Genomic DNA, 71,174 nt, shown 5'->3' on the forward strand with positions numbered 1-71,174 from the left:
AATCATCTTCTTAGGTTTTTTCGGTAAAGTCACGTAGAAAGTAAAATAAAATAAAAAAACAAAAATCACGACGTTTCGGAGGCAACACAAGTCTCCGTCATCAGGTGGGACCGTCACAGCCAGATCACTTGATACAGCTAATCTGGCTGTGACGGTCCCACCTGATGACGGAGACTTGTGTTGCCTCCGAAACGTCGTGATTTTTGTTTTTTATTTTATTTTACTTTCTACGTGACTTTACCGAAAAAACCTAAGAAGATGATTCCTTGCAGTCATGAAAGCTTCAAATCTAGAATTAATTAAAAAAAATGTTTTTTTTTTATCGTTTCGTTGGTTCACGGCCCTCAGCGCCGTCTTGAGAAGAACCTTTCAAGGACACCGAGCCACCGCCGGTCCCGTTACCTCCAGCGGGTTCGACGTCTCAGCGACACCCAGCAAAGGATTCAATCGGCCACACAAGACCCAGGTGATAACTTGGCCAGGTAACGATGAATCAAGGCCGTAGCCATGGAGTCAACATTGGGGGGGACCAAATCTTCCAGGGCGTCTGGGGGTCCCAACCCAAAAAAATATCTAAATTTGAAAACTAATTTCCTGCCTAAAATATTTTAAAAATTCACTAACACATGAAATGGACTTTTTATTTATGTTTTACAATGTCTAATAGTATATTGTATTACATTGCTCTGTTTTTACTTTTTTACCATTTTATTGTATGTAATGACAGAAATTAGGGATTAATAAAGTACAACCACAATCATATAAACAGAAATATATGCTTTGATTTATATGAAGACTAGTCCAGATATTGTGGCCAAGGTTTAGAAAATTGTTTTTATTCATATATTTACTCCACAACACACCGATATGTTCGTAATGAATCGGCATTTTTGGTAACGCGACAAACCTTGCCAATTTGCTGTGACGGGTGGTGGCGGGTTTAACGACATTTATATTTAGGCGATCGAACCCAAAAAAACCTCATGGATTGGCCAGGCACTCTTCAGTTTCATGATAGAATAACTCCCAGGACAGGCGGGATTTGCTTAATTTGCATAATGTCTCCCCGAATGTTATCCCGATTGTGCAATCAGCGTCGCGTCACGAGACAAATAATCAATTTGTATCTCTCGCAGAGCAATGAGACCACCTTCGTGTTTCAGAAGGGCCCAATGAAGCAAATATTAGGAGATGCCTCTGATGTTCCTGACAGTTGGCTATGTACGGTGCAAAAGAAGTTCAACATACCTACATACACTGGTTCACACAGTAGAGGACGGCACTTTCCTTCCTGCTATATTTGATTCTCAGAGATGGAATTTAACCAAATTTAAGTGCGTAACCAAATTGAACGCGATGGGGTTTTTGTTCAGTCATTAATGACCACCAAATCTGAGACCAACTCGAGACCACCAACTCTGAGACCACCTACTGAGACCAAATCTAAGACCACCAATTCTCCACCAACTCGCTGCCACTAAGAAAACCAGTTTCATCGTGGACAGTCAAAACCTGGATTCTAATTAATGATCTCGGCGGTTCCGACGCGGCTCTCTCACCTCCGAGCTGCCCGGCCATCTCAAGGAAAAATATATTAATTAGGGAGCACAAAATGCTTGCAGTGTAGATTTCTGATCTTGGAAAGGAAGTATTCTGCATTGCTTCAAGCATGAATCCAAGTTTGTCTTGTTACCGCATCACACATCTAACGGGCTTCACTTCCACGTCACGAGATTCAGAATGACAAGATTTCCAAAGGTCGGAGTAATTGTTCATCAATTGCTTCGACTTAGAGAGGCGTCAAAGTTCAATGCCGTGTTCTGTCAGCACTATAAGATAACAAGTTCGATCATTCCCGTTGTAAAAAATTCCCACAAAGTACCCGCTTGTAATCTTTTAAACAGTTTTTTTATTGTCATTCCATTGCATTTATCGTCTTTCTCACCCATACAAAAAACGGTAAGAAATGGCAAACAATAACGAGATTGTGTGTGTGTGAATGTGTGTGTGAGTTGCGCACAGAACACAAAGCAAAACTGATCTGGGCTCCGATGGATCGCACTTCCCTGCAGCGGTTAGCGCGCTGCGCTACGAACCCGGCACCCCGAGTTCGATTTCCACTCACGGCCAACACCGGTGACGATCATCTGAACCGGTCCTGGGCCTCCCCTAGGTCGACTCAGCCTCAATTGAGTACCTGGTGTGGTGTGCAAATATCACCACTGGGGAGACAAAGGCGTCCGGGCGTGGTGTTGGCCACCCAACCCCTCGTGTGCCGTGCTGGCCTTCATAGCTGCTACTCGTTAACAGCACTTGCCCCAGCAGTCTGTTACAGGCTATACGGGGGATCTTTGTCTTTGTTTTGTGTGTTGCGTACAGAACACTTAACAAAAACTGATCTGGGCTCTGATGGATCGCACTTCCCTGCAGCATTGTCAGGAAACCCAAAATATACAGCACAAACGGTTGTCATCCCTTAAAAAGATCTTATTTAACATCACAAAAATAATAATAATCACCAATGTTAAGCAAATACAAATGTGACAGCGGTGGTTGTACCTTTGTAAATGGAATGTATCATTGGGCTTTACGTGCCCAATGAAATCAACCTGCAACTAAAAAACACAAAACCCTGCAAAAATATTTGGATATGAAATGCAATGCAGATGTTGTATGTTTAAACCCTTTTTTTTATTATGGGGGGGGGGCGGAGGGCCTGGGGGGGGGGTGGAAAGGCATAAAACCTCTCTTGTCAGACGTCGAGGCAGATTCGCGTTCGATGCGGTTAAGCAGAATTAAGTGGTGGAGTAGAAGTTTAAGCGATGTTAGTAAATTGATTATACAAAATTCGGGGGGGGGGGCATTTGACAGGCGGGCGTTGGGGGTGCAGCAGGAATGTCGGTGCGGCTCCCCCTTATCGCACGGCCACCCCCAGCTTTTCGAGCACCCGCGTGCCCTTCTCGTTGTACTCCTCCCTCGTCATCCAGAAGTTGTCCTTGTCCTTCATGATGTCGGCAAGCACCGCGCCGCCCAGGAACACCATGTGCTTCCGTCGCGGCGGGTCCTCGATGCGGATCTTGAATTTCTGCGGTGCCGCACACAAGAGGTGGAGCCGAGAACGTACTCTGTGTGAAGACATCTTTCAAGTAAATCTTTTATTTGTTTACAGTTTGCCGACGACTCGTTTTTAGGTTTCACCGTGTGTTTCGCACCACATGCGCTGGGGCAGCGTCTTCTTCTTCGGGAGAAGAAGCTGCCCCAGCACGGGGAGCAAAACGTCTCAACATCATGCCGAACGACTCGCGGTACAACTCGCAAAACACATTGGTGAGCTGTACAAGCAGCACTCTCTCACAATCGCAAACTAACGCAGTAGTACGTCTTCCGATGTTCCCCAATTTTATTTTGACTGGGCCATCGGTGACATTGTCCCAAGATGAAGGATCCCTCGCAGAGCAACACAACCCTCTGTGTTCATGAACGGCCCAAGGAAGCGGATGTCACAGAGCTACTTCTGAGATGGAGTAGAAGGGCAACACTTTCCTACTCACTCTGCCACTGAGAATATTTTATGCACGACTTATCCAATTTAAGTGCAGGACCAATACAATGCAATGGGTTCTTTTTCGTGCAGTCATTGGTGCTCGGGCTGAGACCACCAACTCACTCCACTTAAGAACCCGGTTTAATCTTAGTAGTGTCAGCTCAGCGTTCTGACTGACCTCTGAGTCACCCGGGCCCACCTGGATTTGAACTCGCTAAACCTTTGACTGCGTGTCATATCAATGTGACCCAACAATGATCCCTTCCTCGGGTTAAGGCCTACAATATACACAAGTGTAAAATCGTCACGCGTGGGTCAAAATTGACACTTAATTCTCAAGAGCTGGAATTTTGACAAATTTAACCAAATTTTCAAATGATGTTTTTTTTTGTGCATAGCCTCTTGTGACCTAGCTGAGACGATCAACCCCTCTGGACTTGCAAACCCTGTCCAGATTCTTACGCTGGCTAACCGTTGCCAGCTTAGCCACTCTGAACTCTGAGCCCCACTATCACCCAAATGTCATATAACTCCAGGCTACAAAGGATAAAAACCACACAGCCCCTTCCTTTGCGGTGGCCTTTATATTCTACGAGAATGTCGCAAATACCCAATGCACATGTATATTTATTTATTTGCTTCTAAACAAACAATGGGCAGTTTTTAAATGTACACATATCCAACATGCCTTGTTGTTTGAGGCTAGAATACAACCGCTGCGGTGGTGAGATGTTAACTCCCTCGCCTGGTATACAGGAGGTCGCGGGTTCAGTCCAGACCCCGACGCCTGCTGTATATTTGGAGTTTGCGGTGTCTCTCTCCCCGTGGTCACATGGATTTTTCTCCGGATCCTCCGTTTTTTTCCCTCCACATTTAGAATCAAAGTCGTGCGGTGTTTTAAGAGTATTTGGCCGCTATGAATTTCCACGCGGCGATGAGCCGCCACTTCGTCGAGCCATCATTTGTGATCGCCAGGTCACTTTTGAAAAAGAGCTACGCAGCTCAGTGGGGAGGCTTGCGCCCGGTAAAAATAAAATGTAGTCCTGCTTTTGTTTTACCCACAACCGTCGAAACGTAACGCTGCACTGCCAGAACATTCTGCCGTGAAACCCCGCGAGGCCATCGACTCGGGAGACGAGAGGAGCGAGCGAGCCGTTCGACGCCGTCGGAACTTACGGAGAGCTTGTCCACGTCGCCCTTGAGCACGCGCTCCAGGTACAGCTGCTTGATCTCGCGCTCCAGCCGCGACGGCAGCCCCGGGTACATGGTGGAGCCCCCGGACAGCACGATGTGCTTGTAGAACTCCGGTCTGCAGAGCAACAGGCGAGGGGACCAGGGTGGGGTTAGCCACCTCTCCCGGTATACACGGAGGTCGTGGGTTCGACCCGACCCCTGACGCTTGCTGTATATTTGCGTTTGCGTGTCTCTCTCTCTCCACGTAGATTTTTCTCCGGGTCCTCTGGTTTTTCCCTCCACATTTAGAAACACGCGTTTAAGAGTATTTGGCTGCTGTACATTTTCACGTGATGAGCCACTTTCGTTGCGCTATCATTTGTGGCCGGGTCGTTCAATGGGCCTTACCTGCTAAAATAAAAAGTAATGTTTTTGTACTTGTTGTTGTAATGTCCTTACCCACCTCTACTGGACATCTGTGAAAAAGAGCTTTATAGCTCATAGGATTCCTCCAGTATAAATAAATATCCTGATTCTGAGTCTGATTATAATTTTAGTTTAGTAACTGTAACAATACAACGTGACCGCATCTCAAGATGCCTTACAGAAACGGCGGGCGTTTACAGAAAGAGGCAGTCGGTCAGTCACAGGCAGGGCGGAAGGAACAAATAAAAGAAAAAGTCTCGAGCCTAAACTTGAACAGTGGCAAGGAGTTGACGGCACAGATGGGGCTGGGGGAAGAGAGTTCCAGACAATGGGGGTGGCAGAGGAGAGCGAGCGACTTCCCACCCAGCGAAGGTTGACTGGGAGCTGTGACGGAAAGCCTTGATTGCTGGAGCGGAGACAGCGTGGAGGGGAGCAGAGTGGCACGAGAGGGGAGATAGGTCAGTGCATGGATGGGAGTGGTGAGATGAGAGGTGGGTGAATGTGTGGAGGGGAGGAGAGTGAGACGAGAAGGGAAATAAAGGTAGGCAGAGGAGAGTCCACAGTGGATATTGAAGACAGTTTAATTGACCTGGGATTGCATTGGGAGCCAGTGGAGGGAAGTGCAGTATTGGGATGACGTGGCCTCTTTTAACAGGTGCGGGGGTGACGAGTCTGGCAGCGGGAAATTTTGATCATCTCATGCCTGGCACGTGGTGCAGAGTAATAAATGAATCGTACGAGCAGCACCAGCAAGGACAACAGCCCTGCTGCTCTTGCAATTCCAATGGGACAGGAGCGGGGCGGGACGGGACCCCACTATCAGTAGCTTTTGTTTACATTGCTCAGATCGCTCCGCCAATGCATTCTCAACCATCGAGGAGGGCAGTAAGGTTCCACCAAGCGCATCAACAGGAAGTTTAAAAGTTGCACCGTAGCGAGCACCCAGAACCAGCACAAGCCGCGGTTGGCCATGGGCGAGCCGGCGCTGGTGAGGGGGCGTCAGGGCCGCATTTCAGCCGGGTGGGTCAGTAACCCGGAAAAATATTTCAGCAACCAGCACACCACGTTCAACATTCCTCTCACGTACGTTGAACTTCTTTCGCGCAGTACCGTAGCCAACCATGCCTATTGGCTGTGGCTAACTACGAGTTAGTTACACGCCACCGAATTCCAGTCTACCAGCGACCCGGCAAATATTCAGTGACAAGTAAAGGGCCAGAGTGGAGTGTATTTTGCAGGAAAGTGTTCCACACCTTGGAGAATTTCAATGGCACTACGTCTCATCTTGGGTTGGCACAAACCCAAGTCCGCAGGTAAAAATGTGGCTTCTCCCCGACATCCCTCTGTATGAAAACTGCTGTCATCCGTTTCATAAAAAGCTAGCCTAAATAACCGAGAGCTTTTGAAATATATCTCTGGGACCATTGTATTTGTGCCGTTCGCCTTTCGGCATTCTCTGGTCTGACACTGATGAGACTACGCCATAAAGAAGGCTGTCTCTCGTGTAGGCCAATCATTTTAAAAGACAATGCAAACATTAATTATCAGAGCATGTTTTTTTGATTGTTTTACCACAAGTACGTGTGGTTAATGCAGAATTCAAAAGGTATCTATTTGGTGTTTGAACATTTTAACACCGATTTTTTTTTGGCCAGAAAGTGTTGAACCTATTCCCATTCGTCATACTTTTGAAATGGGTTTGTTTCACTGAACAACATTGCAGCCACCTCCGTGGAGAAAGTGCAATGAGGAAGCCCGAGAGAGCAGGCTCAGGGCTGGCAGAAGTTGACTTGCAACAATTCAAATAGAACAAAACACGTGGATTAAGCGCATTCGTAGAAGCGAAAGCAAGAAAAAGCGAGTTCTATGAGGAAGGGTGCGGTGAAAAAGAGCGAGAAAAATACAACATTTCTGCTCGACGACTTTAAAGGAAGCGGGGGTAACGCGCGCCGAAACGAAGAGGAAAACTCGAAGACGGGCAGCGCGGCGGGAGTTTAAGCCCGATGCCTGTCGTCAGGCCGAGGGCTGACGCGAAAACACCTCCCCGGTGCCTCACCGCGTGTCGATGTCGGCCGCCTGAATGGTGTTGAAGAGCAGCTCGGCCACGCCGACGCTCTCCACGTCGATGAGGTGGGGTTGGAAGAGGGCCTCAGGAGCCTCGAAGCGCTCCCCTCCCACCTTGATGATGCGTCCATCGGGCAGCTGTGGGAGAAACGATCGCATGTCATAATAATGACGCTGATAATAAATGAATGGATGATTGTGAAGAGTTAGGCTCGGCGTAAAGACGCTTTCCCATTCCATTGACGTACATCGGAACAGAACCGGAATAAAAAATTAAACAAAATAACGTTGTCAATACCGAGGCAACCGCAAGGCCATGCGGGAGGGCGTGGCACAGTTTGGTACCAGCTATCGCAGGGCGCGGTCGTGTCGCTACAGTTCTCTGTGGTGAGTACAATGTCTTAAAAATACAACGGCGCTACGCCTCTCTAAATAAATTGAACGCTGAACCGCTCGCGCGTTCCGGGATACAGTGGTGAATAGAACACCCCACCCTGCAACTTGCAACCATCTCGGAAGGGGAAAGAGTTAAAAACGCAGCACAGAGTGGTTTAACCGGAGTTATAAACTGATAACTATTATTACCATTACGAGGAACCTGTGATCTAACCGTGACACACGATCTCATCACATCGTGGAAGCTAAGCAGAGGAGTTCAGCCCGATGAGTGCTCGGGATGGCGCGACGCCCTCTTGCCGGAGGACACTTGGCGTTGCGGTGCGGGGGTGCGCGCGCGCAACAGACGTACGGTGTAGGACTCCACGAGCACCGTCGTCTCGAGCGCCAGCTTCTGCTCCTGCTCGATGTTGTAGCCCACGTAGCAGAGCTTCTCCTTCATCATGCGCACCGTCTCAAAGTCTGCCGAGTGGTTGAAGGCGTACCCGCGCAGCAGCAGGAGCTACGGCGGATGGGGCAAGCAGTGCGGACAACGGATGGGGGGGGGGGAATTATCAGCAAGGCCCAAGCGGTAGCGCGTTCGCCGCTCGTCGCAGAGGACCGCAGATTTTAATCCGGCAAGGCTGCCCTAGTTATTAATGCAGGGCGTGATAAATGTGCTATTGCAACAGTGAACAATGATGATTCCCTGGTGTCATTGGAAAGTCGGCCATCGTGTTCTGGCGTAATGGTCCAAAATCTCCAAATTGGAAAAGTTACACCGCAAATCACTCGGTTAACGTTTTGAATCCGTTCCAAGAAAACTACTGTTCATTGAATATAGAATTTACATTTCTGCCAAAACAGAAAACGCAATGTGAACAAAGCCAGTCGAGGTCGAAACGCTCATAAATGGGCGTCTCTGATTGGCTGAGGGCATGGCTCAGCCCCACTTACGAGCACTCGGATTGGCTGAAATTGACGCTTGCATGCGTAACGTAAACACATGCGTTCATCAAAATGTTAACGTAAGGTGAAACCATGGGGTCCTATGGGAGGCGAAATGTTAACCGAAAAACCATTAACCAATGTCACTGTTAACCGAGGGACTACTGTACACACGGCAATAATGGCCAATCCTGTTAAAGCATTGCAGACGATGTCTGTAAAACTTCGTGATAGCGTTGCGCTATAATAAATGGTACGAATACCAAATGTGCTAAATGATTATTGTAATTCATCATAAGCAGGCCCAGTTAGTTAAGGGTTCAGCAATTATACACATGTAATAAACACACTGATAATGCATTTAAGTGACATGCAGTCAAAAGTAAAAGCAGAGTTGTGAGACAGTGATAGAGCCATGTGCAGGCTTGAGAAGACGTGGACGGATAATGTTGAGTGCAATGGGAACTTCGACGAGAGTCAAATGACAGAAACATCTTGATGGCCGGGTGTGGTAATTCAGCACTCAAGAAACTTTTTATACAGCAGAAACAAATTATGATCATTTCACGTTGCTAAAAATAAAGGTCACACGAGTGAAAATAAAATATTGAAGATTTTGTCAGGATAAACATGCAATTCATATTTGTGCGACGCAGTAGCAGAGTGGTGATCAAATTTGCGATTCTAATCGTGCAACCCGAGTTCGATTCCCGGCCATGGATAACATCGGTGGCGAGTCATATCTGGACCGGTCACAGGCACCGCAATGGACCGACACGCATTCACCAGCATGATGAAGTATGGTCAAACAAATCCACTATGAATGACACGGCTTGTAGAGGCCTTTGTCCAGCAGGTGGCTTGACAATGGGATGTACATTGTTCATTAGACATTATAATTAAAGATGTATTTGGTTAGGTCATTACAAAATGTATCTTACAACCCTTTCTCAATCCACTTCTGGATGAAGTTCTTCGCGGGCCACCTCAGTGATGAGTGTATATTTGACCATACTTCACCATGCTGGTCAGTGCTGGTTGGTGAAGGATGGGAGCTGTTTGCCACTGATGTATATAGCCCTGGCTGGGAATCAAACTTAGGTTGCCGTGTCCATAAGCGCAGTGCGCTACCTCTCCGTTACTGTCGGGCAGCCGCTACTCCCCCCCCCCCCTACCTTGATGAGGTAGCGGGTGATGTCACGTCCGGCGATGTCCAGGCGGCGGGTGAGATGGGGCAGAGAGAAGCCCTCGTACACAGGGCAGATGTGTGTGACGCCATCGCCAGAGTCCACCACCACTCCCGTCAGCAGGCCTGTGCAAACACAAAGATCCCCCGTATATAGTAGCTTCTAACAGACTATTAGGGCAAGCTCTGTTCGCGAGCACTTAATTAAGGCCGGCACCACGCCTAGTCGTGTTTATCTCCCTAGTGCTGATGTTTACACACTACACCAGGTACTCTTTAAGGCTGAGTCGACCTAGGAGAGGCTCAGGACTGGTTCAGCTATTCGTCATCGATGTTGGCTGTGGGTGGGAATTGATACATACACACCTATCCAAACACACATATGCACACAGACACACATGCACGCATGCACACAAAACCACATGCTCATAACAGCCTCCACACGATAGGTTGCCAGTAATTTAATGCTATCCTGGTCATGCAAACATTACCCCAGATATTGGAGTGTGCTTTGGAAATATGCACATCGTAGTGTATAATATATAGTACAATATAATAATAAAAAGTTGACAAAACTCAAAGCTTCTAAGACCAATGTCAACAACATCAAACCGAGTAAGTTATTTTGATGGAAACCACACCGCTGAGAAACCTGGGTTCACATCCAGGAAGCTGTCTGTGATGAAAGCTGCTTTTTTACAAACATTGCAGAGTGGGTGGGGGAAGTGCTGCCCCCTACTGTGTGGACCAGTGGTCACTTGAAGGGATCTCAGAAGTAGTTCCACGACATCCCCTTCTACGGACCGCTCTCTAACACAAAGAGCTGCACTGGCTCTGCGAAATGGGAAAAAATAGTGTGTGTGTATAAAATACATGGGAAGTGGTAGTGTAGCGGTTAGCGTGCTGCGCTACGATCCCGGAGATCCGAGTTTGATTCCCGCTTACGGCCGACACCAGTGACGATTATCTGAACCAGTCCTGGGCCTCCCCAGGTCCACTTGGCCTCAAATGAGTACCTGGTGCAGTGTGTAAACATCGCCACTGTGGAGACAAAGGTGGCCCGGGCGATGTGCTGGCCACCCACCCCCTCGTGAGCCGTCCCAGCCTTCATAGGTGCTCGCTAACAGCACTTGCCCCAAAAGTATGTTAAAAGCTATACGGGGGATCTTTGTCTTTGTTGTCCTTGTAAAAATACAGATGTACTTCTTTAACCGTGACGCGCGAAACCGCCGTGCTTACCTTGCGCGTAAAGTGTGAGCACGGCCTGAATGGCGATGTACACCGCCGAGAAGCCGTACTGCTCAAACATGACCTGCGAAGGGGATGACGGGCAAGACGACACTCCGTTAAAACCGTCATAGGCCACGGCTCCAAGCCCTCTTCATAGCCTATCGTCGTCATTCAGACGAATCGCTTTTATACCAACCGAATGTGCTGAATTGCCTTCCGAAACATTCGAAGAAAAATAATTATACTCCAAGCCAACTCAAAGGTGGCGGCGTCCTTCGTGCAACCTCCACACTCCAGAAACTCCCAGCAAGTCACACCAACCCACCCAGGCACTGCGATCGTTCCAACAACAACAACAACCGCTATTCGCCACTAAGTGGCAGTGACATCACCACGGTGCCAGGCTATGTGCACGTTGAGACCACGTGAAGTGTCAAATGCTCGCTGGCAGGAGGTCACGGGGCAGACCCAGGTGCTACTGGTCGACTGACTGAGATGATTAGCCGATGCAAAACCTGTGCCCCCTACTGTGCCAACTTGCTACGGTTTAGCCACCCGGCGCTCCGCTCGTTGTTGTGAGCGTCGCTCCTTTGCCCTCTGTTGTTGCTGGAGGGCGACTCCCTCCAACTGCCCAGTAGCGTCCTTCACGAGCCTCCTCCACAGAGGCCGATCTTGACACCACTGGTACCAGTCATCGGTAAGTCCACTAAGCTCCACACACTACATCTCTTCTCTAGCCCGTGCCGCACCCATTCTCGTGCTGAGGCTCAACATCCATTAAATTACATCCGCACAAACCACGGCAGATGCGGATACCTGATCCACAAATGGAAAATTAAAAACTCTCCAGCGTGCGACCGTGGTCGTCCAGAACAGACCGTGCAACGTATAATGACGCAATGCCTGATCCACAAATGGGAAGGAGACATCGTGGCGATACACCTGCATGTGAAATTGTATTCGTTGCTCTGCTATCTGCATCAGACGAACCGAAGAAAGAAGACTGTACTTTTACGATCTCTCACGACGACTTTGCTCCCTCCACACTTTCACGAACCTGCACCGACCAGCCGAGTGAATTACGGTCACATAACTCCCACCACACGACCTACATAGCATGGGGAGTGGGCCCTATCCAGCAGTGGATTTCCATTGTATAAATGTGCAGTGACATGGAATGGGTCACTGCGTAGCATAGCGCGGGTTGCTGGCAGAGAAGGGGATCTGCGGTTGCAGCAGCCCTGACTGACAGCAGGTCACATGACAAGCCAGAGAGAGGGATGTAGGGGAAAAGTGACAGAGGGGGCACGTGAGGGAAGCCCGGGAACCCGCTGGTAGGTTCTAGAAAGGGGGTGTGGCCGGGGTGGAGCGAGGCCACGCCGGGAGGATAAAAGGGGACCCCGAGCGAAGGTTTGGGGCTTTTGCTTCTGGAGTCTTCATCGTTGTCTTCACCTTCTCGGTGTTGTCAGACAGTCTCTGCCAGCTGTCCTGACTGGGAGCTGTAGTTGCTTAATTGTGGACTGTGAAGGCTGTTAATATAAATAGAGTGCCTCCTACTCCTAGTGTCTCTGAGTGCGTCACTACAAATGTATCCTGCATATGTTAGAGATTTCAAAGAAACGCATAAGTCATTTCGTTGTTGCTGTGCATGTGTCAATTGAAAAATAAAGGGCTGCGCATGAACGTGAAACCCTTAATCCGTCGCCGACTCGGTCAGTGTATCTCCCGAGGGGTGGTTAATTGTTTCCATTGTACACCACCAGTGGGGCTCGAGCGTCGTCATTACGGCCACAGCGTGCGGCCGCCCGTACTTGCTCGGTGCCGCGAGGTCCCGGCACCACCCGGTACGGACGTTGCTGTCATTTCCTGCGCGAGCGACAGGGCCGCCCCCTTTGCTGTGCTCGTGGTGGAGGTGGGGGGGGGTACAGGGGGTGAGACCTTCGCCACCGAACCCGTCGTCCCGGCTCCCTAAAGTCTGGTTTGTTAAAGGTGCTGACCTGCGATTGCTCTGCAGAGGACACCCTCCCCACCCTCTCTCCTCAGGGGTACGTGCCCTACACTACCACACCGGCGACACGTCGTGCAAGAGGTGGGGAGTAACCCACACTTTACCCCAAACACACGTCACCTGCCGATTGACCGACTCTGACTCATGCCCACTATAAAAAGTAACGAATTGGACAAACGTCCCAGTGGCGCAGCCCGGCAATTGCTCGCTCACAGCACGCTGGCAGAAGAGCCTCCACGAGAGGAATCCCTGGAAAGCCCCTCTAGGAGTTTGGCCTACTCTTCCACACTGGCCAGGTGTCTGGGGGCAGGGGGAGGGTGGGGGAGTCCAGCGTGCTTGCTAACCGTTACACCACTGTGGCAGCAGCATCCAGCCACTGTTGCGTCTATCCACTGTGCTTTGTTTAATCTCCATATCCACTGTGCTTTGCTTAGAGCAGATTTCTAAAATAATAATGAATTAATTGAACGCCGCACCCAGGACGGCCGCAGTTGAGAAACGAGGCGTTGCCGACCGGTGGAACTCAACTTCTCACTCACGACGGTGACATTTACGGCCAGGGAAGTAAGGTCGCGAGGTCGCGCCGTCAGCTACCAGACCCCGACGCCACACCGCACCGCCTCCGATTAGCGCGGTTGGCTACGTACGGTGAAAACGAAGTCCAACGTACATACGCGCACATTCAACAGACCGCAACACCTTTGCGCAAACGGACGAACGAGGAATGCACACTGCACGACAACGACAAAAAAATAACCCCCCCCCGCACGCATTTCACGATCGACCAGGTGCCTTGCACGGCACGAACCGCCAGCTGCCGGCTCTCGCACGCGCGTTTGTTCGTTGGGAATCGTTTCGCATTTTTTTGCTGTCCGGACCGCGCACTGGGAGACGGCAGTTTACGGGCGCAATTATATCGGACGAACGCATCGGTTTGTTTTGAAACCTGCCGAGCCGGGCCACACCCATCCCCGTGCGGGCGCGCGACCCACACGTGGCGCTCCACTACCTGCAGCGCGTCGGGCCTACCCTACTGTACCCTATGTGGCGAAAGCAAGCACACGCACGGCAGCAATCCGCACAACCGCGGCATGAATGGTGAACGCACAGACACCCCCGGCGGTCAAATATCGGCTAGCAGGGAGGGGGGGGGGTTTACACCCGCAGTTGGGTTCAATGCCAGGCTGCCAATCCAGGCGTGGATAAACCAATCGGGTGTCTTAATCACGCTTTTGTAAATTCGTACTCGTGTATCCACACTCTGTGAAGTGTTTCTTGAATGCAGAAGCCGCGTACATAATCACACACCTTCGGAGCAAGGCTGTGTGCTTTTATCTGCAGTGTGCTTTTATCAGAATCTGTCCTCTACCTCCTCCCCCGCCACCAGTGTAACATAAGTATGTTGCCGACATAAAAACAGCGCTTGCACTCTTCTCAGCATCAGCCATGGTCAATCGGCTGCTGGATGAAGGCCTCCTCAAGTCACCGCCACCTCTCACTACCCTCCCACGTAACGACGTATAATGACTAGGCGTGCTTATATACGGCTTGGTACACTCATCACATTTCTATAATCACCCGATTACCATCGGAGGGTTTCACAACGCGAGCAGCGGGGGCGGCGTGGCATCCGCGATGCGAGACCGGGGGAACACAACGTTGCTGGGCCAGAACCCCGACTTTCCACCCATGACATAGGCTTGCCAACGTAAGGGGGCAAAGGCTGCCTCGCAGGTAACGCCCGTCCTGGCAACGCCCACCACACCTTGGCACGAGCGCCACTACCCCACGGGCTGCCATTCGAGGAAATGGCACGTGACTACAACTCGCTGTCGCCCTCCGTGCCGCTTTAGTAGCCGCGGAGTATTTGCGAGATCTTAACGATGATGATCATGCAACTCCACTCGGTGATTTTTTTTTGATTCGCTATCACACTGCTTGCTGTACTCTCCTCCCCGTTACATTTACAAAACTATGTTGTCCATCGCTCAACCGAGGAGATGGGAGTGATAAATCGGTTCCGTTCATGAGTAGGAGTTGGATGTTGTTGCATTGCAGATGGTGGAGGCGGCTTGGGGAGGCTTTCATCCAGCAGTGGATTGACCATGGCTGCTGATTGATGATGACCTGTAAATCTTAATCTTGATTTGGCGCTTTCGTGACTGCAGGACACATCGACAGACACACAAGCAGAGAGAGACTCTCTGTCTCCCCTCGTTGTGTTGCTCTTGTTTTCGTGCGGTTGCGGGGGACTCCTGGTCTCTCATTGACGTGCTGGTTTCTCTGCCCCCCCTCTCTCTCTGCCCCCCTCTCTCTCTCTCTGTTTGGGGCCTTGACACAGGGGCATTGTTTCTCTGTGTGCCTGTGTGTGTGTCTCTCTCTCTGTGTCTCTGTGTTGTCTCTCTCTGCTTGTGTATCTGTCTGTGTGTCTCCGGTTCTGTGTTTTGTCTCTCTCTCAGGTTTGGCAATCTTTGAAGGAGCGTGGTCAACCAGGTGGCGAGTTGGCTGTTGTGTTGGCCGACTGTCTGTGTTGTATTGCATTGTATTTCTGGGTTTGCTGGGTTTGTTTTCTCTTTCATTTGTGCCTGATGGTGGTTGCTTGTGTTGCACTCGAGGCGTCGTGTACCTTTGTTTGATTTGTTGCTTTCTCTTTCTACATGGCTTTGCCGAAAGAAACAAAGAGCAATCTTAATCTGTCTACCTATTCCTTTTTCCTTCTACTTCAAACGACAAAAGCTTCACCAGGGTTTTTTCACCGTCATCGCACACCTATATATATTCGCCAAACACACTTGACTTCCTGTCTTTCTATTACGGTTCGCAGTATTTATATTTGTTACACCACTGTGTCATCGTACACGTGTGTCGGCTCTACTGGTGGTCCACAGGCTACGCAACAGTTTTTTGTAGTACAACCGGGGCGGTGACGCGGTGATGCAGCCCAGCGGTAGTGAGTTTCACCGCTTCTACAGGAGGGTAATGCTGCTCGAATCTGGCGGCCGCCCTGGTTTAATAACTGCGGTGCGTTTGTAACCGGACGTCAAGGGTCCCCTGACATCACTCGCAATGAATAGTAGAGCCATTGTGCATTGGCGTCACGCTCTAGATTTTGAGAAAATAAAAATTACCCTGAAATTACTCAATTGGGATCGCGCATGGCAACTTCGGGCCCTACTGTAAAACTACTGCAGACTGAGCAAAACAGAGCGCCTTCCTTCGCGAAAGCCTTACACCGTGAGAATGGCACGAACACAAAACGGACTCAATTACTCTTATTCAGAGAGTATTGCAAAACAGCCATTAGGTCATCGAGCAAATGGCAGCTTCTTCTTTACATACCGAATGACAAGTCAGTTTGCTCTCTTCCTGTTATTGCACTAACAGTTGTGAACTTGCAGCCGGTTCAACATTCCTGCCCCCCCCCGCTCCACTGCACCAGTGCAAAACTCTTTTTTGGCATTTCGCAGCATCAATATGTGACCGCATCTCGAGACGCTACGCAAAACATCTCGTGGACATTCAGTTGCCGAGCGCACGCGCCCACAGGCCAAACGCACGTCAAGCGGCCAGCAACGAACGGCGACCGTCAAAGATGTAACAAACAAAAAAAGAGTGCGGCACCTTTTGTAGATTTGAGCGGCGAGGTTTATCATTATGAGAGCGCGGGTGGGCGAAAATAAAACGATGGGAGAGGAAATTCCAAAGTCGAGCCGATACGAGCCACCCCCAAAATTGACGGTAGTTTATGATTCCACGTATTTCGCCATTCAACAAGGTGACATGAATGCGGATCAAGCCAATGGCAGAATCTCAGATGGGCAGTAGCGCACGCCCAGTCGGCTCAATGCATCCAGTAGCTGGTAGTTGTGTGGATTTCATGTAACTGGCAAAGAACAACTCCTCGTCTGTGACAATAACCACGAGCAGCTATACACGAGAAGGACAGACAAACCCCCAACTTCCACAGCGTGGACGTGCTCCTGGTAAGCGGGGTAGTGTAGTGTGCAGCCGTTCCAGACTCCATTGACCCAACGGACTGAACGTGTGGGTTTTGAGACTGGAAAACTGCTGAGCCCCTGGTGCAGGTATTCGGTGATGTGACTGGAACCTCGCGAGGTGAAGTCATGGCCATCAGTTGCTTGTGAAACGCTACAGCGCCTCTGACAGCACCAGATGAGTGTCTGATACACAACCCCCAGGGTTGATAAAGGCGATGCCTGGACACATCCTGAATGCAGTCGGGCAACATTCTAGGGATACTCACAAAAGGCTTATACTGAGATAAGATACATCCCAAATGTTATCCCAATCGTGCTATCGGCATCACGTAACAAGATGATTTCTCGCACAGAGAGATGTCATTTTTGCGTCGTTTGTTGTTAGAACTTTCTGACCCATCCCTAATGGATCTATACAAAAGAGCTTCACAGATCATCGGATTTCTCCAGGATAAATAAAGATTCTGATGTCAGAGAACAGCCCACAGAAGTGGATTCTATAGAACTAACTCTGAAATCTCTCTACATGATCAATACGTAATTAGCTTCGAAATGTTTTAATTTGGCCAGCGCGACCACTGGGCACTGGCGAGTGCTATCGCTTGTGACCATCTGTGGCGGTGGATTTCTGCGTTGCGCTCTGGCTCGCTGACCGGTTCCTGCTCGCTCATGACCCGCCACGGAGGTCACGTGACCGACCGGCTGCTACGGGGAAGGAGCCGCAACTTCCCTTATCGCAGGAAAAAACGTGGCGTGCATAGGTGGCGATAAAAACTCGGCGTCGAATAGCGCAGGAAAGCAACTACCGCGTTGTGTAACTTCCCATCATTATATTTTACACCGACGCAAAATCTGCGTTATTAACATTCACCCGCACTGTGCACCGTGCGCTTGTGGCGCCTGTGGTAGTATCTCATGATCATCGGCAGCAGCCATGTTCAATCCACTGCTGAATGAAGGCCCCTCTCCCAGCCGTCGCCATCTCTCACAGGCCTGCGATGTAACATTACGCCACGGCTCAAGCGATAGCTACTGTAATTGCCCACGTGGCGCAGCAGCCGCCAAGGTTGTGGTCGTTAAAATAAACCTGCTCAAATGTTTTTGCGCTGCGCATGCCACGCCGAGACTGGAGGAGGGACGCACGTTGGGTTGCCAAAAGTCTGCGGGTTGCAATGCCAATATCACACACGTGACAAATGACAACACGAAGTATGCGCGAGGACACGCGGACACTGCGATGGGGCTCTGCTTTGCTGTAAAAGCTCCGAGCCAACACGGCCCGAGCTGTGAGGGCTGTGGCCAGGCGCGAGCTTAAAAGGCCACGCAGCAAAAGGCAAAACTGAAAAGTGAACGACGGCGTGAAAAGCGCCTCCGACGAGGCAGCTCCGGAGGTGGGGAAAGGGGTAGCGCCACGGGGCTGGGCTGATAGTATTGGCTGGTACTAGCGGCTGGTTGGATGTTTGACTTGGGTTGGGGATTACGGTTGGGGTAACCGCAATCAGGTTAGGAGCAAAGTTAATGCTCATGGCCAGTCGGTTAGTTGATGGGGGCCAAACCAGTAGCTTGGCTCGAGTGTGGGCAGAGCAACTGCACCAGAGTCCACAGGCCGGAGGGGTTCAGGTCCCAGGTTACGACAAACGGGGGGGGGGGGGGGGGGCCTCAGGTGGCCCACGGTACTCCATTGGGTTGGGCGCTTCCTAGTAGCTGCTTAACTCGTCGCTTAGAGAGAGCACTACGTGTATGGACGTTTAGTATCCTCCATCCCCAAACCACTCGCTCTCCCCCCTCCTCCACCATTCGCAATGCACGGCCCCGGTCAGCTTTTTATCCCCCTTAAACTGTTGCAACGTTCACACCACCGCCGCCACCGGCAGTGCAGCGGCGGCGACGACAGCGGACTCGCCTCACCTCAATGATCTTCTCGCGGTTCTTCATGGGGTTCATGGGCGGCTCGGTGAGCAGGATCTTGCACTCGCGCGTGTTCACGTTGAGCTTGTCGGGCCCGAAGGTGTAGTCCCACAGGTGCTTCATGTCGTCCCAGTTGCGCACGATTCCGTTCTCCATCGGGTAGTTCACCTCCAGCATGGAGCGCAGCTCGCTGGCGTCGTCGCCCACCATGAGGTCCTGGAAGCCGGGGGGAAGACGGCACGCTCAGCCCAGACGCCGCCACGCGCTTTGCCGTACACAGTTCGTAAACAACAATAATTTTTTAAATTTTTTAACAGCTCTCATCTTGTAATTGGTGTGACTTTGGCTGTGTGTCGCAGGCCTATCTGGCGCGAGTTTGAAGATTCTTAGTCAAGAAAACACTTTTGCAAAATCAAAACATGTAAATAATCGTGAGCGTCGTTGGGGGGAGAATATAAGTAGCAAAAGTAAATAAGCAGACAATGCGGCCCACTTATATCCTGGGTCAGCCGCTGCGTCACAGGTGTCTGGTGATACGGCTGCGTTGATGATGTGTTAAAATGTCCAAGGTGCTACGAAGGGACATGACCCAAAACGTTGCCAATTCTATTTACTATTTATTTTTAAGGTGACGGTATTATCGATGAATGTGTGTAAAAAAAAATGTTATGCATGAGAGTGACATCACTCGCGTGCAATGATTACACGCTTCACTGGCAGCTTATTTCTACATGGTACATCATCTAAAATTCTTACTTTTTGGTTTTTGAAAGTTACTTCTGTCACGGTTTGTGAATTTGTTCGCCGATTTGCTGTAATTAAACTCCGGTATCCGTTGAAACCAGACAACCCTGGTTTAATTTGTCTCCTGCCTGGTTGGAAGTCAGGGCAAAGGTGCAGCAATTGCTAACTTGGACAACTTCCGGCTGTAGCGCCTGCAACTGCAGGAAGCTCGAGGCAGCCCCTCCAGACAGTATTTGGCCTACTCTTCCAAAGTTGTCAGTAAATGCCATTTATACGACAAAATTTTACGAATCAGTTCTTCAAAGTCATTTCGGACAACCCAGGAAACACAGCCAAGGTGCTTATGTCTACAAGCCCTATTAATTTTTCTTGCGTGTCGTTTTTTTTATCCCATCCTCAATTGCCGCCAATTTCGGCTTTTAATAAAAAAACTAACTATTTTGTTGAATATTCAAACACCGTGCGCAAAACATTTAAAATGTTCGCTTTTGCTCCTGGAAAATCAGGGGGCCGTGCGTCGGCATCGCCGGGAAAAACGTGCAACCCCCCTTCTGCCCGTCGCCACCATATCACGGCAGCTCTCCGACAACCCACGGCGGGCGTTCAACAATTCGCAGGCAACATCTATAAGGGCATCAGTCGCGGACAACGACATTGGCCGTCGGCTTTGCATGCACACCGCAAGGATTAGCAGTTGGGGGAATACAACCGAGCTGGGAAGATGTTAATGCGCGTTTTATTTTTCATTCGGCAGGCGTTACAAACACAAATCGTAAAAAAAAAAATTACGAAATGAGGAATTAATAAATCAGTGTGGGCGGCAAACAAGACCACTCAGTTTGTTACTTTATCGAAAATATAACAAAGCAACGGTCGTTATACGGGAGGGTTGTTTGTTCTTTTTGTCGTAAATTATGTACTTACCATCTTTCTGTTATTCTACTTCAACATGTGGATGAAGATGAAAAAGAAGATTAGGAGAACTACAGTGAGAAGAACATGTTTTGCATCAGGCAGCTAAAACAGCGAAACGCTGGAGAGAGGGGGAAGGTCACAGCTCACTAAAGAAGTAACACAGAAAAGTACAAATTAAATCAAAACAAAACAGAGAAAAATAGCAAAAAGACTTCAACAAGCAACAAATATAAAAATGTATCTTCATTTGTCTCCGTCGAGTGAAAGCGAGGTTAACAACACCAGTCGTCTGGTTCTTTAGAGCCTTACTTTTAAGCGAAAAGGATTGTCGCTAAATTCTCACTTCGCAAGTGCACAAATGTACGAGCCCAAAAACAAATAGCACCACGTCTGTCGAAACAGAACGCGGCGCTCACCGCTCGCCGTCGTCACCGTTACGAGGAAACATCCCCAAAATGGAAGTTCGCCAACATCCGTCCGTCACGTACCTTGATCTCGATGTTGCCGACTTTAGCCGTGGAGCGGATGATCGGTCGCCCCACGAGGGCTGGAAAGATGTGCTCGGGGAAGTTGGAGCCCGCATATCCGCACTTCACAAACTGGAACAACAGCAGCAGCAACAGCAGCAGCAACAAATTAAGAAGCCGGGTCAGGTGACGCTGTTAATTTGGACATCTTGGTTTCGGACCCGTGGATTGCTTGACGCAGTTTCAGGCGAAACATCGTAGCTAATTGCGGTTGTGAGAATTGTTCTTTGACTCACCAGTGAGCCGAAACATTAGTTGACGCCTTAAACGGTTGCGCACGTAAATGCTGGAAAATGTTTGGATAAGTCGAGTGGTGGAGGGTTACACAAGAAAAATATAGCCAAACCATTAGGTGGCCAAACCCCCCAAAAAGATAAATTATGAGCAATAATCAAATGGGCTGTGAAAAACCTCAATGTTCAATGAACATTTAAGAATAAAAAAAACACAAAAATATCGGTACACTTGGTAACATGCGAACACCAAAACCACCACAAGCAACAGTGCCGTGTAGCTCTCCGATGTGTTCTCGGGTTGTACGGCGCGTGCTGTTCAGGATCACGTCCGACGTTTCGACCTAGGCGTAGAGAGCTTCTTCGGCAACCGAATTTCATTCGTGAAGCTCCAAACCCATCCTTCCTGAACACGCGGCGCAAACCGAACACGCACCGGAGAGTTGAACCTACGGCACCACAAGAGAAACTTTTTTTTTCGTTATACAAAAACCACTCGCATACAGTGAGACCGCTAACAGCTCGGAAAGCACAGTGCGCCGGGGCCTGCTTGCCTACATTCCTGATAACCCCACACTTGGCGGTGTTTACTCCCTGCCCTCCAGGAAGAAACCCGCGCCGCCACCACCAGCTAAGCAGCACGACGCTTCCTGCTGTTCCTGCTACTGCTGTTGCTTCTGATGTTGCTGCTACTGATGCTGCTACTGATGTTGCTGCTGCTTCTGATACAGCGATTATTGCTTCTGATGACAATGACATTGATACTGCTGCTTCCACAGCTGCTACTGCTGCTGCTGCTATTAGTGGTGGGGATGACGCTGCAGCATCATGATGCACTAATCGGGATGCTAACGACATATTTTGCTGAGCATTTGTTAAAAAGCACATGTTGCTGTGGTGGTGGTTTGCATATTGCCAGATGCTTCATTGTTTTCATTGTGGAAATAAAAATGAAAAAGCCATCACTTTAAATATCCCTGCTGCACAATTAATGTGTCGAGATAAACTTGTTTAAGCGGAGCAAAATGTTTAACGTGCAGAGCAACTGGCTGTGTAACGAACAGCAACATTAATATGAGGAGGCAAGGTCATACATACGACTTGCTGGGGACCAAGTTGAAGACCAAAACGTGGCAGTCGGATATGTGAATACCTAAATGTGCGATTACTGGGCAAAAATACATCGCAAACTGCTTTACATGTAGGGAAATGCTTGCCTGTGCTTTAAGAAGCGAATGTACACGAGATTAATAATCTGTGACTGTGTGACAAGATCGGATTTGTAAACGTCTATAAACAATGACAGTTATACCCACCCATGCACAAACAAATACGGTACTGCAATGGGTGTGGACAATTAATTGGTCAGGGTGGATGTGTGACGATCAGATGGATATTGTGACGTTTTGTCGTCGTTGGTTTGAGACCGATCGGAAGACAGTACTCAAGGCTGCTTGGCTATGTGTGCATGTTGAACTTCTTTCGCACTGTACGTAGCCAACCGTGCGAATCGCAGGTGCGGCTCGATTGTTAGCTGTGGGGCCAGTACTGGCGACTGGTTGGTTAGGGGTTGGACATGGCTTTAGAGTGTGCAGGAGTTGCAACTGCACTGGCACCCACTGAGTGACACAAAGGGCCCCCCCCCCCTCCCACGGGTCACAAATGCTTGCCCAAGGTAGGAGGAGGGGGGGCATTGATTTCTTGTAGGAATTTTGGGCGTCAACCTCAGCACACAGCCACGGTTACCGAATTATGTCACGGGGCAACTCCCACCTTGAGAAAGTATTCCCGCCGCACACTTGAGATGACAATGGCACATTTACAAGCAAAGTATATCAGCGTGTTGGGGGGGGGGGCACTGGCAAACTTTCCACTCGCCGTGATGCAAAGGTGAGCTAAGATTAAAAAAAAGTTTGCAAGTGTGGTGCAGAGGCGAGAGCGCTGGCTGTGTGTAAACGCAGGGCGTTTGCAATAAATAAAGTTAACTGCTGCACACGGTGATGTCGTCACGCTGGCTGAAGAGGAGTGGGCATCAGTTAAAACAACTCTCGCGAGCCCAGCTGTGGCACGGTGCGTCATACACCTCCTGCATGATCCTCTATCCGAAGCCCCGTAGGCTATGGAACTCACACATATCTATATCTGTGGCCCTACGAGCCAAAAACACACTGCATACATCTCAATGTGGGCCCATTGGCCGAATTACCACGCACACTTTTCTCTGTGTGGGCACATGGCACCACAACAAGACCCACACATATTTCTATGTGGCGTCCCAAGTAAACTCACAGCTTTCTTTATTAAGCGCCCCATGGGCTAGACACCATACACACATGTTTATCTGGGGATCATGGCACAAAAACCACGAAATACTTTTACATCTGGGGCTCCATGGGCGACTAAGCCCACACACATTCTGTGGTCCCCATGGGCCAAAACATCTAAATGCTTCTATAGCTGGGGACCCCAAGGGCCATAAACTCTACACCTGCCCACCAGCTGTCATATCGCCTGGCTCACTGGCGTGACAGGGACAACGTCCTGGAACTAGCGTGCGAGTTTCGCAGAAACCTGGAATCGAAGAGAGGTGTCTGCTGCTTACCAGCAACAAGTTTCCTTATTCGGCCTCCTGTGCAAATAAACAACCGAATTACACCACGGCTCGGTAAAGTTACACAGGGAGGGAAGGGGGGGGGCTTTAATAGCAGCCCACACCGAGTCTCGATGAGGCGGCCTCAGAGCTTGGCTTATTCATCGGCCACATACCGAGGGCGTGCGTAACGTAGTGTGGGGGCGCAAAAAACAAGATACAAAGATCCCCCGAATAGCCTCTAACGGACTGTTGGAGCAATTGCTGTTAGGGACCACTGAGTTCGGCCTGAGTGGGCGGATGGATGGCTAGCACCATGCCCTTCCCAGTTTCTAATATTTCCACACAGCAGCAGGTAAAAATGTAAAGCTGGGTCGATATAAAGGAGCCCCAGGACCGCTTCAGATGTTCGTCACTGGTGTTAGCCATGAGCGGGAATCGAACTCGGCGTCACTGGGTTTGTATCGCGGTGTGCTGACCGTTAAGACGACTGCTTCCTATAGTGTAGGTCACACACACACACGTCACACACAGTGGGTGAGCAATCCGTAACGCTGGTCCCTACTTAGGTTGCATGCAACCTAAGTAGGGACCAACCTAAGTTGCATGCAACCGAATCGCTTACATGTTGGATGTCTCCGCAACCAGAGACGTCGCGGCACAAAAGCAGGCGATTACGTTGTGCGGTTTCGAGAGCGATTTGGTTGGTTGCACAAACGATCGGCCAGGTGTAGACCCGCCTTTAGACATTGCGAGCTGCTGATGCGAGCTATCGGCGTAAGGTGGTGGGAGGGGGGGGGCGCAGTGGCGGTGGTGGGGGGCAGGTGGGGGAATAAGGACATCGAGGTGTGTGGACCAGATCGTCCTGGGGAACGTCGCGAGAGTGCACGCCAAGAGGAAGCGCTGGCATCTGTCGACCATCGTCGTCATCGACCTCTGAACCCTGAGTTGATGAGACCAATGGATGGATGGACATGTTGAACATGTATTGACTCGCTGCCCCCCCCCCCCACCAAACGATTTGATAAATTGTTGCAATTTGGGGGGGTCACTATCCTATTGAAGAATCAGTTATTATTTATTTTACCATTGTGAAAGTATGATAAAGTGTCTGCAGGGCTTTGGTCAAGCAATCGCATAATTCACGCTGACAATTGAGTCATTTTCCAATCTATGAATGAAATTAACGTTGCATAAACGTGCACTGTACACGTGGTGGATTTTCGGTTTTTTAATGGTATAAGTGTCATTACGTGTTTGCAATGTACGTCTAACGTGGCACACTGGATACTCCCAATCGAGATTTTGGCTTCATCTCAAGGGATTGTAACCAGGTTAGGAGATACTTTATAAAGAAAAACAAATCTGCTGCTGGATGAAAGCATTCCCACAAATGACTGACATTAAAACACCATTGCATGAGCATAGATGCAACATCAGCCCGTCGTTTTCTATAAATTATTAAGAGCTGTTTCTCGCACGGTACGATTTGATGCACGCATCGTAATCGCAAGATACTATTTTAACAGATGAATCATTCCACATCTCACCGATGTACACACCCACCCACAAGTGAAATGCACTTGTAATTCGATGATGGCTCCATGAGGACCTGGTGTGTGCAGCTGAAATGGTATGCAAATAAGGAATGCACTGTACCGATTTCAGTGCAGATAACGAACAACACATCTTGGCATCAGGTGACGTTACGACACATATTTACCAACTCGGCTGGAAAGCGCCCAATCTCAACAAATCTCGGAAGCTAAGCAGGGTTTTTGAGCCGCCAATAGTGTTTGAATGGGTGACCGTCATGTAGAGTACACTTCTGTATTTCCACGTCTATGCTCCCCTGCCTGCCAACAACTCGCACTGACCAGCATGGGGAAGTATGGTCAAATAACCGCCATGACCCGACGGCTTGGGGAGGTCCTCGTCCAGGAGTCAATTTAAAAAGGGGCTATACATGTACACGATGGTGCAATATCCCTTGCCAACTCGCTGTAATAACATTCGCAATGTTATACAATTCACGTTATAAACGTTTGCTGTGTATATTGTCCATACCGTATTGAGAAATTATCTCAAATACCCCATTTGTCCTGGTGCTTCGAGATGTTAATGCATGGGAGGCGCTGTGTAAGAAAATCACCGATGATGGCTGATGGTCAAGAGTAGTGACGGAGCGTTAGCCAAGGAACGGAAAGAGTCCATTAGGGCGATGAAATCGGCTCGTCTGTTGTATGTGCAAGGTGGAATACTACTTCACAGGATCACGCTACGTCTTGAGGATGCTTTTATTCACTAGTGGACTGATGACAAACTGATTAATTGCTACATTTGGTTGAGAGAATTGTTCTCCAACTCACCAGTGAGCTGAAACAACAATAATTGGCGCCTTGTTAAACACTTGCACCACGTGACAATAATTACTTTTGGCTGTCGGGTTCTTGGCCTCATAAATTTGGTCAGATCATCACGTGGCCCAAGACAAAAATCAATTATAAATCCTGGGAAATGATTATGCATTTTTACGACGCTTGTCTACCTTAGATAGCCTCACCGAGTCTCAAGTTTTTGCATGAGCTGGCAATGATTACTTGAGTATATTCCAGTCATTTTTTAAGTAATGAAAATATGGGCCATGACGCCAGCACACAATGGCCTACTCTATCCAATACTGTCACAGGATCTTTAACGTCCATGTATTGTTATGGTCAATACATCCGTCGTATTAATCAGGACTTATGTTGAGTCATTACTGGAATACGGATAATGTCACTGCCAGGGTGTGAAGCCATAACAAAGGCTGTTCTGTGCATCTATCAAAAGCACTGGGCGCTGGCCAAATTCGCACACGGTGCACACTCAGCAATGTATGTGGTAGGTAGTACGCTCACTCCACACTTAATTATTCCGGGGCAGAGTTTCGGGAAAAAACATCCAACCCACACCACCACCACCACCCCTTTTCCGGACAGTGTTGGGGGGGGGGTTGAGTTTGGTGGGCACCGGAAAATATTCCACGATAATTTAAGCTCTGCTCACACGTGTACTCCATGTGCATGCAACTCGTGAGCACACCACACACACCACACACACACGGCGCAGTACTTGTAGACTAAGATTTACAGTCCCGGCTTATCTGGTGGAGTACAGAACGCGTTTCGTCACTTCCTGCATGTAAAAGGGAACTTCTCGGCTAGTGCAGGCGTCTGGAGCATAGCACAGTGCACATTCACCACCCCCCCCCCCATGGGTATAAACCACGGCCTTCATTTCAGCCGGCTCGGAAAATATTTCAGGACCCACGGCACACCACATCCAGCGATGCACCTCTCGCTTTGGGCTGTTGGCTACTTACTAACTTAGGTCACGTGCCACAGTTCACCAGCGACCCGGAAAAAATGACGCTCTGCATGTTGTGTGTGTCTTTCATTCATCATCATCGGCCATGGTCAATCCACTGCTGGATGAAGGCTTCCCCAAGCCGCCGCTACCTCTCGCGGTGCTGCTACTAAACAATCCACCTTCACGCACGAGTTCATTTCATCGCTCCATCTCCGTTGTGGACGTGCTATCTCTCTCTCGTGCGCGATTCCCTCTCTTGTTGCTAAACCCTGGGCAGCCCATCCTGCCGTGGTGGCCCCAGGGGTTTAAATGTTTTGGTCAAGGCACAGGTTATATTTGTTAGGGTCAGGGTTAAAGGTTTATGTCCAGGTAAGTCGGTGGTCCGGTTAAGGTTAGGGTCAGGGCGATGGTCAGGGTTAGGTTCAATATTGGGTCTGGTTTAGTAACAAAAATATGGTTTGGGTCAGGATCGTGTTGCCTTTAGGCTCAGGAGTCCGACAATTTAAAACGACTTCATGCTGGAGCCCTGGAACGTCCGTACAACAACCATCATCCGTGATGTTTCCCGCATTACCGTATAACGTTACGAGGTTGTTCTGTGCACCGTCTGGATTCTGTCCAAGTGGATCGGAGCCAGAGCCGATTCAACTCTGAACCAGAACCGAGTTCGATCCCAAACAATACCGCATGGAACCGGGACCCGATCTGAACCGAACCGCTAGGGGGAGGCGGGGGGAGGATTCGTTCACTTCCCGGTGTCGCGCGTCGCTTCCGCTTATTTATACAAAATGTAGCAACTCGGCTTCCTCCCCCAGGGGTGTACGGGGGGGGGGGGGTACGTGGGGGGGGGTACGTGGGGGGGGGTACGTGGGGGGGGGGGGTACGTGGGGGGGGGGGTACGTGGGGGGGGGGGTACGTGGGGGGGGGCGTACGTGGGGGGGGGGGAGTACGTGGGGGGGGGTACGTGGGGGGGGGTACGTGGGGGGGGGGAGTACGTGGGGGGGGGGGGGAGTACGTGAGGGGGGGTACGTGGGGGGGGGTACGTGGGGGGGGTACGTGGGGGGGGTACGTGGGGGGGGGTACGTGGGGGGGGTACGTGGGGGGGGGGGGAGTACGTGGGGGGGGGTACGTGGGGGGGTACGTAGGGGGGGGGTACGTGGGGGGGGGGTACGTGGGGGGGGGTACGTGGGGGGGGGTACGTAGGGGGGGGGTACGTGGGGGGGGGGTACGTGGGGGGGGGGTACGTGGGGGTGGGGTACGTGGGGGGGGGGTACGTGGGGGGGGGGCGTACGTGGGGGGGGGGAGTACGTGGGGGGGGGGTACGTGGGGGGGTACGTGGGGGGGGTACGTGGGGGGGGTACGTGGGGGGGGGTACGTGGGGGGGGGGGGGGGAGTACGTGGGGGGGGGGGGAGTACGTGAGGGGGGGTACGTGGGGGGGGGTACGTGGGGGGGGGTACGTGGGGGGGGTACGTGGGGGGGGGGGTACGTGGGGGGGTACGTGGGGGGGGGGAGTACGTGGGGGGGGGTACGTGGGGGGGTACGTGGGGGGGGTACGTGGGGGGGGAGTACGTGGGGGGGGGGAGTACGTGGGGGGGGTACGTGGGAGGGGGGTACGTGGGGGGGGTACGTGGGGGGGGTACGTGAGGGGGGGTACGTGGGGGGTACGTGGGGGGGTACGTGGGGGGGTACGTGGGGGGGGGTACGTGGGGGGGGGTACGTGGGGGGGGGGGTACGTGGGGGGGGGTACGTGGGGGAGGGGGTACGTGGGGGAGGGGGTACGTGGGGGGGGGGGGAGTACGGGGGGGGACAGGGGGGTACGGGGGTGTACAGGGTGGTACAGGTGGGGGTACGGAGGGCACAGGGGTTGAGGGGGCACAGGGGGAGAGGGGGCACCCCCCTAAACATGGGCTCTTAATGGTTTAATCTTTAGGAGCTCCCCCCAGAGAGAGACAGGCCTGTACACACAGTACATAAAGACGAAGATCCCCGTGTAGCCTACGCAGGCTGTTGAGGCAAGAGCTGTTCGCGAGCATCTATTAAGAACGTCACGGGGGGGGGGGTGCAGCTAGTACCACGCCCGGCCGCCTTTGTCTCCCCAGCGCTGATGCTCCACACACAAACCGAATCCGAGACGCGTTTAAGACGCAACAAACCGAGCTAAGGCCCAGGACCGGTGACGGTAAGCGCGGCTGACGTTAGCCGTGAGCGGGGAATCCAACTCGGGTGCAGACGCCGGGTGGCTTGCACAAGCAACGCCGACGCGCCACCACTCCCCCCACGACACAGACAGAGAGACACACACCAACAGCAACCACCACCACCACGTAGAGAGAGAGAGACAACCCCAGCACACACCCCGCCCGGCACGGCGACATTCCAATCTAAATGCCTGGCCGAGGCCGAGGCCGGCACCGGCTCGGCTCGACTCGGGGGCCCAACCCAGCGAGCGAAACGAGCTGCGGGACACGGCGAACCGAACCCAGGGATCCATGGTGGGGTGGTTGGTGGATAGGCGGTGTGGATGGGAGGTGTGGAACCCTCCACCCCCCCCCCCGGCTCTTAACGTTCGACTCCGCCGCCGCCGCCTGTGAGTGAGAGCCGCGTGTCCGCGCGTTGGGCCCCACGGCGGCGGCCCCCGACTCACCCCCGTGCCGTTGTCGCACACCACCACTCGCCGGCCCTGGCTGTCCATGGCGCCCGTGTCAGCTGCTGGGGCGGCTCGCTGCTTGCTGCCGTTGCTGAACCCGGGGGGCGGGGCGGCGAGGGGCGGGGCGGCGGGGGCGAGGGGTGGGGGCGGGGATTGGGTGACGAGGGGGAGTGGCGACAAGGGGGAGGGATCGTGGGGAGGGCTCGTAGGGGAAGGAGGGGCTCGTGAGGGGGAAGGGCTCGTGGGGGGTGAGGGCTCGTGGGGGGTGGGAGGGCTCGTGGGGGGGGGGGGCTCGTGGGGGGGGGGCTCGTGGGGGGAGGGCTCGTGAGGGGGGTGGGGGGGGGCTCGTGGGGGGGGAGGGCTTGGGGGGGGAGGGCTCGTGGGGAGGGCTCGTGGGGGGGGGGCTCGTGAGGGGGGAGGGCTCGTGGGGGGGTGGGCTCGTGGGGGGAGGGCTAGTGGGGGGAGGGGCTCGTGGGGGGGAGGGCTCGTGGGGGGGGGGGGGCTCGTGGGGGGGGGAGGGCTCGTGGGGGGGGGCTCGTGGGGGGTGGGAGGGCTCGTGGGGGGGGGGGGGCTCGTGGGGGGGGGGCTCGTGGGGGGAGGGCTCGTGAGGGGGGGTGGGGGGGGGGCTCGTGGGGGGGGAGGGCTCGTGGGGGGGGGGGCTCGTGAGGGGGGAGGGCTCGTGGGGGGGGTGGGCTCGTGGGGGGGAGGGCTAGTGGGGGGAGGGCTCGTGGGGGGGAGGGCTCGTGGGGGGGGGGGGCTCGTGGGGGGGGAGGGCTCGTGGGGGGGGGCTCGTGGGGGGGTTATAAGCCGCCGCCCTTCGTCGTCTTGGTCGATCCACTGCTAGATTGTTCTCACTCGTTTGGGGACTGTAACGTTGACGCCGGTCAGTGTGCGGGCTTTGCTCGTCCACGTTATAGACGTTAACATTGTAAATGTCGACGAAAACATTGTAAATGTTGACGCGAAAAGTCGCGAAGGAGAATGGAGTCCCTAAAAAAAAACGAAACTTGTGAGTTGAAACGTCGAGTCGATTTTTTTGGGTTTAAATTGAATCGTGATGATCGAAATCGTTGTGGTCATAACAAAAAATGTAAATCGATAGGGGGGCTTGGTGGTGGTGGTGGGGGTCACTGGCGTGTGGGCGGACTCGTGGGGGGGGGGCTCGCGGGGTGTGAGGCTAGAGGGGGGAGGGGCTAAGTGTGTGGGGTGAGATAAGGGGAATGGGGTAGGGGCGGGGCTGGTTACGGCGGAGGTGGTGGCGGGCGAGGGGAGGGGCTCCTCCACCGGATGTCATTTTGTGGGGAGGGGCAGAACGGTGGGGAGGGGTTAGGAAGTGACGTCACGATCCCCCAGCCACCCCTCCCCCTCTCTCGCTATGTCTATATATGGTCACGCACGCTATGGGTCCCGCCCTCATTGGCCTTAACGTATCATTGAAAAATATGTTTCATGAGTACAATAGTACTTTTTGGTACAATAATGCGTTTGTCTGCAACTCAATGGCCAATTTCGAAATTGTTCATCAGGATTTAGTTTCGTGTGATGTATTTCTCCCCATGGTGTAAAGCGTGTAGGTCCCCCGTCCCAACTCTCGTTATCCACTCTGTCGGATGATGTTGCTTATAAGAGGAGCGCGTTGTTCCCCCATTCGTCGCGAGTTGTGGACTTTTCCCGACGAAGGCAACTGTCGCTGATGAAACGCGTTGCGCTGATTGGGTTGGGGGCGACTTTGATTGACAGGCAGTGGGTCACGTGACTCTTGGCCGCCTCCTGAAATGAAAAGCAAGATGGGACATTTCGATTTAAAGCTTTCGTGACTGCAGGGATTCATCTTCTTGGATCTTTCGGTAAAGTCACGTAGAATGCAAATAATAAAATAATATAATAGGTTTTTTTATGTTATTTTATTATATTATTTTTTTATTGTGTGTTATTTTTATTATTTTATTATTTCCATTCTACGTGACTTTACCGAAAGAACCAAGAAGAGAAAAAAAAGATGGGACATTGTAGGGACGAGAGTTGCACTTGTACGTTACAGACCTTTGCTGTCAATCCACTGCTGGATGAGGACCTCCGCACACACCGTGGGGGTTATTTGCTTATCCTTCACACGGTCAAATGGACGCGGGAACATAGAAGTACAATACAACAAACGGTAGCTGCGACGCTGCCCTCTGCTGACCACCGCGTCTGTATGTTGCTGCCTTGGAACGTTCTTACCCAGCCCCTACTGGACGGCTGTGGAAAATAGCTTCATAGCTCATCGGATTCCTGCAATGTGAATACATATTCTGGAAATCTGTGAAATTCAGAGGGATTTAACAATGTCCTCACAACAATCGCAAATTGGTAAATACGTCGATTGCAATTGCACACATTGTTTGCTGCTGCTGCTGCTGCTGCTGCGTTGACAGTGGTGCACAAGCACATTAAAACAGAATCAGAATGGATTTATTTTTTAAACTGGAGGAATCCGATGAGCTACTAAGCTTTTTTCCACAGATGTCTCAGTACAACACTTATTCAACAGCAGCGTGGCCTTTGTTAATGCTTGATAAATTAGTGCATTAAACATTAACACCAAGTAAGAATTCCAACGTCCTTGGGTGGGCTACACATTAACAGACACACACACCTCATCCGCTGCCGTCACTGCACCAAGGTCTTTGGGGCCGTCCATAAATGACGTCACGCGATTTTGGACGATTTTTGAACCCCCCCCCCCTCGTCACACGGCGTCACAAAAAGTCAGACCCCCCCTCAAATATGACGTCACAAAGCTCTGCCCCCCCCCCAAACCATATTTCCATTTTGAAAATAAAACATGCTTCAATTCGCTTTAAACTATTGTCATTATAGTGCGTATTTAATGTGGCGCTGCACTCTGATGTTGTAGGAGAAAATATGTATTAAAAAGTATATTTAATTAAGAAGAACGTGTTGTCTATATTTAATTAAAGTTGCGCATTTTGATGTGACGTCACATTTCTCACCCCCCCCCCCCCCTCGTCACACATCGTCACAAATGTCTGACCCCCCCCCCCCTAGGTGCATGATGTCATCTATGGACGGCCCCTTTGCAGTTACAACAGAAAGTGACTAAGGGCGCTGTTACTGTGCTCAATTGACCGGTCCAAAAAAATGCCCTCTAGTAATCGATTAGTGCGGATATTTTGGAGTGGAAGTGGGCAGCCTTTAACGCGGCCCACTCTGTTGAGTGAGAAATCACGACGGAGGCTGATCACCCGAACGAACATCGATGGTCGTATCTCCCGGTCGTCGACATATTCGACACAAGCGTGCCCAAGATGTTAGCAGTGAACGGCTAAATGATCAATAATAATAATAGGGGTTTTTCCCTTTTTTTCTGGAAACAAAACTGACACCTTTCTACAACCATTTACCACAATACTTGTGGTCAAAATGCGAACAAAAAACACACTGATGATGTATGCATTATCCTTGAAACTGATTGGTCCACACCAGAAACGGCTTTCTTTTGAGCCTCGTCTCAATTGGTGCTAGAACAGAGGACGCCAAAAGGCGTACAGCTCAAAGACAATGCACTATCAAAGTAATGAGGGCTCGGGGTAAGCATCTACATCATTAGACCTTTGCCAGTACCAAAATATAATAATAGGGTTTTCCCCTTTTTTTGTTTCAAGGACAATGCATATATTATCAGAGTGTTTTTTTTTGCATTTTGCGGTTAATGCACACATGATTCCTTGTAAAAAGGTTTCAGTTTTGTTGCCAGAAAAAAAGAGGGAAAAAAACCCTATTATTATATTTTGGTACTGCTAAAATGATGTAGATGACCAAATAACACAAAATGTCCGAGGCAATTAATTATTTATTTCTGGGACACTATTTTTTGTCCCAGGGGTGTACTTAACTCCGAGACTGGGGTAGCAATCAATACGAAATCGGTGCTACTCCGCGATGTCGAAACGCCTTACGTCAGCATACAAAAATCTGTTAGCGAAAAAAATCAACTTTGAATAGTGCATCGTGTACAGCTCGTCGAGATGAGTCGATTCCCGCATCGCCGACCATCAACAGACTGCATCGCGGACATTATGCGAGAGCCGGGGTTCTATGGAACCCCGGGGTACCGCCATAAGGTTCAAATGTCGTTTTTTGTTTGCGGGACGTTTGAAAATGTGACCCGCGAGACGTATGACATTGAAAGTTGTTGGGTTGTTTGCGGCATAGGCTGGGGCTGGGAGGGGCGGCGAAGGTTCCTCCACCCCCCCCCCACTTTGCTCCGCACGGACGCCAGTGGTGCCGCTCGCTGACCAAAGTGGTGAAGTATGGATAAAAAACGGGTACGGTCAAGTATGCCTTCGTGCAACAGTGATGGACTGGCAAAAGCACGGTAAATGGAATCAATCTTATACACAGTACATTGTTATTTAAGATGGCACATTGCTGCTAACAATATCGAGTGTTGTGAATTTTCAGATTTCATCATCAGAGTATTTAAACTGGAGGAATCCGAAGAGCTATGAAGCTCTTTTTCACAGGTATCCAATATATTTTATCGTGCGACTGCTGCAAAAGGCTGTACAATCGCAAGCACTTGCCGGAAATGTGAGTTACGAAGAGCCAATCTGTAGACTTCCAATGCACAAGAGGAGTCAGACCAGATGCGTGTCGCCTTTTGGGTGGAATGTTACTCAATACTTGCCACAAATGAATCACACTTCCTCGCTGATCTCGTCAAAGAGCATAAACGATCACCCGAACTCCGGTCATCCACGCAGCAGCGGCTCTCGGCTGGCCATCGAACAAAGACGCTCGCCGCATCGCGCACTTTCAGATGCGCTTCTGCGGCCGTCTGGAACGCTCTTCAGATATTAGGAAGCCACTGGAGCTGTGCACTTTAAAATCATCCAGATTGAAATCCCATTTCTTTATACCTGATTTTTTATGTTTATTTTGTCATCCTTCCCCCGCACCTCCGATTAGCATGGTTGTCAACGTACGGTGTGAAATACATTTAAACAACGACGATTGTTAATTGCTGTTGTCAGTAACTTCCCATTGATGGACAACAGGCTTTCCCATTTTTTTTCCATTCCATCCTTTCCTGAGTTCTTGTCAATTAGCGGACTATCAACTCTTTGACTTCGTATTGATTGTAATCCGGAATTCATTTCTTTATAACTAAATATGTTTCTCGCGGCTATATGCAGTAGGTGGAACTTTAAATGTCTAGAACAGTGGTTCTTCTTAACCTGGGGTGCACGCATCCCCTGGGGGTGCGAAATGCCCTTTCTGGGGGTGCGAGACGTGGCCAGATTTCATTAGAAGGTAAATCATCGAAAACACAAATTAGGCACGGGCACGTAAAACCCGATGTATTTATTAACATTCTAAAAACATTTCGATTTAAAGCTTTCGTGACTGCAGGGATTCATCTTCTTGGTTCTTTCGGTAAAGTCACGTAGAAGGGAAGTAATAAAATAATAAAAATAAAACATAATAAAATAATTCTCACGACGTTTCGGCCGTCCTCAGGTGAGGACGGCTGCTTGCGTTGTGGCCGAAATGTCGTGAGAATTATTTTATTATGTTTTATTTTTATCATTTTATTACTTCCCTTCTACGTGACTTTACCGAAAGAACCAAGAAGATTATAAAAAGAAATTACGAAGGCTGCAGTAAAGGTTAAGAACCACTGATCTAGTGGCATTATCCTGGACTCGAAACCGTCTTTCAAGACCCACGTTGACGACCACCGCATGGCCAGGAAGATAAAACAAAACCAAAATTGGATTCCTTTACAAGCAAACAAACGCGCCTTCCACCTCATAATCCGTCGCAAGAATATGTATTTATACTGGAGGAATCCGATTTGCCAGTACATTCCACTCTACGCCCCTCGATAGAACTCCACATTGCGAGCTTTACACATTTACTGAAATCTGTCCCCTTCCCCCCTCCTGGATATCCGGAGAGACCATCACTGGGATAATCTTCATCGTTACGGTCCTAAACAAATCCGATAATTACCTAAATGACCACTTAGTTCCCTCTAACTCCCTCGCCTAGCCTCAGAAGTGCCTACTTATTCCTCCTAAAATATCAGTTTGCTGAACCCTTTGGTATAAAAAGTTCTGCCCGCGTTACTGCTCCACATTTGTGGAATCCCCGTGCTGCTCATCTCCAGCTTGGTTTTCTCCCTTCACTCCCCCTATTTATTTCCCAATTAGGCCAAAGCACAGAGCAACACTTCCTTCTGTACTTAACTTTTTTTTTCCTGGCACCGTTTGCTCCTAGTATATGTGCACGGTGTTGTTTCATTAACCGCGTTTCGACCGTTTGTAAGTTGCGCAATATTCTTTAAGGACTCCTGTCCTTACTCTTTGGTTCTTATTCGGTAAAGTCACGTATAAAATAAAATAATAATATAGAATACGACGTTTCGGTTGCAACACAAGCAGCCATCATCACGTAAGAACGAATGGTGTGTGTCTCGCTCGGGGTGTCTCTGCTTGTGTGTCTGCCTATGTTGTTTCCGTGTCTGTGTTTCATCATTCATTCTTACCTGATGATGGCTGCTTGTGTTGCAACCGAAACGTCGTATTATATTAATATTTTATTTTCTACGTGACTTTACCGAAAGAACCAAAGAGTAATTCCTGCAGTCACGAAAGCTTCGAATCTAGTTTGACCCCTGGACTGCAATATTGATGGGGGTTGATGGGGTTGTTTTTTTACTTGTCTGTGCTTTGTCCTTACTGCCGCTGTGCTCACGCAGCACGGATCTATCTCCCTTGTAAAATAGCCGGGGAAACTGCTTAAAGGGACCTTCCGTTTAAGATTAAAACATCAAAATAACACGAGAACGCACACGACGCACCAACCAGCAGAGAGCGCTGTTCACCCGTGAATGGAGTTGAACCTCCCTGAACCCACGGGGGGGCGCTGGTATATATTTTGAGACCACCCCTTTTAGATTTTGACTCAACGTGTGTCAATCATAATATTGGTTCTTTCGGTGAAGTCACGTAAGTATAAAATACATTAAATCACGACGTATCGATCGCAACACAAGCAATCATCATCAGGTGGGAAAACCACAGCAAGAAAATGTTTGCTGAAAATTTTCACTTCAGCAAAAAAAATGATTGCTGTGGTTTTCCCACCTGATGATGATTGCTTGTGTTGCGATCGAAACGTCGTGATTTAATTTATTTTATTTTATACTTACGTGACTTTACCGAAAGAACCAACGATTATGGATCCCTGCAGCCACGAAAACTTCAAATCTGGAGCGTGTCAACCAACCAAGGTCCATAACAGTGACCAACGATGTGGACGGCAGGGGCACATGGGGTCTTCACCTCCCCGAATAATCCTCAGTATTCATGGTCAGAGGTTCACTCGTCAACCTTTTTTTACCGCTGCCATTTCTACCACAAGCCCCGTCAGGAATCTCTCTCTGTGCAAACCGTGACCCCCGTTGCAAGTAGTAGTGATGTTTGGCGCAGTGCACATGTTTAAAAGGCACTGGATTATTGTGCGGTGGTTGAGACTCCGTGTAAATGTCTTATGAGTCGATGGTCTCCTCCCGTAGGGGGCTATCGCACTGCGCTGCGAACCCGGCGACCCCGAGTTCGATTCCCGCTCACGGTCAATCGCAGCGGCGAATATTTGAACCGGTCGTGGACCTCTCCCGAGGTCTGTTCAGCCTTAAATGAGTCACTGTTGTGGTCTGTAAACATCAGCACTGTGGAGATAAAGGCGACCGGGCGTGGTCTTGGTTATCCACCCCGCCGCGTGCCATGCCGGCCTTCATAGACACCCTCAAACCGCATTGTCCCAACAGTCTGCTCAAAGACTAAACGGGGAATCTTTGATGTCCTCACGCATGTGTGGCCGTTTTTCTGATTTGCAGGATATCACTTGACTGCCAAAAGCCAGCTGTTGGAAATGCCGCTATCACGCTTTTTAGTTCTCTAATCTGGCTAAACGGGATAATCCGTGGAACACATAAAATAAACTATGTTCTCGCAATGTGATTTCGGGTTGTACCGCGTGTTGTTTGGCGTGATGTCCGACGTTCCGCTCCACGCGCCGGGAGCTTTTTTTTACGAACTTCACTGAGCAGCTCACTTTCTCCCTCGATTCTGCAGTGTTGCTGGCTGATGCTGCTGCCTCATCCTTGACGCTGATTGGCTCAGACATACGTCTAAGTCAGCTCAAGCCTCCCGTAAATTACCGGAGTTGTGTGTGGTCTGCCCCACTCTGTCTCCCTCCCCTCTCCCCGACGCCCCCTGTGGAAACAGACGCTGCTCCGCCGTGCAGCGAGAACCGAGAGCCTTCGTGTAGCAGGCATCTTCCTCTCAAGCCTCATCTCTCTCGAGCCTTTGCTCCCGTGTCTGCGTTCCCTTTCCACCCCTTTACTCTTATTTCCCAGTCTTCCTCTCATTTTCTCTTTTCCCTTTACAGTTCCTTTTTATTACACGCTTTCATTTAACTCACTCTGTATGTTGTTGTCGTTGTTGTATCCTCAAATCTTCTAACTCAATTTTAACCCACTTTCCAATGTGGTATCGACTGCAAACTTGGTATACTTATGTCATACTGATGACAATACTATATTATATCATAAAAAATAAAAACATTTTCAAACAATCTTTTTTATCTGTTATGTTTCGGCTCGGGTCTAATTGTCCACGGTCAACTGACGTTGGCTGTAATTGGCCACGGTGCCTTACGTTGTGGCAAGCTTCGGGGCCACTTCCTGGAGTTCTTCCATTACTAGTACGGTACATTTAATTAAAGCGTGTTTTTAAAAAAAAGTTTAAAAAAAATATTACTTATCTCGTTTTCCATTACATTATAATCCTTGATTCTACTCGCCTCCCCCCTCATGTGCCACGGGTTAAAAAATATATAACAGTCGCTAGCCATGCCAGGGTTACCTGGACAGGTGGCAGCCATAGTTGTACCCACGAGTATATAAACTAAACGATTTTTTAATTTCACCAGGTAAGGCCCACTGAGCTATATTGCTCTTTTTTCAGAAGCGACCTGGCCACACGATAATTTTTCGTTAGTCAGCCTAGGGTCTATTATCAACACTGCAGTTTACTGTCATATATTCAATCAGGAATCCACCAGATTCTTGGTACAAATCAATTCCTGCCGCGCAGTCGGGGAACTGGCATGTGTTTTCGGTCTGGTGGGTATTGCGTCGAGCGCTTTTACAGTCGACGTGCACGGTTGTGGTAATGGAGCCCGCAGTCCGGTTGAGACGTTTGATCGGGTGGAAAAAGGTAGCTGCTAGGCACGCACAGGCCGAAATCACACCGTAGGGCCACACTGCACAACCGCGGACACCAAACGCAGTAGTGAAAACCTGTAAGGGGCCGTCCATAAATGACGTCACGCGATTTTGGACGATTTTTGACCCCCCACCTCGTCACACGGCGTCATAAAAAGTCAAACCCCCCCCCCCCTCAAATATGACGTCACAAAGATCTGCCCCCCCCCCAAAAAAAATGCTTCAAATCGCTTTAAACTATTGTCATTGTGCGTATTTAATGTGGCGCTGCACTCTGATGTTCTAGGAGAAAATGTTATTAAAAAGTCTATTTAATTAAGTAGAACGTGTTGTCTATATTTATTTAAAGTTGCGCAATTTGATGTGACGTCACATTTCTCAAACCTCCCCTTGTCACACATCGTCACAAATGTCTGACCCCCCCCCCTAGGTGCGTGACGTCATTCATGTACGGCCCCTAAGCACATCTTTTGTTTGCTTTCTTTGAGCGCCGTCCCTTGCCAGTGCCGCCCCCTTGCCGGGATTCCGAGACACTTGGCACGGCGTCTGGCCGCCGGGCGTCCCGGCCCTCGAATTGAGACCCGATGCTGGAAGAATGTGCTCCCCAGATTGTCTCATCGCGAAGCCACGCCCCCATTCATCCATCACATTCAGCCTCGAAAGGAGGCTCCACGAGCAAGGCACAGGCGTCACGCGTTTGATTCTCACCCCGAAAAAACAATGGCAGGGCTGAAGTAAATTATACTGGTAGGAACCTCCTGGTTACACCAGCCCACAGGGGATTATTGTGTCCGTCCGTCGTGCAGGGAGGGGCTGGGTGGGGAGGGGCTGGGTGGGGAGGGTGGAGCTGGGTGGGGGGTGGGAGGGGTGGGGCTGGGTGGGGAGGGGCTGGTCACCCCGTGGTGCCCTTATATAACTCAACGTTTAACCTACTCACGCCGGCTTGTGCCCGCCCTCACAGTCGGGCATATTTGCGGAATACACCAACCCACCGTTCCTACCAGCTCCCTCCGCAGGAATGTGTTTTCCAGATCAGCTGGTGTTATTAAGACACTGGGTGGACGGGGCAGCACTTTTAACAACATGGTTGGTTAAAAAAAACGGACACATTGGCAGTTGTGTACTGTGTACACACAAATGAAAATAGCGAGTCTGGTTTTTTATATATTGAATCACAACTCTTCACGGTGGCCAGGTCACAGAGAGGTCAGAGCGCTGAGCTGGCACCGATAAGAACCTCGGTTCGAGATCAAGAAGGAACCTGAGATTAAACCGGGTCCTCAACTGTACTGAGTTGATGGTCCCAGTCCGATAACTGCACAAAACAAAATCTCATTCACTTTAGCTGCGTATTTAATTTGGTTAAATTCCAGCTGTGAGAATTAAAGTGATCAATTGAACATCTCGGTGACAGAGCGGGTGGGAAAGTGCTGCCCCTAATGTGTGGAACAAATGTCGCTTAAAAGCATCTGAGAGGTAGTTATGTGATATCCGCTTCCGCGGGGTGTTCTCTAACAGGAAGGAGGGGGGGGCGACGCACTACAGCGCGCGACATCCGAATGCGATGCTTCATCTCGTGACATGATGCCGATTACGCAGTCGTGATACAAGTGTGGGGGAAATATCTCTTTAAAATCACGCTCTCTTGAGGCTGTCACGTGCAGGTAGATGTAAATAACATGAATGCAGTACCATATCATAGAGTTTATTCTATTAAAAATCTTGCTGGTCACAAGCAATCATTCTAGGTATACAGTGTATAAATAAATCTACTTCTATAAAATTAAGGCTGCACAGGCCCGAACAGAGGATTTCCCAAACCCCACATTTTACCCTGACAGTCCAGGATCAAACACTTGCTGCTGTTGTTGTTGTTTTCTGGACGGGTCGCACTGTCCCTTAGCTCCAGTCTCTGTTTGGAAATACATTCATTGGAGGGACCTGCCGACACAGTGGGACTGTTACAGACATCAGCCAAACCTCTCCTGCCATCTAAACAATGTAGCACAAAATATATTCCTTTGTTTTCAATTCCGCCAAAACCAAGGTTGTTTTGGTGATTAAATAACGATGTACCATCCCTGAGCTCTTCTTCCGGGGTGATTCGATGATTCTGGAACATCTTCGCCAGTGCTTCGATGATGTCTGCACGCGGTGTGTGTTTTTATTTTATTTTAAAATGTCAGTTGAAAATAATCTGCTCGTCTTCTCCACCGCACTGACCACAGAGTTGTGGTCGCACATTTCCCAGTAAACGTCCTTCGCTGCGTCCTTCGAGACGCTCCATCACCTCCATCACCTTCAGCACCTTCATCGTCATCATCGGCGGCGAGTCTGAATTCCTCTTTTTGTTCAATCGCTTTGTTTTTCGTGTGTGTAATGCACGACTGCATATTGAGAAAGCCACTCGTCCATCCGTCTGTCCAGTTGTTCCCATCTGGGGTCTCGGAGCTACCCCGGACTCCGCCATTCCATTGCCCGTCTCACGCTTTCCCATCACCGATCCGCATCATCGGCCACCAGTGAACTCCAACAGCCCAGCTTGTGTCCTGCTGCTAAATCAGCTTGTTTTTTTTCACCAGATTTTTGTTGGACAAATAACATTTATACATTTCCTCTTCAGCCAATTAGGCATTTAAAAGGAGGGGGGAGGGGGGGGCTTTGCCCAAGGTGGGAATCTGATCCCTGAGAACGACTGTTTAAGGGCGATTTCTAAATTTAAATTATTATATTCCAGCAGTCGCGATGAAGCTCTCTTCAGTTCCCTTCACGTCTCCCGCAGCGGCGTGGCTATCGATTGTGCGGGAGGGGGCCCTCGAGTTGGAGGGGCCCCCGTTTAGTTTTTTTTAGCCAGGTTGAGATCTCGGGAGACCTGGGATTGCCTCACTTGCAAAAGCGAGGGGGGGGGGCACATTTAATTCGCTACGGCCACTGCTCCCCTCCCGCTCGCAGCACTTACGCACACCTCTCAACCCACTCCTCCGCGCCACGTGCCACGCACGCGCGCACACACCGCAGTCTGAATGTACAAACACAAAGGCAGCCTACACGTTGTTAATTAATACTACAGTACAAGGTGATCCACTGATAGATACCCCAATGTGCTCCTAACGCCCCCCCCCCCTTGCTCTCCCCTCAACGCTTGATGTCCAACGTCGGCCGGCCATTGTCGGACATCGGGAGAGTTCCGTCGGATTAGTGGGGGACGTTGTAGAGGCTTTTGCCCGCTCGCTAAAATCGAAGTTCTCATGCCCCAAGGCGCCGCCACTACTACCTCCACCACCTTGACGCCGCGCAAATCCCTGCGATGCAATCGTCCACCTCGCCACCTGCACGTGGCGAAAACTGATTTTAGATTTGAAGCTTTCGTGACTGCAAGGAATCATCTTCTTAGGTTGTTTCGGTAAAGTCACTTTACCGAAAAAACCTAAGAAGATGAAAACTGATTTCTCCGTATTGTTTTGGTGGGGCATCTATAAATGTATCACCCTGTGTAACACTTCCACGGTCGCCTATGCGCGCTTGGTTACAACTACGCCGAGAGCCTGCTGCTGCTGTTGTTGTCTGAGAATCTATGCAATGAACACATTTCAACATTGTTGTAATTAAAAAAAGACACACGGCCTCAATGCGCCATCAGTAGTACCATATGAACGTTTGCCGTGAGTGTCCCACCAACGTGCAGCAGCAGCAGCAGCGAAAAAAAGAAGGCATTTGAGGTGTATCCTTGGTGCGGTCGTCACGAGTCAATTTGATCATCGTCGCGAGTTCCGCACGAACCCCGCGTTGCCCCACAAAACCACAGGTCACGCACGGCGGCGCAGAGCCGCCGGTCCCGCCGGCACCTACAGTCGGCTCGCCGGCTCGTTCAGTTTCAAACTACAGCTTCCCGGCAGTCCCATCGAAGAGGCGTTTTTTGCGCGGTCGTGCCGCGCCGCGTGTCGTTGGACGCGCAACGCTCGACGCCCCCGCTCGGAACGTCGGGCGTCACGCGGTGCGCGACGTCCGACGTTTTCCGCTCGGGAACGTCGGGCGTCGTTCAGCGTGACATCCGACATTCCCGATGCCCGACATTGCCGAGCGTAAACGTCGTGCGGGATGGCACGTGTCGCGATCCGTGAAGGCACGCCACGGAGAGCTCGCGCGGCTCGACCCGCTAGAAACTGCGCCGCAGTCTCGCGCGGCGGAGATGAAGGGTTTAGACTCCTCTCGCCATGCCGCCTCTGTCCCAAGCGAAACACGCTGCTGGGGTTATTCCCGCCAGTGTGTTGAAAAAATAAATTATTTTTAACAGACCCTCTTTAAATGGACCGCTGGACGGAGGGGTCTTCCACACCGTCGTGACGGTCATGAGGCTTGTTTTCACCACACATCAGTATATGCAACAATGGCTCTTCGTTGTAGCCGATACCTGAATTGTCCGTTGTGTGCTTTCGTTCAAAACAAAGTCGTAAATCTATGGGAGCCGTTTTGTTCTTCTGCGTCGGAGACGGCCGACCGCAGTGGCGCTCGGTTAGATGAGTCGAGGCAACCCGGCAGCTTAGCCGCAGCCACGAGCGCATGCACAGAGCGGTGACGATGATGGCGGGGGGAGGGGGGGCAGTGGAGGCGGCTCTCCGGCTAAACAGGGCTTAGCACCCCCACAACCCAATTTACTGGCTTTAAAATTCACACGGCACAGGCGACGAGGTCCGGCCTCTATGGAGCCGGGCGAGGCTTCGTAGAGGCCCCGCGCTCTCGGACGATGTCAGCGCTCTCTCAGTTCTTCAGGTGTTGTTTTTTTATTAAAATAAAATTTGTACTTTTTAAAAGAAATATTTAATTTATCAAAATGTATTCCAGTTCTCCCAAAACAACGTTTTGCAGACTGTGTGCAAGCCCTGTTCGGAGCTAACACTCGCATTCTGAACCCACAAAGGGGGAAGTTCAATCTGTAAACGTATACATTTTCCGCGTCTCGAACGCAGAACCGAACGTGCATTCACCCAACAGAACACACGTGTTCCCATCAACCGTGCAACGGTGGGCCAACGTCGGCCCAACGGTTGTAACCACACGCCAACGTTGACCCAACGTTGGCACGTTAAGTGGGTCTGTGCGGCCCACTCCATCGGCAGTTTAAAGTAATCCGAGCGCTCTAATGCCACTGTGAACACTGTTTGAACAACGATACAAAGATTCAAGCAAAACATAATTCGCTCCAGCGGTTGTCCACCCATCAAAACTGACTTTCGCGTCAAAATTCCCTCCGTCACCAACGAGCGGTGAGGTTGTGGCAGAAGCCGACGGGCGACGCCGCCACCGCCGCTGCCTCCACGACGGTCGCCCCGGACGCACCCGCTCGCGTGCGACGGATCTTCCGTCGCACGCACAAAAGGCCGCCGCTCCACGAAACCGCAACGCTCTCGGAAAACCCGACGGCTTCGATCGGCCGAGGCCCGTGTCGCTGTCACTCGGCTGTCGGGGATCACGATGTTGTGTTGGCGGTGTTCGGCACCGCCCCACAGTCGCCCCCCAATTCCTCGCGTTACCTCTGACATCTGTTCGTGGAACTCTCCCGGGCAGCACGTGGACAAAACCACAGAAGTACCGCGGAGGTTTTCACAGTCGTGCCGTGCGGCTCTCCAGCGTCGTCGGGTTCTGCCGCGCGTTGTTCGGCACGGCGTCTGATATTTTCTCTCCACCTGCTTCGGCGAAGCTTCTTCTACTCTTCCCCGCATCCCGGCACGCGTGGCCAAAGGTCAAACGTTGCGCCGAACGGCATGCGCCGCAACCCGGACACCGTGAAAGACTCCGGTGCCGTCTCCGTGGCAGGCACAGAATCCTGTAAACGCACCAGGTGAGTCAACCTCCCAATATAAATAACGCAAGCGCAAACGTTGTTTGCGATCAAACCGCAAAAAGAAATTTCTAACGCCGTGAACATTGTGTTCTTTTAACACGAAGACACCAGTTTTTGCGCTGAATTGGAAACAAACGCTCCTGCGCACAACAAGCAAACACAAGTTGACGTTGCGGAAACACCTCGCAGTAAAGTAACACGACGCACCCTATGTACAGGAGGCCTCCCCGCCAGGGACGAAATGTGCTCTTCGCTCGCTTACTTACAGAGATACCTCCGCGACTCGGCGGCGGGTCGTTCCAGCGTCCAACCCGGAGTCCTTATCGATTCTTTGGTATGACCGCTCGTGTCGCGCGGAAACTGCACAACAAACGCTCGGGAGTGTTTTCCCCCCCTACGGGCCGAGCACTCGGGCATCGGCGAGATGCAAAACTGTGGGCGATTCGATGCTGTTGGTTGGTTTTTTATTTTTTGGCACACAAACCCCAACGCCCCCGCTCGAAGTCACCACTCTGCCGGAGCACGGACCGCTCTCAATCGGTGCTCCTGCGGCATCTTCGGCGAATGCCGCGTTCCCTGATTACATTTGTTTTTTGTCGTTGCGTCAACGGACGCCTGGTGGCCGGTCCGCCGGCGACCCCCTGTTCCCTTCTGAAACGGGCACTCGACCTTCACAGAGTCGATAGCCCGCAGCCGGAGGGCAGCCGGCCGGCCTTCTCTCTACGCAGCTCTGTCCGGCGGTTGGCCGATGTAGTTTGATTCCGGGCTTGCGCCAATGCTGGCCGGCGCTCACTTTGATTCACCCCCCACCCCTCCCCTTGTTTTGTCGACGGCGGCGAGTCGAGATGGAATTGCCCGGACGGGAAGCCGTTCGCAGTGAAGGATTTGCCGGCGCCGGTGGCTCGCCGACAGCAGCCGCCTCCGGTGTTACCGGGCGATGGCAGAACCGGCAACATTCCGGGAGCCGTATTAGACGTGGAAGTTGGGGTCCTGGCGCGCCGCACCGGGCACCTCTGCCGACTCCGCCGCGTTCACGTCGTTTGAATGACACACAGCCCTGGAAATGGGAAAACTTTATGAATATAAATCGCTGTAGTGATGCTCTGTGTTTGTCGTTGCGCCTGTGATGCACGACTTTTTTCTGGTTATTCATTGAAACGGACGCTTTTAGCTCTCGGCTGGTTATAAATAAAGCATTCTAATAATCGATTGCATCAGTAATTTAAATGTGGTGCTCAAAGCACAGTTCTAAATACTTCTGTGGAAATAACATTAAAAGAAATAAAACTATTTTACGGAATATAGTTTTTACGTGTGTGTATCAAAGGTGAAATATACACTCTCAAAATACATTTCGATTCTGCGTGATTGAAGGCAATGACGGTGATGCATTCCAGTCAACCCCTTATCAGTGCCTACCTTATTACAGACCAATTCAGACCTTATTGGTCTCCCCGTGCCCTTGTAAATCTTAATGTTAATTCTATAAAGTCAAATAACAAGGGAGAAACGCAAACATATAGAAACAAACATTTGTTTTTGGCCGCATTTGAAACGGCTGTACGCTGCATGGACCCGAAAACTCAATTTCCCTGCGCAAGAATACGGGTGGACTGTATGGGCTGACAGGAATGGGTGACGGGCACTTGCTAATGCTAAACGCACAGCGCACGGGAATTACAAAGACATTTTTAATACTGCAGGTGGATTTACACTGAGAGACAAAGATGAACACGTGGATCAGAGAAGACGTGCAGGTCAGGAAAAGCACGCGGACCTTTGGGCATGGATGCGTTGTGGCTAGAAGGGATGATGGCCAGTGGACGAGACTAACACCGGAGTGGCAGCCAAAGGAGGGAACGCATGCCCAGAGAGAGCACGTCCACCGCAGCGATGGAGCAATGAAATTATCTTGTGTCTGGGAGCTACACGGTTTGTTACATCGTTGAACCCACGAGGGATGGACTCAGCTTGGAGAGACCTTTACCCAGCAGCAGATTGATCACAGCTGCTGATGCTGCTGCTATTGTGGCAATGATATTGATTTGTTTTTGATAGAGCGCCCTTCGTGCCTCAAGAGTGCAAAACAAGCGGTAAGCAGCCGTCCCTGTTCGGCACGATGTGACTCGGCACCCGGCTCCCCAGCGGGCATCAGTCTGGTGCCAGTAGAGGTCGGTGATTGCCGCTGTCGTGATGTGCTCCCAGTCGAATTGGTTGTGATCGTGGCGTCGTGCGCACCGACCTCACGGACACGCCGATGGGTGCTTGCTCTGCTGCTCCGTCGCCGGCGAGTGCTGCCCCCCGCCCAGCCCCACGCTGCCCTCGCTGCTGCTGCCGCTGCTGCCCTCCGTGCTGTCGGCTCGCGCCGCCGTGACCGCCGCCCCGTCGAGCGCCAGCGGCTGCCCCCTCCGGCGGCTGCCCCACTTGTGCCCGTCGGCGCGCTTGGGCTTCATCTTGGGGAAGGTGTGCAGGCCGGAGGGGTGCTCGCCCCACCGCGAGCACGCGCGCGCCTCCATCCACGCCTGGCCGTCCGCCCCCCCCGCGCCGCCGCCACCGCCGGATCGCTCGGCCGCCCGCTGCAAGCACAGGGGCGCCAGGGCGCCAGGGCCCGCACCGGGACTCGAACTCAGGCCACCGGCCACGCCGTCCACGGAGCGACCGTCGCTGTTGCCGCTGCGCACGTCCTCCGCCGAGAAGGTGAACACCTCTCCGTCAGACACTGCAAGGAGACGAATGTGGCGGGAGGGAGAGGGGGGGGGGTGTTGGTAAGGGGGAGCGTGGCTTGGGGCACAGCCTGGCGGCGACCGGGCGGACGGTGCGGTGACGGTGCGGTTCGCCGCGTCGTTTCGGTCGCGACGACAAATCCACGGCGACGATTCGCGGATGACGTTTGGGGAGGATGCAAAGTCTGCCTCGGGTTTTCCAGTCTGGGTGCATTCAGTTGAGTAAGAGGATTACAATGGCAGTGGCTTCATCGTCACCCGCACGGATGCATCATCACCGCACATTACCGTAGACCCATAGACTCACACAAAAACCCACCGACTCGTACAGACGCACACGGAGGCCATAGACTCGAATAGAGACCCACAGACTCACACAGAGACCCACAGACTCACACGGAGACCCATAGGCTGACAGAGAGACCCACAGACTCGCATAGAGATCCGACTCACATAGAAACCCAGATTCACACAGAGACCCACACTCACATAGAGACCCATACACAGAGAACCACACTCACATAGAGACTCGCAGACTCACATAGAGACCCACAGATTTACATAGAGACCCACAGACTCGCATAGAGACCTACAGACTCACATAGAGCACCGTACACAGACACATACTCACAAAGACCCACAGACTCACAAAGAGACCCATATACTCACATAGAGACCCACAGACTCGCATAGAGACCTACAGACTCACACAGAGCCCCATACACAGAGACCCACAGACTCGCATAGAGACCCATATACAGAGACCCACAGACTCGCATAGAGACCCACAGACTGACATAGAGCCCCATACACAGAGACCCACAGACTCGCATAGAAACCCACAGATTGACATAGAGCCCCATACACAGAGACCCACAGACTCGCATAGAGACCCACAGATTGACATAGAGCCCCATACACAGAGACCCACAGACTCGCATAGAGACCCACAGACTGACATAGAGCCCCATACACAGAGACCCACAGACACGCATAGAGACCCACAGACTGACATAGAGCCCCATACACGGAGACCCACAGACAAGCATAGAGACCCACAGATTGACATAGAACCCCATACACAGAGACCCACAGACTCGCATAGAGACCCACAGACTGACATAGAGCCCCATACACAGAGACCCACAGACACGCATAGAGACCCACAGACACGCATAGAGACCCACAGATTGACATAGAGCCCCATACACAGAGACCCACAGACACGCATAGAGACCCACAGACTGACATAGAGCCCCATACACAGAGACCCACAGACACGCATAGAGACCCATACACAGAGACCCACAGACACGCATAGAGACCCACAGACTGACATAGAGGCCTATACACAGAGACCCACAGACTCGCATAGAGACCCACAGACTGACATAGAGCCCCATACACAGAGACCCACAGACACGCATAGAGACCCACAGACTGACATAGAGCCCCATACACAGAGACCCACAGACACGCATAGAGACCCCACTGATTGACATAGAGCCCCATACACAGAGACCCACAGACACGCATAGAGACCCACAGACACGCATAGAGACCCACAGACATACACAGAGACCCACAGACTCGCATAGAGACCCACAGACTCGCATAGAGACCCACAGACACGCATAGAGACCCACAGACATACACAGAGACCCATATACACGCATAGAGACCCCACTGAGAAACTGGCAAGTGCTGGCGAGCGGCTTCATCGTCAGCGTTTTCTCCAGCGGTCGGCAGAGCCCAACACTCGTGCAGCAACAGCGTCGTCATCGTCGTCATCGTCGTCGTCATCATCACGTGGTGGCATCGCTTTCCAAGTGCGCAACTATCCACCTGCACGCATCACCTGAGACTCGAAAACCCGCGGTGGAGTTTGATGCCTCTTCGATCTGCATCCAAGAACCACCACTGCGGATTAAATTACATACCACTCTTGTAATTATTGCCCAAAGCTTTTACCACTAAGAGAGAAGCGGTAAAAAAAGAAATGTCCCGCATTAGCGACTTGTTTTTAAATCGCTTAATTTGGATAAAAAAAAATTCGGGCTGAAGCTGAAGCACGTTTATGTATTTTTTTCATTTACAATGTCAAAATAAAGCTTAGAAGCCTTGAGGTTAAGCAAGAAGCGTACACATTATTGTTCTTAACAAGAAGCGTATTTATTAACGCAACATGGAACCCCCGTACTTACTCATTGGATCGAGCTCTGGTGACCGTTTGCGGTTTTCTCTGCTGCTTCACTGAAAGACGCAATCATGCAATTACCATCCCCTTATGGAAAGCCTCGCCATAAAATGGATCCTGGTTACGCGCCTTTGCATTCATACGGCAGTTGATTTGTCATTTGAAAGGCAACAAAAAAAAGTCATTGTTCGTCAAGTTCGAGTTTGTTCTTCAGCGACAACGGGAAATGTTTGTAACAATGAAAATTCTCGGTTGATATTCCCCGCAAAAATATGTGGTCACGTTTATCAATAAACAGTGGGTTCCTACGGCTCAAATTAGCCTTGAGCCGTTCGGTGCTCATCCCCCGTTCACTGCCCTGCCGAGTGAGTGGTGGGCAGTCCACATTCCTCGGGTGGGAGCGGGTCTATCCATACGACAACCGCTGTTGGCTCCCACACGAAGCGGTACTCATTTTATTCACCCCATAATAATTATGGGCTGAGTCAACTGCCCCTCAACCGGGATTTGAACTCGCAAACCTTCAGCTTGCGAGCTGCTTGCTCTACCGCTGAGCCACTCAGCTGGATTTATATAAAAATAACAGAATAAAAAATATATTTTTTTAATCATCCTATATATTTTCGTATGTAAAGCAGCTTTTATTAAAAATACATTGGTGCACAGCCGTCAGCTTCTTCAGCAACCGCTACGAGCGTGCGGGAGCGAAGCGTCGGACACCGTCAACGATCAGCCTCGCGCACGGCAACAACACGAGAGCGCGTCCCGTCGGGGAGCTGTTGCGGCGCGGGATCCCACGCGCGATTACACCGCGCGCGATTGCTCCGCGCGCGCGCAGGGAACGCGTGGACGGTTTCTCCGGCCGTTCTGGCCACTACTGGCTACGCCGGCCGCTCTGCCCACCATGGCCGCGCTGGCCGCGTGCCGTGCCGGTTGCATCGCTCACTGTTGCCGGGGCTGCTGACTCCGGGCGTGCTTGGCAGCGAGCGGTAGGTGTTGGGCGAACAGTTCTCCGACGACAAGCTCTTGGAGCGCTTCTTGCACTCGCTCACGAACTGCTCGCGGCACTGCTTGTGGCAGTTCACACCGCAGTCTGCGAGCGTGTTGGTGGGTGGGGGCAGGTGGGGGTGGGGGTGCGGGGTGGTGGGGGGGGGTGAGAGGGCACAGGTCAGAGGGCGGAACAAGCGGGTTGCAGGTGAAGCCACAGGGTGGGCGACCATAAAAATACTTGGCTCCATTCAGCCTTAACTTATCTTTAAAACAAAATTATCCTGGAGGGCAGGGAGTGAACACCGCAGAGTTCTGGAGCAATGTAGACCAGCAGGCCCCGGTGTTTTTCGCCAAATTCACACCCAATTGGACTATTATCGGGCGTCGTGCCACGGGACGCAAACTCTGCCAGCGAGCGGCGCGACCCTCCGCGGATCAGTCAAAAGGCTCCCGGCGATCGGCGCGGCGCGCACGGCCGTCGCCTCGGCTGGATGACACCTCGCGAACAAAGCGCTCGTCCGCGCAATTGCCGCGACGTGGGCGACGACGATGACGTCGCCAGTGTCTCACCTCTGCATTTGTAGCCTTGTTTGATGAGCCCCCACATCTGCAGTGACAAGAGAATGAAAACGAGGGGGAGCGCCGTCGTTAATGAGCACATTGTTTGTCAGACGGCGGCGGCGGCGGCGACGGGAGGAAGGAAGCACGCGACTGACGCAACAGATTAGAGGACATCTGGCCGATGCCTGTAACCCAGGCTGCAGCCGGGCTACGACAGGATGCACGCACGCACAGACCCTTCCTCTGGCTCACCAGCCACCGTCCGTCCCCCCCTCCACTCCCCAACAATGCTCTACGCACTCAGCAATATATGCGGCGTAAATACGCGGTGGCGAGCAGCTGTTCTGTTCGTCGTTGCTGCCCTCCTGCTGTCCGGCCCGTCTAACCCTCTTTGCCCTCTTACTCGGCCGAGAGTTCCTCAAAAGCAAAAACTAAAACCTGCGGCTGAACAGCCGAGCCGTCAAGGGGTTGCCGGCGCGGCGACACTACCAGTGCTGCCGACATGCAGGGCAAGGGGCTTAGCAATGCGAGTGTGCAGGCGGTGAGGATGCACCGGGCCCCACTGCCAGAGGGGCCCAGGCACTGGGCTACGGAGAAGTGAGAAATTGTATCCCATTCATTACGTGTGTGTGTGTGTATGTTGAACTTCTTTCGCACCGTACGTAGCCGACCGCACTAATCGGAGGGGGGAGTACAACAAAACTGAACACAAAAATCTGTCCTAAAGAAATGAGCTTTCAATTTAGATTATTTAAAAGTGCACAGCTCCCAGCGGCTTCCTCAATATCGGAAGGAAGCGCGTGGTGCGGTGACCGCCTTTGTTCAGTAGTTAGCCAAAAGCCGTTGCGAGGACGACCGCAGTTCGCGTGATGATGGTTTATGCTCCTGGACAAGATCAACAAGGTATTGGTTGTTCAATACCTTGCCGACCATAGACACTATATGGGTGGCAGGGTGCTGGCACAGTGCCTCACAGCCAGAGGTCGCAATCGGGTACCCGATACCCGTACCCTACCCGATGCCCGGCTACCCGTACCCGGCCGGGTACGGGTACCCGTTTGCGACCCTGGTGCGGCCGGGTACGGGTAGGGGTAAGGAATCAAAACCCGTTTGCGACCTCTGCTCACAGCAGAGAGGGCTCTGGGTTCGATTCCTGGCTCGGGCTCCTTTCTGTGTGGAGTTTGTATTCCCCCCCCCCCCCCCCCCGTTCGCGATGGCTAAAATAAAACCGTAAATGGTATTGGCCAAACATCATCATCCTCATTGCTGCGAATGACTCAATTGGGATTACACAGCAGCAGCAACTTTTCCTCTGCCTGCAAAACCTTGGCAGGACCCCTCCTACAAAAGGGTCTTGAGACTCAGTGTGGCTCATTTACTGGCTCAGCAAACGTCGTTAATATTCATCGTAAAATAATCAAGCAGACGATGCGTCTCGTTCACGTATCCATCTCTACATAAATAAAAAAAAATAAAAAAATTCAGACAACATTTTCAGTGGCATTGTTTCAAGTCAAGCAAACTCCGGACGGCCTTCCACGTACTGTGTCTAGCCAGACGCTCAAGCGTGTAGCCGAACAAATGGGGTCGGCAACCAAAATAACAAGAAAAGCTAATTTTTTGCTAGAATTTGCAATGCGAGCGAATGCGAGACGGTGGTGGTCCTTGATGAACGACCCCTGGGTCAGACGCTCTTAGTTGTTCAATGTTGGATTGCGGGGCGTATAACTCCCCGTCGGCACCCAATATTATCAGGTCAGCCAATCGGTGAACTCGGTGAATCTGTTTTTTTCGTGTAATACACATAGCCAATCACGACGTTCGGTATTCCTCAAGTGCACTGCAGCCTCTAGTAATGTTACTTAAATGCTCTCCGTCAGCGTCTTCATTCAGACTCGTTGATCCGTCTCTCATCACGGTCGGTCACAGCTTTGGTTTCTGCTGGGCGGCAGTCGTAGTCGCCACCGTCATCGTCGTCATCATGCTCGATGACTTCCGACCGCTGCTCCGAATCTTCGTTGACTCAAATTAAAAGAACGCTCTGCTCCTCAATGTTTTCGTCACTGATTTTTCGCGTTTTCGCGGCCACAACGGACGGGGTGCATGCACGCGTGCCGGGGGGAAGGGGGGGGGGCGAGGGGGCGGGCGGCCCGCAGAACTCACGAATCCTGCGCAGTGCTCGCAGAACGTCGGCTTGAGGTAGGTGGTCTCCTGGAACCGGTGCACGAAGCCTTGGCCCATCTTGTGCGTCAGGATGGAGTTGGCTCTCAGGAAGTAGGCAGACATCTCCTCCTTGCTGATAAGGCCGTCCCTGCGAGAGGGGCGGATGGGTGGGTGGGAGAGGCGCGGGTTTGGTGAGCAGGCGGGCCGGGTGAGCAGGCGGACGGGTGAGCAGGGGGGCAGGAGATGAAAGGCGGCAGATGAAAGGTGGCGGCAGTGTTTGGAGTAAGGGCTTGGTGTCCCTGCCGCCTTCGGATGACACTCCCAGGCGAGGCCACATCACCCAGGGCCCTGGCGCCTCTCCTCTTCACAAACAACCTCATTTATTCATGAAGCACCTTTGACACGAATCCTCAAAGCACTCCGACAAAAATCCTTACAGAAATCCTGCAGTGGATTGGTGTAATCCGTCAGGGAGTGCCTTGCAGAGGTATGTTGTATTTTTAAAAGGAAGTTGTTCAAAGTTTTCGAGAGACATTTCCGTTTTTATCCCTGTGTGTAATGCATTCCACATTCTTAGAATAATAATAACGATGCCCTTTGTTCCCAAGGAAAGTCTCACCAAGTCTCAAGACAATTTTTCCGAGCGTCCTGCTACATTGGGATGTTCGTCTAATTCCTCGCGTTCGCGTTTGGCTTCGTGTGGGAGGAAACCCACAGTACCTGGAGAAAAACCACGCGTCAGAGCTAACCATACTTCACCAGGCTGGTCAGTGCGGGTTGGCGAAGGGTGGTGTCCAGGACCAGTTCAGATATCTCTCGCCACTGCCGTTAGCCATGGCCGGGTATCGAACTCTGGTGGCCGAGGTCCACAGTTCGGCGCGGTTGCTCCTCTAGAAATGTGTATTTGGCCGTTATAGTGTTTTCATAAATGTTATAGTTAATAAAAAAAAATTGGGTTAGATCGCATGAATATAAATGTGTCGTTAACCCATCACCACACCACACGGCCAATTAGTAAGGTTTGTAATGCAAACAATTAGTTACTAATTCGCATGTTTTGTTAAACAATTAGTTACTAATTGGCACGTTTTGTTTACATGACAAACCTTACTAGTTGGCCGTGTGGGGTGGTGGTGGGTTAACGACACATTTATATTGATATGACCTAACCTAAAAACGCCTTGATTTGAAAAATATTGCCCGCGAAAGCCTACGTGTCAAGTGTCACCGTGGAAAATAGTTGATCAAATATTAGTCACATTACATATTTTTTATACACATTTAAAATTACAAAATTTAAATATAAATTTTCATATCTGGTTAAAAAAATGTTCAATTCTCTCGCCAAAATGATGAACCCGCTCCGAAATTTTCCCCAACGCAAAAATTCTCAGCTTAGCTTCCTGCGCCATTTGTCAGGATGCTCTGCGTCGTAGACAACGATTCCAAAACCAAATATACACCGAAGCATTGTGAATTGGGCGCGACAGGGTAGTGCCAGTGCAGCTGTAAAACACTCGCGGCTCGGCAGCAAGGTGGACCTGGGTTCGATGCCCGACTAGGGTGTGTGTATGTTTCTCTCCTATCCTGCGTCGGTTTCTTCTGACTTCTCCGGTTGCCTCCCATATCAATAAATTATAATTACACAATGTCACCGGCATTGACCAAACATCCCAATGCTGAAAAATAACATGCAAATAACTCAACTTGGGATCACACAGCAGCAGCAGCAGCATTGCCACCTGCTGTCAAAACTTGGCAGGACCCGCCTGTAAAAAAAGGTCTTCAGACTCAGAAAGGCTTTCCTGAATACACAAGCCTCTTCAGATGCACAAGTGTGCCACGAAGGAGGGCCACTGCCTCATAACATCCAGCAGTGGATTGACATACCGTGCCCACCACGCCACCACGAGCAGTGCAGGCGATTGCACGTGGCGTACACGGCGCTGTCAATCAAGAGCACATGAGCGTGACGCACACATTCCCAGGGTTCTAGAGATGATCCGGCGATGCTGCTGCTGCTGCGTTGGCAGTAGTGCGCAAGCACGATCAATATAGCAACACGTTCGTCAATAACGCTGATGTGCTCTGACTTAACGAATGAATAAATACATCACCCTCATTGGCTTGCTGTGAAGAAGGGTCATTGCCAGAAACGTCTTCTGTTACATGGTATTCCTTCTAAGGCCACAGTGTTATTGACGAACGGTGGAGAGATGTTAACTACTTCGCCTTGTATACAGGAGGTCGTGGGTTCTATCCCGGCCCTGACGCCTGCTGTATATTTGGAGTTTGCGTGTCTCTCTCCCCGCGGCCTCCGGTTTTCCACTCTACATTGAGAATCAACGTGCGTTTAGAGTATTTGGCTGCTATACATTTCCACGTGATAAGCCACTTCGTTGAACTATCATTTGTGTGGCCAAGTCGCTTCTGAAAAAGAGCTATATAGCTCAATGGGCTTCACCTGGTAAAATAAAAAATTAACCCGTAAAAACAAAGTTTTTCACTATAAATCATTTATATGCGTGGCGGCTAGAGTCCTCTCGTCCTCTGGCTTGAGATGGCTGCCACCTATGGGTCAGATGATTGCCTGCCACCATTAAGCAATTGGTAATTAAATATAAAAAACATTTTCCTAAAAAGTGTAAAGTTATGGAAAAAATGTTTCACGAAAATAAATTGTCACGCACAACGAGTCTGTGTGCAAAATGTCAGCTCGATTGGATCACGGGAAGTGGGTTAAAAAACGACCGAAAGATTTGCACGGTCGTAAGCGCGCAAGCAAGAAAGCAAGCAAGCAAGCAAGTGAACTCAATATAAAGGATTTAAAAATAGTTGAGTTTATCCAAAATAAAGGTTTAAGACCAAAACAGCAAGACTTCTTCACAATTCTGGCAAATCGCCTGATGAAGCTGGTTGTTGTGATCACAAGCAAAACGTCTCAAAACGTCACGTGCTGTTTAGGTGACAAAGCTTACTAATTGGCTGTGTTGGGTGATGGTCGGTTTAACGACGCATTTATATTTACGCGATCTAACTCTAACTCCCCCTCCCAACATTATGGATAATTTTGGTCGCGAAAGCCTGCGTGTTAAACAAAGTTTAGTTTAGTTATTTTTGCTCATGCAACGCTGCTACCGCAGCCACAGCAGCACCGAAAGAATTAGCATAAGAACAAGACATCACAAAGATGATTGTTGATCTAGAAACGCCATTTGGGATCGAATGAAATCAGTGGGAAACGCCACATACTCGTCTGTGGAGAAGTTTGCGAGCAATGTGTGTGAAGATCAGACCTTCGGCTCAGCTGTTTCAGCACGGGTTGTTGAACACAGCGCACCCACAACAGCTAGTCGTGCACACGTCTCTATCCAACGGTAACACACCCATCACCCAAAACTCCAACGGCGATTCAATACCACACCTCCGGTGGCTTTGTTAAGAATAAAACAACGACAGTGCGGACCCTAGTATAAGCATCGCTTATTCGGGCTCTAATTGCAATGACAAAGTCCGTAGCCGTCCACTCACTGGTCTTTGTCGAGCACGCAGAACGAGTCGAGGAAGGGGAAGTTGGCCGCGACCTGCTCGAAGTCCTGCTGCGAGATGTAGCCATCACGGTCGTGGTCGTAGTTCTTGAAGACGGACTGCCGGGGGGGGGGAGGGGGGAGGCGACACGCGTGGCGAGCGACGCTTCACATTCGGGACTCAAAGGGGAGCCTGGGGGGGACGGACTCAAACGGGGCCCAGGGCCGCGTGTTGGATAAGGGTTGTCCCGTTAATAACAAAAAAAACATCTGGCATAAATTCTAACGCCGATTAAAAAACAGCGACCGGTCACATTTGCACGATGTGCCAGTAATTATGGTAGGATGGAATATATGAACCATTATTCATAGTATTATTTGTATTGTTGTTACTGTTACGCTCATTTACCCTGGAAAGCCTCGCACGGGGTCTAGCGAGTATTTTTCAGGAGGGTCCTGCCAAGTTTTTGCAGCGGGCGGGGGGGGCGAAAAGATTGGTAAGCGAATTCCAATTGAGACATTCGTGGGCAATTCTTTTGGACGGGACATTCTGGGACGCCGTGAATGGCGCTGGACATGAGAGTTTGCACCACCCTCGCGGTGACTCGGACCGTGTGTGCGGTGCCCTCGTGGAAGGCCGCCCGAGGGCTGCTCGCTAAACAACCGCACGGCCCAACCCAGCACAGCGGCCGTGGCCACCAGCCCATGCGGCTGTGGGGCGATCTTGGGCCGGCTATGACCACTGGGGCCACTCCTCTCCTGCAACAAAAGGTGCAGAGGAACCCTCTGGTGGCCGTAGGGACCCCCCCACCCCCCGCCGGGCAGGGCCGTGGCGAGGCGGCGCGCACCTCCACGACGCGCTGCACGTGCTTGTTGATGGTGGCCGCGTCGGGCTTGGGCGACACGCCGGAGGCCCACTCGGCCATCACCACCGGCTTCGAGGGCGTCAGCGGCTGCACGACCACACGGTGGCACGTGGGGGGTGGGAAGGGGCGGAGGGGGGGGGGACCAGCGTTACCACGACAGTCCGCGACGACTCCTGACTATCCGGGGCTTGTGCCGATCAGTGAAGAATCCCATCGCCTGCAGATTGTCGCATCCCATCAGCGGCGCATAATAATAATAATATTATTTATCACGCGTAGGACATTTGGCAAATTCCAGAGGGCGTGGGACAACCGTGCCCTCTGACCTTTCGCTCTCTCGCCATGTTCGGCTCGGTCGAGGCTCTACCGCATCGGCAGTGCCATGTGAATTATTAAGCCGGTAAATTGGGTTGTGTTGGCCGGAGCACCCCCCCCCCCCCGCCGCATGTGATCCCACCCAGACTGCACTGCAGAGCGCACGGCATTATGGGAATGAGAGCAAACCATGTGACATCCCCAGGTCCCAGTTTCGCTGCGTGTTGGATGACCGTATTTTACGCTTCCAGTTTCGCATTTTCAGATGCGTCTAACGACTTACATTTTTTGACTTTCAACTGCTGAACGAGGGCCTCCCCACACCGTGCAGATAGTGGGAGTTGTTTCACCATACTTCACCACGTTGGTCAGCGCGGGTTGGAAGCGTAGAAGTGCAGTACAGCAATGTATATATTTGTTTGCTGCCCTGCCCTCTGCTACCCCCCACGTAGCCCCACAGCAACCTGCTGTGCATGGCAGTCGCCCATCAAAGTGCTTTCCAGGCTCAATTGGCCGCTTAGCTTCCGAGCGCTGACGGGACGTGGCGAATTTCATGCGACCTGGTCGTCCGCTCGTTTTAAACGACTGCGAGTGGTTTTCATTTCGGCGCGTGGCTTCAACGACGCTGTCTGCCTAACTTGTTTAGACATGGTCCTGCGCTCTTTTGAGTTGAGACATTTTATAGTTCTGCTGCAAGAAAGCGAGCAAAGTAGCAGCGGCAGCATTGCGAAGCGTGCGCGGGAGAAAAAAAAAGAGAGAACGAAAAATTAAAAAAACTTTCGTTGCACGCACGCGGCGCCGTGACCCCGCGAGGTTTTATTTTTGCCACGCGTTTGACGCCATCGCGTCGGCGTCGATTGTTCTTACTGTTGATTTTGGATTCCGCGGTTCCCTCATCAAGGAGAGCTCGTAGATCTCGTCCTCCGTGTGGTACAGGTCCAGGGACAGCTAAGGGGAAACACGCGCGCCCCCCGACAAAAAAAACACGCACCACAATCCGTCACTCCCGGGCGCAATAAACGTGTCAAATAATGCCGACACTCGCGCGAGCAAAACAAGAAATATAAAGCTAAAGTTCGCCCGTGTTGCCAGTAGCCAGGGGAAACCTGGCACCCGCCTGGCACCCCCCCTCCCCCCACACTATCGTGGGCAAGTCCATCCACAGGGGCAAGGGGGGCTGAAAGGGGCACTTTGTCCTGAGCCTCACACGAATTAGGGTCCCACAATGGTCCCATCCAATCATTCTGCCCCGGGCCTCCAGGAAGCCTCTGAAGGGCCCGGATCCCCAGCGTTGCCTGTCCGGCCATCATGGACAGCAGGCTCTAAGAATAAAAAAAACAATAAACTCTTTTTTAATATTTTACCAGGTAAGGCTCTCTGAGCTATGTAGCTCTTTTTCAGAAGCGGCCTGGCCACAAATGATCGTTCAACGAAGTGGCTTATCACGTGGACATTTACAGCAGGCAAATACTCTTCTAATGTGGAGAGAAAAACCGGAAGACCCGGAGAAAAATCCACACGACCACGGGGAGAACATGCAAACTCCAAATATACAGGCGTCAGTGTCGAGATCAAACCCACGACCTCCTGTATACCAGGTGAGGTCGGTAATATCTCGCCACCGTGTTGTATCAACAACACTGCATGTGCAGCGCAGCATTATCAATCGACTGCTGGGTGAAGGCTTCCGCACACCGTGCCGGTTTTGAGTTTTTTTTTACCATACTTCCCCACATTGGTCAGTGCAGATCGGTGAATTGTGGGCCCAGGACTGATTCGGATATCACTCACCACTGATGTTAGCCTTGGCCGGGAATCGGTGCACTGACCGCTGTGCCACGGCTTCCACATGGCCATAACTTTATTGGTACCGGTTTCCTTATATGACCAATAAACATGAATAATGTGCTGACATTATCGAATGAGTGACGAGATTGTTATTTTGTTTACGCAGTTGCATTAAAAAGGTGGCCCGCAAGAAAAACATTCAAACGTGGCCTGATCATAATCAAGAGACGCAAGACAATCATCAGCGCCGTGGCAGAGAGCATACGTAACGAAGGACACGCATTCGTTATTCGTTTTAGTATTTATGTTCTCCAAAAAATGCGAAAGATTATTTTTCTTGTTGTACATCACGTAAGTTTGCGTTGAGCCAGGACTCGTATTTGGCAGAGAAGGGGCTTCTTGCCTCTAACATCTGGCACTTCAACAGCGTCGGTCCAAGCAAGCCGGACTGTTGATGAGACACCGCGTGTTGAAACCAGTCGGGAGTTTTGCTTGTTTTGAACCAACGCTGCTGAGATTAAACACTCCCAGAATGCCTTGCGGGTAAGGTGGAAATATTTGTTGTCATACTTTTGTACGTGAATGAACAGGCACGAAGCCCGATCAAAATTGCACGTAAGGTGATAGTGGTTGAATCAATTGTGAGGTTGTTATTAAAAGTGGTGGTGTAGTCGTGGTGACAGTTATGAGAACAGGCGGAAGATGTTAAAGAAGAATTGGTCGTAGCTGGAGGATGTGGGTAGGCAGTCGCAGTAGGGGTAGTGATAGGGGAAGAGGTGGTGATAGGCGTAATGGTAGGGGTGGTGATAGGGGTAGTGGTAGGCGATGGAGTGGTGATTCGGGGTAGTGGTCTTTCGTACAGCCGATGTAGATGCAGAGCACCAACGACAATTTCACATTCAGGTGGTCAAGCCAGATAACCTCGGCAGGAGCAGCGGTGTGTATATCGTTGTGACGTCTCCTTCGTATTTGTGGATCGGGGCACTGCGTCGGTACATTTTGTGCGGTCTGTTCTGGGTGACCACAGTGGCACACTGGGGAGTTTTTTTTTATTTTGATTTGTGCATCAGGTGTGTGCATCTGCCATGGTTTGTGCGGATGCGGTTTAGGGGTAGTGATCGGGGTAGTGATAGGAGTTGGGGTAGGCCTGGTTGTAGCTGGGGGGCAGAAAGTAGCAGCAGCAGGATGGGCTAACTGGTATACAGGAAGTCATGGGTTCGATTCCGATCCTGACGCCTGTATATTTGTAGATTGCAAGTGCTCCCCATGGTCGTGTGGATTTTTCTCTGTATCCTCCGGTTTTTTCCCCATGTGGCTGCTAGAAATTTCCACGTGATACTCCACTTCGTTGGGCTATCATTGTTTGACCAGATCGCTACTGAAAAAGAGCTATACAGCTCAGTGGACCTTACCTGGTAAAATAACAATAGTTTTGAGTTTAGTTTATAGATTTTTAAGGGAGGAGCGGAAGCAGGTTGTAGTAAAGATGATTGTTTTACGCGCAGTGGGAGTCTGTTCCAGCAGAGTGGGGGGGCACCATCTGCGTATTTATTTAAATGCACGAAAGCGCGTTGGTGGCGAGTGGTGGTAGTGGTGGCGGCGGTGGGGAGCGGTGGGCAGCAATGGTAGCGGCGGTAGCGGTGGCAGCGGTTGGGAGTGGAGGTGGCGGTAGTGGCAGTGGTGAGTGGCGGTAGCGGTGGCGGCGGTTGGGAGCGGCGGAAGCGGCGGTAGTGGTGGTGGTAGCGGTAGCAGCGGCGGTAGCAGCGACAGTGGCGGTGGTAGCGGTGGTATAAGCGGCGGTGGCGGTGGTAGCGGTGGTAGTGGTGGCAGTGGCGGTGGTAGCGGTGGCGGCGGTTGGGAGCGGCGGTATCGGCGGTAGTGGCGGTTGGGAGCGGCTCGTCTCACCGTGAGCAGGTGCACCAGGTCCATGTTGGCCTCGATGGGCGGCGGGGCACTCTGCAGGGCCACTAGCTCGCTGAAGGTGGCGTGCAGCTGCTGCAGCTTGAAGAGGTTGAGGCGCCCCTTGCCCAGCCAGTCGGGCAGCGCCGCGTGCAGCGCGATCAGGTCCTTGAGGTGCACGCCCAGGATGGGGATCTTGAAGCCCTTGCTCTCCGACATCGCTCGCCGGTAGTTGCAGTAGTTCCCCGTCGAGGCCAGCAGCTCGGTCATCTCGTACCAAACCTGCGCGAGCGGCCAGGCCAGTCGAGGGACGGGTGGGTTTGTGGGTGGGTGGGTCGGCGGGTGGGTCGGTGAGTGAGTGGGTGGGTGTGTGGGTGGGTCCGTGGGTGAGTGGGTCGGTGAGTGGGTGAGTGGGCAGCCGAGAGGGCAGCAAGCGAGAGGGCAATTGTGATAACTGTCAGTAAGCCAGCGATATTCCACAATTTAGGTTGCACGTTTCAGACAATTTGAAGGTGTGGGTAATCGTTAGAGTAATGGTGAAGTGGTTTTTTTCATTGGGTTGAGTGTGTCAACCAATGAGAGGGGCTGTAATTCAGACATTAATACATTTTCCACCTCACTTGTCAACTGAGGAATTGCTCGTGAAATACCACTCTGGCAAACTGGCATCATCGACTACACTGGGCTGGTGTTTCCCTGTCAAACAACTGACATAATCCACAATTAAGCCATAACATCTAAAACCCTAACTACTTCCCCTCAATAGGTCACCCCAAATAATTTGACGAGGATGAATGTGAATGGTAATTTTGTCATCTTCTTCTCCGCGCGGCTGATGTTGTCGAGAAACAACGGTAGCTTTACGTCCGGGCGGTCGAGCCGGACAAGCGGAGCGGTGCGATCGCCGTGAGGGACCCAACCCATTACCGCGGGACGTGTAAGGACACGTGCGTCCGAGACTCGGCCACCGGTCAAGCGAGCGACCGCGGTGATGCACAGGTCGCTACCGCGCTGCTCCCCTGAGCCAGGGCCCACTGCCACTTATCCGCTCGCTCATTAAAAATAGAAAAAAATAAAATAGAAAAAAATTAATTGGCTCCCAGCAGGCTGACGAAAATCCCTTCGTTAACCATCCCTCCTGACATTGCACCTTGGGATTGCGTGCGTTTATTAATATTTTTTTTAAATAAAATTCGTTAAAAAAATCTTGTCGAGCGGAGCATTAATTCCCCCCGGGGGAAATGGGTCACGCACGCGGCCCCGGCGCAAGCGGCGGCGGCGCTCGATGGCAACGCCAGTGCCGGCAAACTTCTCAGAACAGCGCTCGCTCGCTCACTCGCTAACTCACTCGCTCGCTCACTCGCTCACTCACTCGCTTGCTCACTCACTCGCTCGCTCGCTCGCTCACTCACTCACTCCTTCACTCGTTCACTCGCTCACTTACTCGCTCACTCACTCGCTCGCTCGCTCACTTACTCGCTCACTCACTCGCTCGCTCACTCACTCACTCGCTCACTCACTCACTCACTCGCTCACTCACTCGCTCACTCACTCACTCGCTCACGTCGCTCACTCACTCGCTTGCTCACTCACTCGCTCGCTCGCTCACTCACTCCTTCACTCGTTCACTCGCTCACTTACTCGCTCACTCACTCGCTCGCTCGCTCGCTCACTCACTCACTCGCTCACTCACTCACTCACTCGCTCACTCACTCGCTCACTCACTCACTCGCTCACTCGCTCACTCACTCGCTCATCGGCGAGGGTTTCGGAAACGGTTGCCGGTCCCACGGCCGCCCCCCATGCGATGTCCACCCGTCCCCCCCGCACGGGAGAAGCCGCCGGCGAACCCGGAGATTTACGTTCGACCGCCGGGGGGGCGGGGGGGGGGCGCGTGGGGGGGAGGGGGGGTGGTGTGCGAGCTACGCCGCACGCACCTTGTTGACCTCGGGCGTCTGGAGGGTGTTGGTGTCCTTGAGGCGTGAGATGGCGCTGTGGCTGAGACCCCCCACCACCGCCATGAGCGTGTTGAAATTCTGCAGGTGCCGCAGTTTCTGAGGGATGTTTTATTTTTTTTTTGGGGGGGGGGGGGGGAGAGCGAGCGGGTGAGATAGGGAGAGGGGAATTGAGGGAGAAAAAGGGGGAGAAGAGAGGGAGTGATTGGAAGAGAAGGAGAGAATGAGATTGGAAAAGTGAGCAAGAGTGCTGGGAAGACAGGTAGGGTAAGGGAGAGAGAGAGTAATCGGAGGAGAGTGCGACAAAGAGGGGGAGAGGGAGAGATCAGAAGAGGTGAGAGCAAAGGAGAGTGCGACAAAGAGGGGGAGGAAGAAATAGGGAGAGGAGAGGGGGAGAGGGAGAGAATGAAATACTAAGACAGAGAGGAAGAGGAGGGAGAATAGAAAACAATATTGATAGTGAGAGGGAAACAGTGAGGGAGATAGAAAGGGGAAAGAGGGGACCGAGTGGGTGAGAGAGAGGGAGAGAGGAAGAGAGAGAGGAAGAGAGAGCATTGATTTTGTAAGCGAATTAGCGGTTGGCGGCTTCAACGTTAACATTTTCTGCCGCTTCCTCACCCCCGACAGTCGCACACACGCACCGCACACACCGCACGTGGCACACACCGCACGTGGCACACACGCACACACGCACACACACACGCGCACACACACACGCACACGCGCACACACACACGCGCACACACACACGCACACACACACACGCGCACACGCACACACACACACACACGCACACACACACGAACCGCACGCGGCACACGCGGCACACGCGGCCCGGCCTGTTACGCCACGGCGGCAGTTTCATCCGGAGATGTGAGAGATTCCGTGCGGCTGGGTGTGACCGTGTTGTGGCCGGCTTGTGGCAGGGTGCGGCAGGGGTTGTGGCCGAGGGGGTGCGGCAGGGTCACGGCCGGGTGATGCGCGCGAGGCCGGCGCGGCTCACCTGCGCCACGTGGATGAACTTGCCGATGACCTGGGCGCGCTGCTGCGCCGTGGGCTTGCTCAGCACCATGAGCTGCACCCACTGGGACACGCCGTTGAAGAGGCTGATGGAGCGCTCCAGCGTGGCATTGTCCACCAGGCAGCCCTTGAGCACGTAGCTCTGGTAGTCCGTGAACTGGACAAAGAAGCGAGAGGGTGAGTGAGTGGGTGAGTGGGTAGGTGAGTGTATGCGTGGGTAGGTGAGTGTATGAGTGGGTAGGTGAGTATATGAGTGGGTAGGTGAGTGAGTGGGTGGGTGGGTGAGTGTATGAGTGGGTGAGTGAGTGTATGAGTGGGTGAGTGAGTGTATGAGTGGGTAGGTGAGTGTATGAGTGGGTAGGTGAGTGAGTGGGTGGGTGGGTGGGTGAGTGAGTGTATGAGTGGGTGAGTGAGTGTATGAGTGGGGAGGTGAGTGAGTGGCTGAGTGTATGAGTGGGTGAGTGAGTGTATGAGTGAGTGAGTGAGTGTATGAGTGGGTAGGTGAGTGAGTGGGTGGGTGAGTGAGTGTATGAGTGGGGAGGTGAGTGAGTGGCTGAGTGTATGAGTGGGTGAGTAAGTGTATGAGTGGGTGAGTGAGTGTATGAGTGGGTGAGTGAGTGTATGAGTGGGTGAGTGAGTGCATGAGTGGGTAGGTGAGTGAATGGCGGAGTGTATGAGTGGGTGAGTGAGTGTATGAGTGGGTAGGTGAGTGAGTGGCTGAGTGTATGATTGGGTAGGTGAGTGAGAGGGTGAGTGAGTGGGTGAGTGTATGAGTGGGTAGGTGAGCGAGAGGGTGAGTGAGTGGGTGAGTGTATGAGTGGGGAGGTGAGTGAGTGGCTGAGTGTATGAGTGGGTGAGTGACTGTTCGGCGGAGGTTTATTTAGGCCGCGCCGCGAGCTACGGGTTCAGTCAGCGCCGTATTCCACGGGGGTGGGGGGAGGTTCGAATGGAGCGACCACATTTCTTTGAGGGCTCAACCAGGACGCGCGGCAAATCCGGCAAGCCGCTTCCCACTTTTACGTGGCCACACCCAATCAGTCAGTAGCACCGCCCACGGCGAGTGGCCTTGATCCGCGATTGGCCACAACTATTTCTCAGGTGGCCCTGCCCTGGGCCCGGGACCATGGCTTGAGCACGAGGCCAGAACATTTTTAATCGGGTGACAACAAAGCCTTGTTGAGACTCTCTCATGTCAACTCCACTGCAGGTCACAACAGCTAACTTACTCACTCACCTACCCACTCATACACTCAGCCACTCACTCACCTACCCACTCATAGACTCACCCACTAATACACTCATCTAGCGACTCATACACTAACCCTCTCGCTCACCTACCCACTCACACACTCAGGGTACGGCTCATCCTGGACACCCTCCCACGGGAAGGTGCAGCTTCTCATTTGTGTGATGACCCACCAAGCCTCGGCTGCACGGCGCGTAGCCACCGCCACGACCGTGCGGGGAACCGGCGGAGTGGACTCCCAGTGGGGTGAGAGGGGAGGGGGGCATCAGCCGTGAGCAGGACTCACGGAGATGCGGCGGAAGGCCTTGAACTCCAGGTAGGTGAGGTGCTCCGCCAGTTCCGCCGGCTCCAGGTGGTCGAAGAGCAGCGACACCTTCCGCTTGCTCTTGCAGAGCTTGCTGCGCTGCGTCACGCGGCGCATCCACTCATACGACGGGCTGCGCCAGCAGGCACGTGGTGGGAGAGCGGGGGGTGGGGAAGGGTCAAGGGTCGGCGCGGTGCGGTGGGACGCGCGCACGAGTTCCACTCGAAGTCAGAGCGATCTGCGGCGGTTCAAATGAGCGTCGAGGCGTCGGTGCTCATCTCCTGTTTACGGCGACGCAGAGCCGGTGGTAGAAATTCCACATTCCTATGGCCGGGGCCGATAATTTCCATAGAGCAACCGCTGTTGACTCTCACGACAAAGCGTTTTATTGCACGCGGAGGGAGGGGTGATGGGCTGAGCGCAAGTTCAGTCGTCTGATATAGGAGTGCTGATTTTAAAAATATAAATATAAAAACACACTTAAATTTCTATTTAAAGCTTTCGTGACTGCAGGGATTCATCTTCTTGGTTCTTTCGGTAAAGTCACGTAGAATGGAAATAATAAAATAATAATAATAAAACATAATAAAATAATTCTCACGACGTTTCGGCCACAACGCAAGCAGCCGTCCTCAGGTGAAGAACAGGTCTGTCAGACCGCTGTCTTTCTGACAGACCTGTTCTTCACCTGAGGACGGCTACTTGCGTTGTGGCCGAAACGTCGTGAGAATTATTTTATTATGTTTTATTTTTATTATTTTATTATTTCCATTCTACGTGACTTTACCGAAAGAACCAATAAGAAAAACACACTTGTAATTCTCAGGTGCATGTCTGATTTCTGTTCTTCTTTCTCCTAATTTATTTAATCTTCCCCCCCCCCCCCCCCCCCATGTCATCCCGATAGTGGGATCGGCGTCGTGCCATCAGAGTCCATTCTGGAAATCTTTGTTGAGCAGCGGTGCGGTGAACGGTGGGGTGAGCGGTGCTGTGAGTGGTGTGGTGAGTGGTGTGCAAAGTGGTCGGGTTAGCAGTGTGGTGAGCGGTGCGGCGAGCGATGTGGTGAGTGGTGTGGTGAGTGGTGTGCAAAGTGGTGCGGCGAGCGGTGCGGCGAGCCCTACATGGCGGAGATGTCGACGAGGCTGCAGTGGTCCTCCTGGCCCAGCGTGCAGGCCAGCTCCTTGAACTCCTCCATGAGTCGCGCCAGCCCAGCGTCCAGATTAAACACGGCCGGGAACTCCTCGATCCAGAACCTGCCGCCCCATCATTCAATCGTTCATTCACTCATGTGTTCATTCATTCATTTATTCAGTCTCGTGAAAAGAGGGCCCTGTCTTTCTCATGTGGGAGTCAGCTCCCACCCTAGCCCCAGGTCTGGCCATCAGGGGTCGGTCTCGTGTCATCCACCGCCCCCTTGAGTCAATCCACTGCTGGATGAGGGCCTAAACGCGCTGTCGCCGTCAAGTGGGGGTCGTTTGACCATACTTCACCACGCTGATCGCCGCGGGTTGGTGAAGGCGGGCAGGGAGCACAGAAGTACAGTGCAACCACGTCCACAGTTTGGGTTGCATGGCCACAACCGCGCTACCACTGTGGCGTGTGTCTTTCCATGTTTGGCCTTCCCCAGTGCACTGCAATCCCCGATAGCGTTACTAAATCATCTCAGTCCTTCGTTAATCCATCTCGTCACGGTCGGTTATGCTTTCGGTAGCAGCGGTGGCCGTCATCGTCACACTCCGTTACTTTTTGTCCCCTCACAATCACCGCCGACCGAAATAAAATTCGACAACGAACGTCGCCGGTCTCGCCAACGAAGCGAACGCCGCGCTCGCCGAACGCCAGCGGCGCTCAGGCGGCCAATGCCCTCGGCCGTGCCGCTCACCTCACGAAGCGGCAGATGCGCAGGCGCGTCCGGCTTCCCTCGAGCCCCGTCGCCTCCTTATACGTGGGGCCCTCCGAGTCAAGGGCCATCGAAGGTCGCGGAGAAAAACCCACCGCGGAAAACGCGCTCCCCATCCGCATTGTCGGAAAAGACTTAACATTTTTTTTGCAAATATAAAATATAAAACCCTCCTCGAACACGAGTTATGAGGAGAGCCGTGGTCTGAAATTCTGGACAAACGTTTAAAATGCCGAGTCTGAGACAGTTTTGCAACAGGCTTGAAACGGCGCTGCCATCCCAAAGAGCCAGCGGAGTGTGGCGAGCGCGGTGGCGCATCCGTGATGGGACTGGGCTCATAACAAAACTTTCACACTTCCTTATGCGGCGAACGCAGGAGAAAAAGCCACCGTCAGCTCGAGGGGGAGAGTTAAATTGTTGGTGTGCGCGAAGAGAGCGCGGGACCGCCACTCAGCGTGGCACATTCCACGTTGCACGCTGGGCTGCATTTCACGAGCTGGGACGAGAGGGGGTGACGAATTCATAACTACGACGAGTGACTCGGCAAATGGTGCGGGGTGGAGGAGCCCGGCGCAGGGCCTGGTTTAACGTTTTTTTTTTAGGCTCACGAGTCGAGAGGGCCGGATTCGCCGACAATCCTGGATTCAAATCCACGGCAACAGATGTGGAATCGACCAGGTGCTCGAGTGCGGTGGGGTGATGGTCTCCGATGACTTGGCGAAAAATAAATCGCCCATCGCACTTAAATTTGGTTTAGCACTTAATTTGGCCAAATTTCCCACTTCTGAGACCCTACGCCGGTTACAGGGCCACACGAAATGCGTCGAGCGTGGGCGGAGAGGTCAACTGAAGCGAGCTCGGAAGAAGTTCTGTGACGTTGTTTTCTGAGGGACGTTCTCCGACACGGGGCGATGCACCGCGCTATAGTTGCCGAGTTCCAAATGGAAGTGTCTTTGTCCATGTATGATGGCACAATTTGAAATATAATTTAGAGAAAATGTTCAATTATTTTACAAAAAAGCAGGGCAGTATGTATGTTGAACTTCTTTCGCACCGTACATAGCCACTCATACACCCACTAATCGAAGGTGCGGGGGAAAGGACAACAAACTAAAATCACAAAAGCAGTTCTAAAGAAATGAGTTTTTCGGGAACTCTAAAACGAATCATCGGCCCACGTGAATCGAGACTCAGCGTCACAATTCAATTCCCCCAAGTTGTCCTTCTTAAAGTCGTGCTAGTTTCATTATCACCACCTCGGTCACGTCGGTCACGTCACGTACAACTGGCAGACAATATGGCAATAAGTTATTTTTAAAAAATAAAAACTTTGGCGGGTTACGCAAACGAGACGAGACTTCGAAGGCACAAAGATTGGGGGGGGGGGGCGGGGATGGGGGGGGGTGAGCCGGGTGGGAATGGGGGGGGGGCAGCGACGAATTATTCACATCGCACAAAAGCCACAGCAGCAGCAGCAGGAGGAGGTTCAGCCACAACAACGGCGGCGTCGGCGCGCTCGTTAAACGTCCAATCACCCGCGCTCACGCTCCCCATCGCTCCGGACCCAGACGCTTTGTGTTTTCCTCCGGGCCACCCAATATGTTTCCTCCCCGAGAGATAAGCACGCCAATTATCTGTGGCGGGCACTGGTGGCAGATAGCTTGCTTGTATGTCACAGTGAGCTTGGCTCTTTGTGGGAGGGACCGGGGCGGGGGGCGAGGTGGGGGGGGGGCTGCTTGGGTGAGTCTTGTTTTTCTCTTTTATATTCACAGAATGGGGGGAAAAAGAAACCAAAATAATATTTTGTTTCTGCAATAAAGAGGATGCTGCTGAGTTTGACCGCATCCTCATTTGCTAATTACGTCAAAGCCGTGAACATCTGCGGGCCCCACGTGCCGGCCACTGCACGGGCGAATGCCCAGCGGCGTGGTCATGTTCACTCCACTGCTAGATGGGGGCCTCGCCTCCCCACCACGCCGGCGGGGGGTGGGGGTGGGGGGCGGCCAAGCTTCGCAATGCCGGGAGAACCGACACGGGCGCATAGAAGTACGGCGGCACACGAGACTGCCATGCCCACAGATGATCCCAAGTGGAGCCACCGCGACGTCTCATGGAGGTGGCCGGCCATACGCGGACTATCTGGGCACAACCTTTGCTTAGCCTCCGTGAGATCGTGAGGTTGGGCGCCATCCTAGGCCGCTACGACGACGGGGGGGCGGGCGATTATTTTTCGTGTCGTTTTTGTTCCGGCAAAGGGATTGACGTAGCCAGCGACCTGGCAGACCTCGCGCTCAAAAGATCTCCGTGTGACACCGTGCCGCGACCACCACCGCCACCACCGTCCGCTGTCACAGCGCGAGCCAAAACCACCTCGCGTGCCGTAACGTGTGTATGTGGCGTGTTGTGTGTTGAACTTCTTTGGCACCGTACGTAGCCAAGCATGCTAAATCGTAGAGGCGCTCGTGAAACACCGCACGCTCTGAGAGCAACATTTAACAATATCGTTGACCCCCCGCCCCCCCAACAAAGCCAACATTTTCGAGCGATGCCGGTCCGTTGCGTGGCGGCACCGTACGCCCCGGTGGTGCCGGGTGAGAGCGAGGGACGGTGGGGGGGGGCGATAAGGATGGGGGGGAGGGGGGGGCACGCATAGAGGAGGATATTGCTCGAGCAGCTTGCATGCCAGGTCGGCCGACGAGATGAACCAGC

At 51.8% G+C, this 71,174-nt stretch overlaps 2 protein-coding genes across 6 annotated transcripts in view; both read right to left on the reverse strand.

Annotated features, from left to right (window-relative positions):
• Positions 1-1,892: 1,892 nt before the first annotated feature.
• On the reverse strand, positions 1,893-30,000 carry ACTR2 (actin related protein 2). Of its 2 annotated transcripts, XM_078872099.1 has the most exons (10): positions 29,866-30,000; positions 21,008-21,118; positions 20,529-20,543; positions 18,861-19,076; positions 10,956-11,028; positions 9,706-9,842; positions 7,956-8,105; positions 7,200-7,345; positions 4,721-4,853; positions 1,893-3,085 (listed from the first exon to the last, which is right to left on the reverse strand). In XM_078872099.1, the coding sequence occupies exons 1-10, from the start codon at positions 29,911-29,913 to the stop codon at positions 2,915-2,917; spliced, it is 1,200 nt and encodes a 399-aa protein (XP_078728225.1). In that variant the 5' UTR covers positions 29,914-30,000; the 3' UTR covers positions 1,893-2,914. The 2 variants fall into 2 exon arrangements, with proteins under 2 accessions (XP_078728225.1, XP_078728226.1); XM_078872100.1 differs by lacking the exon at positions 20,529-20,543 and having other exon boundaries at positions 1,895-3,085.
• A 10,860-nt stretch (positions 30,001-40,860) lies between these two features.
• LOC144944058 (ras guanyl-releasing protein 3-like) overlaps positions 40,861-71,174 on the reverse strand; it is a 95,758-nt gene continuing 65,444 nt past the window's right edge. For all 4 annotated transcript variants that reach the window (XM_078872105.1, XM_078872104.1, XM_078872102.1 and 1 more), the window contains exons 3-17: positions 71,129-71,174; positions 68,448-68,510; positions 67,687-67,818; positions 66,548-66,698; positions 64,999-65,172; positions 63,978-64,094; positions 62,047-62,322; positions 59,221-59,301; positions 58,021-58,125; positions 57,177-57,292; positions 53,646-53,793; positions 51,492-51,528; positions 50,878-51,024; positions 47,254-47,730; positions 40,861-46,068 (exon numbers count right to left, since the gene is read on the reverse strand). The exon at positions 71,129-71,174 is cut by the window's right edge and continues 60 nt beyond it. In XM_078872105.1, the coding sequence (XP_078728231.1) occupies positions 47,255-47,730; positions 50,878-51,024; positions 51,492-51,528; positions 53,646-53,793; positions 57,177-57,292; positions 58,021-58,125; positions 59,221-59,301; positions 62,047-62,322; positions 63,978-64,094; positions 64,999-65,172; positions 66,548-66,698; positions 67,687-67,818; positions 68,448-68,510; positions 71,129-71,174 (2,069 nt within the window). In that variant the 3' untranslated portion in view covers positions 40,861-46,068; position 47,254. The remainder of the gene's footprint in view (positions 46,069-47,253; positions 47,731-50,877; positions 51,025-51,491; positions 51,529-53,645; positions 53,794-57,176; positions 57,293-58,020; positions 58,126-59,220; positions 59,302-62,046; positions 62,323-63,977; positions 64,095-64,998; positions 65,173-66,547; positions 66,699-67,686; positions 67,819-68,447; positions 68,511-71,128) is intronic.

This window comes from Lampetra fluviatilis, chromosome 33, assembly GCF_964198595.1.
Source record: "Lampetra fluviatilis chromosome 33, kcLamFluv1.1, whole genome shotgun sequence".
Classification (NCBI taxonomy): Eukaryota; Metazoa; Chordata; class Hyperoartia; order Petromyzontiformes; family Petromyzontidae; genus Lampetra; species Lampetra fluviatilis.

Excerpts from the sequence above, each read along its gene's own strand:
- ACTR2 (XM_078872099.1), bottom strand. The coding sequence starts at position 29,913 with ATGGACAGCCAGGGCCGGCGAGTGGTGGTGTGCGACAACGGCACGGGG. Across the intron at positions 9,843-10,955 it reads GCTCACACTTTACGCGCAAG|GCCTGCTGACGGGAGTGGTG; the intron begins GTAAGCACGGCG and ends GTGTTTGCACAG. Across the intron at positions 7,346-7,955 it reads TGCTCGTGGAGTCCTACACC|CTGCCCGATGGACGCATCAT; the intron begins GTACGTCTGTTG and ends TTTCTCCCACAG.